This window comes from Aethalodelphis obliquidens, unplaced genomic scaffold, assembly GCF_003676395.1.
Source record: "Aethalodelphis obliquidens isolate GAN/ISIS:26980383/991018 unplaced genomic scaffold, ASM367639v1 scaffold39, whole genome shotgun sequence".
Lineage (NCBI taxonomy): Eukaryota > Metazoa > Chordata > Mammalia > Artiodactyla > Delphinidae > Aethalodelphis > Aethalodelphis obliquidens.
The window spans coordinates 18729488-18801576 of NW_020837983.1; the positions used below are offsets into that span (position 1 = coordinate 18729488).

A 72089-nucleotide genomic window follows, 5' to 3' on the forward strand; every position below is an offset into this window, starting at 1 on the left:
TGATCACAAATACATTATAGAAAATTTAGAAAATACGTAAGTGCAAAAAAACCCAGAAAAATAAAATGACTTCTATCCCATTCTCTGAGGTAATCATTATTATAAAATTTCCTGCATTTTTTAAAAGTTATTCTTTTTTAAAAAAATTAATTAATTTATTTTTTTGCTGTGTTGGGTCTTCGTTGCTGCACACAGGCTTTCTCTAGTTGCAGCAAGCGGGGGCTACTCTTTGTTGCGGTGCGCAGGCTTCTCATTGCGGTGGCTTCTCTTGTTGCTGAACCCAGGCTCTAGGCACATGGGCTTCAGTAGTTGTGGCGCGCCGGCTCAGTAGTTGTGGCTGGTGGGCTCTAGAGCACAGGCTCAGTAGTTGTGGCACACAGGCTTAGCTGCTCTGTGGCATGTGGGATCTTCCCGGACCAGGGCTCGAACCCATGTTCCCGCGTTGGCAGGGAATAATGCGTTCTTAACCACTGCTCCACTAGGGAAGTCCCAAATTTTCCTGCATTTTTAATGAATGTATGTATTATACATATACATATGTATAATGTATGTATTTTTTGTTAAAACTTTACAACTTGATTTTTCCACAGAACTTCATACATTACATCATATGGCTGCACTATGCAGTTGTCTGCTAAAATGTAGATACTCATGTACAGTGCCATGTTTCATGCAAAGGGGGAGGTTCACATCAAATTAAAATGAGTGTCTTTAACAATTTTATGCAAAATAAATCAAGAAAATAAGGCTACCAAGGTCATTGTTAAGGGGAATATAAGTAGGAAAATAGCAAGTTTCTAAGATATAGGTATGAAAGGATTAGGGCAGCCCCCAAGATTGTTGATTATGCATGTGTGAGCATAAGGGTGTGACCAAGGCATTGTATTGTAGGTCAGTTATAGTTACAAAGATTATTCAAAAGGTATTGAACAATATTAAAGCATCCATGTATTTTACACAGTATGGTTATACACACATACACACGTAGATATAGATACAGGAACAGATATAGGTATAGATATAGACCATCATCACCAAATTGTTGAGGTTTATGGGATTAATGTTTTCAGTTTATAGACTATTTCAAACTGGCACTGATCAGGGAGGCCTGGATGGAAGAACACCCTAGGTATTCACTTTTTTGGAGACTAGCAGACTGGGAACCAGTAAACCAGGTTCCTACATTTTATACAACCAGTGTGGCTCTTTGACAGGGTTAATAATGCGTTTTTCATAGTGAAGTTCATAGACCAGTACTGGCTGCAACAGAGATATTTTGGGGCTTTAAAAATTTTGATTTCTGGAGCCCATTCTAAACCAAATAAATCAAATTCTCAGGTTAAACACACTTCCCAGGAAATCAAATCAATATTAGAATGATTGGGAATTAATTTAAGGAATTGAGAAAAAAATGCCTGTGAGCTCCCTTAGCATTAGGGATTTCTTTTTTTCTTATATGTATCTCTGGTACCTAGCATAGTGCCTGGCCCATGGGAGGTGATATTTATATATTTACTATATTGACCATTTTAAAAAATACTTGTAATAAGCTCTTGCCTTATACTGTAACATGTTTCTCCAAAACATCTTGTAACAACTTTTCAAACAACTTCTCATAATCTCTGTGATGGTGCCTTGCATACAGTTGGAACTTGATGAATGTTGATTACATGAATGGGTAAAATGATGTGTGGTTACACATAATCACTCTTAACCTCAGAACAGTGGGCTACCCCCAATAACCTAGGACGCTGCTTTTGTCCTTGGAAGTATCAAAACTGGGAGTCAAACCCTCTGCATTTAATATCTGCCAAAATGGGCCATGGTTGAACCACTGCTGAGCTCCACTTGGAAATCTATAAAGTAAAGGAAGTTGTGAGATTCAGTGAGATAATATCCATGGAGATACTTTAGATCAATAAAGTGCTTTGCAAATGTAAGTTATTGTTCTTCTCCATCACACTGTAAAGGTTGAGTGAATGATTTAGTTACAGCAGACAATTCCATGTGAAATTTATTGGCTGCCATTCTGTTTCAGGGTGTTGGACTAAACCAACAGTAAAAGATATATATTTTGAGAATAGACTAAACATGGTTAAAAATCAATCACATATTACCATGGAACAAATAGAAACATTCTAATGTCATGCTAAAGCTACTGAATTAGGAATCTATAAAATTCCATGGGTTATACAGGATGAATCTTGTAAAACACATTCATATGCTTTTGAAAATGCTATTTATTATGCTGTATAACTGATGTGCCTGGTCACATATATTCTTGGACCTTAACTCATGGGAGATTGATTCTTTGTAAAACTCACATTCTATTAAATGGAGGCATTAAACTTTTCTTGGAAATACTTATGCCATCTTATCATCCTCACAGTCAAGGTTTAAAGCTTTCCTCATATTTGTTTCAGACTGATATTTTATTTAAAAAGTTGAAATTCTTGGGTTTCAGTAGATACATTTATTCTTTTTATTTTTTAACATCTTCATTGGAGTATAATTGCTCTCCAGTGGTGTGTTAGCTTCTGCTTTATAACAAAGTGAATCAGCCATACATATACGTATGTCCCCATATCCCCTCCCTCTTGCGTCTCCCTCCCACCCTCCCTATCCCACCCCTCTAGGTGATCACAAAGCACCGAGCTGATCTCCCTGTGCTATGCGGCTGCTTCCCACTAGCTATCGATTTTTCAGTTGATACATTTAAACCAGTACACAGGCCCTCTTAGTTCTTGCCGTGTGAAATAATCAAATCAAACAAATATGGAAATGGAATTTGTAGTGATATTATATTCCTGTGCCTGTAAGTGAATTTAATTCATCCTCTGGTCCTCTGACCTAGTTGGTGAAATCACTGGCCATAGCGGATCTGCATGCTTGTTCTTTACAACTTTACATTCGCCCTTCTAGACACCAACTCTGGAAGCAAATTTCCTTTTTTTTTTTTCCCTAGAAAAGTTCATTATATTTTCCTTCATATAATACTAAATGTTTAAGGAAGAAAATAAACGTGATATGAGAACCTTTCTTTTCCTGAAGGTATTAAATGTGAGAGGAAGCTGGTAATGGTCAGTGCCTGGCAGGTAGGAGCCCATCAATTATCGCTGCTAGTTAGTGCTGCTTCACTACAGAGTCGTCTTCAAATTTTCAGTTCTGTAAGCTCCTAGAGGCCACTGACCGTGCCTTAGTAACCTTTGTGTTGCTGCATCACCTAGCACAGTCCCTCACACATAGGAGTTTTACTAAGTTTTGGTGAAAAAAATGAGTGAATCTGTGAATTAAAGAGAGAATTGAATGAGACAACATGTGTGCAAACAGCCTGTAAATTATAAAATGCTGTCTAATAATAAGGGATTACTATTGTTTTTACTATTTGGAGTAATTAAAAAAATGTTTTTGAAGTATGACTACCTGCAGAAAAATATAAGATCATAAGTGTGAATTTCCAAAAAGTGAGCCAACCCATATAACCAGCACCCCCCCAAAAAAAATTCCCAACATTGCAGAAGCCCCTCTTATGCCCCCTCCCAGTCACTCTCTCCCCCAGGGGTAACCACTGTCTGACTTCTGACATATAGATGTGTTTTACCTGTTTCTGCATTTCATAAAATTGAATCATAACAGAATATACTCCTTTTGTGTCTTACGTCGCCTCACCATTAAGTTTGTGAGATTCACTCATGTTTTTGGATGTAGTGATAGTTTGTTCATTCTCATTGCTACATAGTATCCCTATGTATGAATACATTTCAGTTTATTTATCCTTTCTACTGCTGAGGGACTTTGAGTTGTTTCCAGTTTTTGGCTATTAAGAATAATAAAATAATATTCTTCCATATGTCTTACGCCGAAGATATGTACTCATAGAAGAGGAATAGCTGTGGGGTATAGATACAGTCAGGTTTATCCGCTGCTGCCGAACAGTCTTCCAAAGAAAGTACACCTCCTTACATTCCCATCAACAGCAGACGAAAGTTCTATTTGCTCTTCATCCTAGAACAGGACTTGGCATGGCCTCGCTTCTTCATTTGAGCCATTCTGATGGGTATGAAGTGTTATTACAATGTGTTTTAATTTGCATTCCTATGATGACTAATGAAGTGGTGACCCTTTTTATTGGACGTTTGGATATTCTTTTACAAAGTGCCTGTGGAGGATTTTGCACATTTTCTAACGTCTGTCTCTTTAAAATTTCTGTAAGTGTTCTTTGTATATTCTGGGTATGGGTTCCTTGTAAGATACAGGTATTGCAAATATCTTCTGTGTGAATAATTTAAATCTGCAGTCCATTCAGTGTGAAGCCTCCCCACAATTACCAGCGACTGGTGGTGTCGGCCTGGTGTGCAGTTGAATCCCCTGAGTGGATTTTATGAGGTACCAGCTCTAGGGCCTTATTCCTGAACAAATGAATCAGAATCCCTGGGGGTGGGGACTGGCCCTGCACTTTGTTCATCACTGTATCCCCAGATATTGAAACAGATATTTAACATTTAATCTTTAGTTCAAGATTCAGTGTTTCACCAAACCATATATATATATATATATGTATATATATACACACAATACAATCTGAATGCATTTTCTCACATGATTAAAGTAAATTACACAGTTTATAGGACTTGATAATAAGGAAAAATAAAAATTTATTTTTACATGTTTACTCTGTATTCATGAGGGTAATAAAATAAACTTTCTAATAGAATATTTAGTAATAGCTCATATAAAAATGAAAGAGTCATTTAAAATTACTTTTAACTTGTTCCTCATAAAACAATGCCATGATTTAAGACGTTTTTAAGGGGGATTATGTGATTTTGTATTTTTCGCCAAGGAGGTTTATAGCTCAAAATCAGCTGGGTTCTGTGGGTCTGGAGGGGAAAATGGGTAGAAATGAAAGGGCTGCAGGTTGTGTGGCTCATGATTAAGAATATGAGGTGACAGCTGCCCAACAATGCAGACACCTTTCAGGAGGCTGTGAATGACCCATTATGAAGAGTAATCACAGGGAGTTTGAATTTCCATTTGGATGGAAATTTCCACAGTGGGTCAGAGTAGATGACCTATAACAGTACCTTGCAGCTTTAAACTCTATATATTTTTGCAATGTGACCCCTGATATAATGCAAACACAGTTCTTCCCCTGGAGGTGAAATCCTCCCAAACCCTGTTGCTCTTGACATTCTTGACCTGGATACAGGAGCATACTTCACCTTAGGGTTTTGAAAGTCACCCTTTGAAGTTTTCACCAAAATATTTTCCTGTCATTGATCTAGCAGACAGGGTCTTAACAGACTTCCATCCTCCTTTTGGATTTATTCTTGCTCTGTATTTTTAGGGACCTCCCTCAGCTAGATCCAAGATGCTCTGTGAAATGGAAATACAGCTGAGTGAAAAGCAAGATTGACAGTGAAAATCCTCAATCTGCCATTTACGAAGGATAATTTTTCAACATTAAATATAAAAAGCTCTGCCTGATGGTTGCATTATAGCCAGTGGGGAGTCTTGTCAACCAACGTGCTGGGAAACAGGTTTATACAACTCATTCTTTTCAGTAATGATTGCCTTTAAGTGAGAGCACCCAAGCACGTTAAATAAGACTTAGTTTGTAATTGTCAGATATTAGTGTAATGGATTCAGCTAAAAGGGTTTTAGACATTTGGGCCAATTTGGCCCACTTTTCTAGAAGCAGCGTGGTATGAACCTCCCCCTTGATGAGAGGACAATGTGAAAACCCTGGATGCCTGGCTTTATTTATGAACTTTTCCAGACTCACTTGTTACCCAACCCTGCAACGCTGGCGTAAGGCAGGCCTGTAACAAGCAAAACCATTGGTGGGACGTTGCTGACTCCAGGCTGCATTAAAATCCGGAGCTTAATTCTCAGGCCGAAAACCCACAATCACAAATATTTTCAGTTGGCTTCTTAACTCGCATTTCCAAGTGTTATATGAGATTCGTTAGGCATCCTTTTAGTCTTATGTTAGGAAGCATGCTGTGTCTCAGTTCCCAGGATGTGTCCTGAACTGTTCAACATATTGGGCCTGTAGCAAAGATTGTAAAAGTTTTGGTATAAAGAAACATGACACTTCAAGTTAGTCTTTTCTTGGGTCTCTGATACATAGGGTGTATACCTACAACAGGGAAATCGCACCAAGTCTGTTAGTAACTCAATCAGCTCGTCAAGGCTGGTCCTAAATTGTCATATCTCGGTGGGGTTGGCATGTTATTTACAGAGTTAGGAACCATTTGAAGATCTCTTGTAATATTGCCTTGGGAACATGTGGGGGAGATTCCAGAGAAAACGTGATTATTCTGATAAACAAATAGCCAGGGCCTGTGGTCTTTAAGCACGTAGGGATCTTTGACTTAACATCAGAGAAACTTTGGTTGGGGACAGAAGCTCCCTGGTGGGAATATTCATTTTAGAAATCCCCTTGGTTATAGGGGAATCCTTGAGTCTATGAGAATATTCTGTATCACAGCCATGCCCAGATTCTGTCATGGATGAACCACATTTTTTCCATCTTTTAAAAAGTACTGATTAGTTTTCACAGGTAATACATGAATACACTACTGTGGGAATATTTCGAGCAAGGAAGAACTATAATCAGGATTAAAGAGTTAGTCTGTCTTCACTACTGCCTCTAATTCCACTCCAGCTGACCCCACCCTAAAAGTAGTCACTATTAATAGCAGAGTAGCATTGTATGATCTTTTAAATGCATTTACATGTATGAACACATACAGATACATAGTTCGGCAAATATTAAAGGAATCATAGAGTATGCCTGTTGTTTTTTTTTGCTACTTGCTTTTTCATTTAAAAATGTAAATTAAATTATGTTTAACCAGAAACCATTAGGATTCGGGACTGCTGTCCCTGTTTACAATCTCAGAATTGGAGTTTTCCAAAGGGCCCCCTCACCCGTGGACTGTACTGTTTCATTTCACCCCCCCGCATTGTCCTTTCCATTGTCTCTCAGTCCAGCTGCATCAAGAGGAAAAACATTTCATTCAGTGCAAAAACTCAGAAAGCCTTGTTTGTGTTTTCAGATTAAAGTATTCTTACGATTTGAGCCAACAGAGTGAGAAAATGGAAAGACTAACAAAGATTTCAATTTAAAAAGCTAAACTGTCTACATAGATAGGCTGCTTAAGCAGCAAAGGAATATTTCTCATAGCCTCAGAGATAGAAATGGGATAACTGCTAAGAAAAATGGGTCAGTCTGACCTGTTATCCTGTTTCTACCAAATTCTAGTAGCTTCCCTTGTCCCTTCTTTTATGACCATTTGACAACTGAGCAGAAGGCAAGAGCTCTTCCTGCAAAAGTTGAGCTTGACTGCTTACAATTTCCTCCCTCAGGGGGTTCCCACCCCTCCCTTGATTAGGAGAAATGGCCCCCTGCTCATGCTGTCAAGACGCTCAGGCTGCACGGTGAAAACGGGAGAAATCTCATTTTGGAGACAAGCATTTTCTGTGAACTCTATTAAGCAACAAAGCAGCCAGGCTTTCCCGGGGTCAACATTTCCAGGATATAATCATCAACTTCTTGGGGGCAACAGAAGGCTCCTGCCGGAGTCCACTCTTTCCATGTTCGTCAGCATGATTATTTCATGATAACAGCTTTCTCGAGGGAGTCTGAGATGCTTTCTGCACATTTTAATGAGCCTGTCATTCTGCCTCAATTCTTTCCCTTAGTCTTTATTTCTTTCCTGATTCCTTTCTTTCATGTTGTGAGCTGCATGTATTTGGAAGGCCGAAAGGACACAGAGATTTTAAATGTCATCCATCATGGGTGGAAATCCATTGTCTTCCCTTCTTGAAATTTAGCAATATTGCATTTTCTTGGTTTAACAGGGTTAAAGATATTCTATATCTGTATTCTGAGAAAAAAAACTGTATAATTGAGCATGGAATTTCAGTATGTTCCTAAATAAAGAATAATCTTAATTTTCAGGAAGAATTGAAACACATTAAGTACAGTTATAATTAAGAGCATTACAACAAACATCCCTGGTACTAAAAGATTTCAGAGTCCTATCCAAAGACCCAGCAAATTCAAGATTCCATAGTTATGATTTTGCTGGAATTCATTAAAAGAGACTATATATAGACCCAGTGGTTCTAACACTAACATTTTTGTTTTGAGGTATTACTTAATTTAACAGCAAATACTGAACATGGGATTCATAAAAATTTGGTTTTTATTTTCAAGAACAGAAAATAGATAAAGGAATGGTCAGAATATTTGATTTCATTTCTGTTACTCATGCCATTCCGTATTTTCTAAGTTTATACTTAATTTTTAATATATTTAATAATTTTTCTCACACTGGAGTTTGATTTTTATAACTAAATTTACCCTGGGATTTAGTATAAAAGGATAGTACAATAGGATTTGATTTTATAAATAAGTTTACTTTGGGATTTACTATGTAAGAACTGTAGATTAGTGTGTGTATTTTAATAGATTTCAACTACCCATTGATGATTTTTTATTCTAATTTTTTCAGATGGCTTTTGTTAATGAATGATGTCTGTGACTAATGCTCCCTGTAGCTTCACCTATTTAAATTAATCTGGCTCTTTATCTTTTGTAAACATATGTATGATCTGCTTCAATCAGATTTTCTGAAAACAAAGGAAAGTATTCCCCATCTTTTCCCAGGAGGTTTACAAATGATATGCATTGAACTAATCCAATTGGACTAATATGATTATTTTTGTGTGTGTATGCAAAAGGGCAAAGATTGCTCAATAATATATGAGAAAAGAGAGACGACTATTCTTAGGCAGTTTCTTTGCATCTGGGTCTGGGGGAGAAGGTATCTGTGGACTCAAAACCCAAACACATGTGGCTGCTGGGCTCCAAGACTTTGCCTTAGGAACAGGGCTCGCTCTTCCTCTGGAAATGAGGATACATTCTCCAAGTCAGACAAAGAAGATGATGTGTTGCCTCACCTCCATTCACACTTATTTTTCTAGCAGTGATGAGGGGTTTATAGGCAAAAGCTCAGGCTCCCACCTGGCCACCACGGTGGCAGAACCTACGTGTGGGCATATCCAGGCCGGTTGGCTGAGAGAAGGACACACCCTCAGTATGAGCCTGCGTGCGGGTCCATGAGGCCGCCCTGGGTCACCTCCATGATGCGTGTTTTGGTCCGTATAGGCTGCTATAATAAAATATCTCAGACGGAGCGGCTTATAAACAACAGAAATTTCTCATAGTTCTGGAGGCTAGAAAGTCCAAGATCAAGGTGTCAGCATGGTGAGAGCCCTCGTCCTCGTTCATAGCAGGGAGGTTCTTGGTCTGTCCTCCCATAGCAGAAGAGGCTAATCGTTCCCTCTCACGACCTAATCGCTTCCCAAAGGCCCCACCACCTAATACCTTTGGGAGTTAGGTTTCAACGTATGAATTTGGGGGGACAAAAACATTCAAACCATAGCAGTGTGCTTCCTTCCTCTACCCTTCCTTCACTCCCTAATATTCCCCAAGTTCCTTCTTTGGTTCTTCTCTTTTCATGAGACATAAACTCCCTGGTAATGTCACCAAAGCCATGATTTTCATCATGTCCTGATGACTCTAAAAAATATATCACTAGCCCAGACCTTCTCCAGAGATCCAGACTCTATTGGGTATTTTCATTTGAATGTATCATTAGTTCCCCCAAACCGTCAAGTCGCAAGGTGAACTAATTATCTTTATTCTCGAACATTCTTTGTGTTTCTGATTTGAGGGAGTGACACCGCTCCCACAACTGCCATAACTGGAGTCATAATGTATGCTTCTCTCTTGTCACCTCTCACATTCCAGGTCACTAAATTCTATAAATTTTATCTCCTTAAGTATCAGTATATCTCAGATTCTTCCTCTGCTTTCCATGACCCTTTCACTATACTAGATCAGTTAGTGGATTTTGTTATTGCTTTGTGGAGGAGGGAGGTGAGTGCAGAGGGAGATGAGCATTTCTCATGGATGTGGTACCCACTCTTTGCAGGATGGGTTAGACACTGAACCTAATAACATCCCATTTTCTTTCTTCTTACATAGCTTTCCTGAATATAATTTTAAAAGACTGTACATTAGTTCAAGTTTAAAGACAAACCATTTACCTGCTGAGGGTATGTTCTTTGCATCAATTTATTCTTCCACTAACATTATGTAAAAGTGTCCTTTTATGCACACGCTTGCCAACTCTCAATATTACCAGTTTTTTTAACTATCTGATGGGCAAAGAGCTGTACTTCATTTTCTTAAAGTCATATTTTCATGATCATAAATAACTTCTGGTATTTTCATATATTATTATTCCTTTCTTTTTTTTATTGTGTGAATTACCTGTTCTCATGAATTTTTCATGATTGTATAATAAAATTTAAATAATATTTCTGTTGAGTTTGAGGAGCTTTTTATGTGTTAAGGATATGAACCCTTTCTGGGAAGGTGGTGCATGTGTGGTAAATTTTTCCTTTTACTCTGCCACTCACTTTTAATAGCTTTTTTAAAATTAATTAATTTTTGGCTGTGTTGGGTCTTCGTTGTGGTGCGTGGGCTTCTCATTGCAGTGGCTTTCTTCATATGGAGCACGGCCTCTAGGTGCATGGGCTTCAGCATTTGCAGTGCGTGGGCCCAGTAGTTGTGGCTCGCTGGCTCCAGAGCACAGGCTCAATAGTTGTGGCACATGGGCTTAGTTGCTCCGCGGCATGTGGGATCTTCCCGGACCAGGGCTCGAACCCATGTCTTTTCCTTTATGTCTCCACAACATTGTTCTAGCTGGTCTCTCTGGTCATTCAGAGTTACTTGGATATGTGTTCATGGATTCAGTGTTACTTGCAATAGATATGAGAAAACCATAAAAATAAAAACATAACTACTACAAAAATCTAACTGCTTCTGTAAAATCAGCTTGCATATCAGTAGTGGTACACATGCTACCTTTTGGAAAGTACTGCTCAATTCTACCACTTAACCAAATTATCCAACCATAGGCTTTTAAAGAGAGAGATTTTCTGAAGAAGATTTACAGATCGTACTACAATTATAGCTTATAAAAGAAACACAAAGGGTTTAAACAAAACTTTAAACAATCACATTCATTTCTAGTTATTGTCACAGTAAAAAGTGTTACTCTTATCCTAGTACAAATGAAGCAAGCCTTGGTTGACTATACACTGACTGAAGTCTAAACACAGTGTGATGGAAAGCTTTCAAAATGTTTCTTAGCCCATCTTTCCTATGGCCTTTGTCTTAATTCAGGAGGGAAAATACTACACACAGATTTTTAAAAAATGAGATCAGCAGGACAATGAAAATGGGGTGTTGTGCCTCAGGGAACAGATGTCTTTACAAAAAATTGTCTGTCAGGCTGAATTTGTTAGCTTTGTTAGATTCATATGGTAGGATGAATATGAACTTAGAATAAAACAGCATTATATTTAGATTTGGGAATGGTTGAGGACTGTTGCTAGACTAGACTTAATTACATGTGTCATTTGACTTTGTGGCACTCTATATTCATAAAAATCTCAAAGGGGTCCATTATTTATCTTAAAAGTTTAAATATACAGTTCACCTTACTTTTTATTATTCTCTTTTTCTTTTCATCTCTGATTGTATGTTTAAAAGAAATGCAGTAGAAATAGTCTGCATTCAAATGATTTCATGATTTGATTGGTTAAGAATGAGTCAACATAGAAGCTGAACATTTAATAAGTTGAGAGCCAGACACATAGAAAATTCTTATTTAAAACTTTCAGGTTGGTTACACTTCTCATCCCAAGATTATAAAGTACCAATTTCTACTAAATGCATAAAAGTGCTGCCAATCCTAGAAATTCCAGAGAGAAGAGTAAGCATTAACTAGTAGTATAAAAATAGAACTTTGTGGCCAGTAATGGAGGGGTGTTTATTTCCTACATTACTCCAAATGTATAATTTTAGTTGTTCCTTTTCAAATTACAACCAGATAAGAAAACCTCTTTATTCAGAAAGGATGTTATTAAGTTTTCCTTAAAAAAAAAAAAGCAGCTGTGTACAGGTCTCAAAAATGACCCAGAGAAGAATGCAATAGATTATTAACATGATTCTATACTTTAATGAGATGAAGTCATACTGTTTAATTCTTTATCCTTCGTGCTGATTTCATTACCACTCACTATTTGTGATCCTAAGTTACGAGAAAGGCGCTTAGTTTACACAGGCTGAGATTGCACTCATGAGTCAATGAGCTTTTGGACTGTTAATGGCTCTTCTTTTGTTCTGTTGTCCCATCTGTGATTCCAGAGTTTCTCTAGACCTTTAGAGAAGTTGGAGAGCCAGTGATCTTCCCCTTCCTTTAGTGAAAGCCATCTGACATACTCAACAGCTGGCTCGAGAGCTTTGCTGAGGCTCACATGACTGCTGTCTCAGAGAGGCCAATGGGGAGACTTCAGGGCACCACAATCCCTGTCCCACAAATTATACACAATGGTGCTTCCCCTTCCCCCACCCAGGAGGAGTACCATAACTTCCAGAAGATTCTTCAAGTGTCCATTAATTTTAAAAAGGTTGAAAACTCCTTCAGTGCCTCACTTTGTTGTCATTTACAGTCCTGGTGCAACTGCCTCCACATTATGTAGGCTCTAAATCTTTTTAGGGTGACATAGGTAAGATCTCTTTTTAAAAAAATATTATGAGCCCAGAGATGGAAACAACCTAAGTGTCCATCATTGAATGAATGGATAAAGAAGATGTGGCACATATATACAATGGAATATTACTCAGCCATAAAAAGAAACGAAATTGAACTATTTGTAATGAGGTGGATGGACCTAGAGTCTGTCATACAGCGTGAAGTAAGTCAGAAAGAGAAGGACAAATACCGTATACTAACACATATATATGGAATTTAAGGAAAAAAATGTCATGAAGAACCTAGGGGTAAGCCAGGAATAAAGACACAGACCTACTAGAGAATGGACTTGAGGATATGGGGAGGGGGAAGGGTAAGCTGTGACAAAGCGCGAGAGAGGCATGGACATATATACACTACCAAATGTAAGGTAGATAGCTAGTGGGAAGCAGCCGCATAGCACAGGGAGATCAGCTCAGTGCTTTGTGACCGCCTAGAGGGGTGGGATAGGGAGGGTGGGAGGGAGGGAGACGCAAGAGGGAAGAGATATGGGAACATATGTATATGTATAACTGATTCACTTTGTTATAAAGCAGAAACTAACACACCATTGTAAAGCAATTATACTCCAATAAAGATGTAAAGAAAATAAAAAATATATATTATGGTAAAATATACACAACGTAATATTTATCATTTTAACCATTTGTAAGTGCATAATTCAGCAGCACGAAATACATCTACAGTATGTAACAATCATCACTGCCCTGTACCCATTAAATAAAAACTCCCCCCACCCTCCTCCCTCAGCACCTGTTAACCTCTATTCTATTTTCTGTCTTTATGAATTTGTCTATTCTAGGTACCTCATGTAAGTGGAATCATATAATAGTTATCCTTCTGTGTCTGGCTTATTTTCACCAAGCATAATATTTTCAAGGTCCCTCTATGTTGTAGCATATATCAAAATTGTATTCCTTTTTTATGGCTGAATAATATTCTAGTATATGTATATACCACATTTTGTAATCCAGTCATCTGTTGATGAACATTTGGGTTGCTTCCACCTTTTGGCTGTGGTGAATAATGTTGCTATGAACATTTGGTGTACAGCTATCTGTTTGAGTTCCTGCTTTTATTATTTTGGATTTATACCTAGGAATGGAATTTGTGGGTAAGACCTCTTTTTTTTTATTATTAGTTTATTATTAGTTTCTTCTTTTCACCATTAAGCAAAGTTTTTGCCACAGAATTAGTCAAAGTCAGTTGTTATTCCCTAATCAGTTTGTTATAAGTGATATGAATCCACCTGGGTATCTCCGTGATCACCCCACTTTCAAATTACAAGTACTTCTCTCATGTTCTTGCCTTGTTAAACACTTGGAAACAAAATCCATCAAAGAAGAAGATACTTTCTTTTCATCTTGAGCATAGATTCCATAGATCCTATTCTTTTTTCAACATTCATGACACAGAGAATTTTTTACTTCATGGAAAAGATATTCTAGACATTATTTCCATACAATTTTCAGAATTTATTTTGCAAATTACTTGAAATGGCACCTGTCACCAATGAACAGGGATGGAAAATAAAAGCATACCATTTCCCTTGTGGAAATCATTATTCTGGACACGGCACTAATTTACCAACCCTGAAAAAGTCAGTTCTGTTTATAAAGACCTTGACATATCCACAGAATTGAGAATTTTAAGTAAATATCATGAGCTTGTGTTTGCTGGTCCCTGGGGTAATTGCTTAATACAAGTTCCTCCAGAGATCTTTATCCTCAGAAATCTTATTAAAATGATGACATTATCAGGGTGTTGGAGGATGGGAGAGAAAAAAAAAATTAAAGGTGGATTTATAGCGGGAGCTCAGCCTGAGGAACTCATTTTCATAGAGATATTTTGTAATTTCTCCTAAACTCATCCTCATGTCTATCAGGGAGGCAAGAGAGATGGAATGGACATAGTCCTTTGAGACTCATAATTATCCTAAATAATGGGGTAGATGCTACCTGTTAATGGCAATGGAAGTCAAGTAATCTCAGGGACCTGCGGTGCCCACATCACCTCTTTCACTCCCTGCTGTCAGACACGCTCTGGATTAGCTCTGCTTCTGTAGTTTTGCCTTATTTGGGAGAACAATGGAATCACAGAATTGAGGGTTTGGAAGGTGTTTGTACTCATGCGTTTGAATTACATCTGCAACTCTGCCAAGTGGATTTCTGGATCCCAAATGAATTTTCAAGAGACAGCAGTATAGGGCAGTGGTTCAGAGGGCCCAATTTGGGAGACAGACCAATTTGGATTTGGCTAGAGACTGCCACGTATTAGCTGTGAGTCCTTAGATAAGTCACTTAAACATCCTGAACCTCAGTTTCTTCATCTGTAGTACATTTCAAATAACACCTTGTGTGATTGTTACGAGAGCAAAATAGAAGGTTTGTGCGCTCCTGTCAGCACTGAATGGCTGCTTTGTCTCTACACAGTAGTGAGTGTTTCTCATACGTGTTACTCTAGTTGGAACCATGAAAGTGTCAGGTGACTATTACCTGTGCCTGGAGTTATCATTCAGGCAGGTTACTTCAAGAGTTTCTTAACATCGTCAAATCTCGCCCCTCTCCCACCTTCAAGTCAGTCCCGCCAATATGATTGTGGTAATCACGCTAAAATGGAAGTTTGATCATATTATTTCCCGACTTATGTCGGTATCATCTTATCACCATCAGGACTTTATTTATACTCCTTAGTGTGGCACTCCAGCGAGGTTTGACTTCTGACAACTTTTAGCCATTTCTCCGGCTCCTCCCATTTATTTGTCCTCAGGTACAATGAAGTATCTGAAGTTTCACACATCCTCTATTCTATTTCACAACCCCTCCCCTTCTTTTGCAGGATAACATACAGTGTGTATGCCTCATGGGCCAGAGTCAAATGTTACTTCTTCTGGAAGCCTTCCTTGATACCTTCCCATAATGTCACTGTAAACTTACTTGGCTGCAGTGGAAACAAAGCTGCAGTTCTCAGAGAACAAGAATTGTCTTTCATTTTCTGTATAAAAGTACTCAACATCTTTACTGGCCTTTAGGAGTTCTCAACTAATATTTTCTGAATTGATGAACCAAATGTATGTCAATCCTTTGACAATAATAAGCATGTCTCCCCAGGCCTCATGCCCTGAACTTTCTCTTCTCCACACTAAACCAGAGACACGTATTTAGTTACCCTTATTGATTTACCTCAGTAAACCCAATTGTCCATAGGATAAGTCCTACCTTGGCTTATGACTGAGGTGGTCATTTGAACACATGGCTTTACCTCTCCTTTTCCTCAAAAATCCACTGAAAAGATGGTAGAAAAGTATAAAGGGTAACACAGTCTCAGGAGTACAAAGAACTGGAGTAGGGATATCAGCACATCAAGCATTTTAATCAAGCTCTGGGAGACTAAAAATGGGGAGGCTCACATGGCTGGTGTGGAAGAACTCAGCTCAATGTATGTAGGATGGAATTACTGGAAACTGAATCTATTTTTTCATGATAAACCTATCAGACTGAGTGCTGGGAGGAGGGGCAGAAATCATATGACTGACCTGGGTTACTAAGCACTGGTGATCAGTAGCTCCTGTTGGTTTATCCCCCACCTCTTCCTCCACTACTGCGTGTGTAGTGCTGGCATTTGCCCACAGATTGAAACCAGGTAGGAACTTTCCAAAGAAACAGAGTACTATTCCTAGGAAGAATAAGGCCTCTCAGATGGGGATTGGTACTCCTGATGAGGACCCTCTTTGTCTTGGCATTTGGAGGGTAGGAGGGTTGGGGAGACCTGCCTTCCGCTCCCTACCTGCATACCCTAACCTCCTCTCCATAACGTTTACATCCGTATGCTCTTTTACCCACAGGACAGCCAGGTTCTTGCAACAGTTAGCAATCACTCATAACTATGAACAGGTAACCAAAATTTTCCAGCCTTTTGAGGAGGTCCAGTAATATGGAAGAGAAACATCAAGAAGGAAAAAAGAAAAAGACAAACTGGCTTCTAAGGAAACAGAGGTAATTCGTAGTAAGAGAGAAAATTTTAAGTAATTTTGATTTGAAGAGACATCACACCTACAAAACAAGTATAGAATGTGGGGAACAAAGAGTTTGTAAAAATATAATACTTGAAGGACTGGAATAAGCAGTCAAGGAACTTCCCAGGATGTAGAACAAAAATACAAAGACACTGAAAAATTAAGAGAAAAACTAAAGAAAAAACACAGAGTATTAATACAGGAGAGCCAACATCTGAATAACAATTGTCAAAGGGAAGACAGAAAATGAAAAGATAGAAACAATTCAAGACGTCTAAGCAAACAAATAAGAAAACCAAACCAAACCCAAATGAAAATCATCTTCCCAGTACTGATGAGACCTCAAAGTATTCGAACTGAAGAAGATGGCTGAGTGCCGAGTGTTCTGTGCTTCCTTACAGTTCTGGCCTCCTTCCGCAGATTCTGCTACAGTCGGTTTATAGTTCTCCAGACACAGTCTGAGTATATGTAGGGCTGGGCCGGGAGTGGGCAGATTACCCAATTGAAATTATTTGTTTAAAAATGTATTGAAATAGGGCTTCCCTGGTGGCGCAGTGGTTGAGAGTCCGCCTGCCAATGCAGGGGACACGGGTTCGTGCCCCGGTCCGGGAGGATCCGCTGGGCCCGTGAGCCATGGCCGCTGAGCCTGCGCGTCCGGAGCCTGTGCTCCGCAGCGGGAGAGGCCACAACGGTGAGAGGGCCGCGTACCGCAAAAAAAAAATTAAAAAAATAATAATACAGTTTATTGATTACTATGTGATCATCACTGTTCAGCAAACTTTGCGTAATCACAAATGCTCGTAGCCACTCTACAAGATAACTGTCATGTCCTCTGCTGTATCAGTTTCCTATGGCTGCTATCAAAAATTACCACAAACTTGATGGCTTGAAACAACAGAAATCTATTCCCTCAAAGTTCTAGAGGCCAGATGCCCGAAATCAGTTTCACTGAGCCAAAATCACAGTGTCAGTAGAACTAGCAATACTCTCTCAGGAGGCTCTGAGGGAGAATCCATGCCTTTCCTCTTCTAGCTTCTGGTGGTCGCTGGCATTCACTGACTTGTGGATACGTCATCCAAGCTCTACCTTTGCGGTCACAATGTCTTTTCCTCTTCTGTGTCAAATCTCCCTCGGCCTCCCTCTTATAAGGATATATGTGATTGCATTTAGAGCCCATCTCACAATCCTTAACTTAATCATATCTGCAAAGATTTTGCCATATAAATAACAAACGTTAAGTCCAGGGATTAAGACATGGATCTCTTTGTGGGGGGAGCACCTTTCAGCCCACCATATCACACTTAACAGATATGGAAATGAAGGGATTAAGTTGCCTGATGACCATAGGCGTTAAGCAGCAGAGTCTGGATTTGAACCTGCATCTATATTATACTGGAGTCTGTCCCTTCTTCCCTCCCTTTATCCCTAAATAATCAGTAATATCATAGGACATTTGCACTGCTGTATTATTCTGAGTCAAGGTTAATTATAAAACTCCTGGGTTCGGGATTCAAAGGGTAGGCAATAACCGAGAGAAATTACTAATGACGCAAAACACGCAAGGTTAGTGCAACACTTGCGTTGATTTCCTTGATTGTTGAAGCAGGCAGCGAGGCACTGGGGAGGGAAGGCTGATGGAGACACACTGCTCAGGGGGATGGATCAGCATCTCATTACCTTGGCTGCTGCAGACTCAGCTAGTGTGTCAAGGACCTCAGCTAGCAACCTCCCCTTCTACATAAGAGGTGGTCTGCAAAAAACCTAACCCAGTGTCTTCCTTTGGACATGCGGGGAGGTGACTGCTCAGGCTCAGGGATGGTGTTGCGACCCAGCTTCTATGTCAGAATTTCTACTAGGGGATGAGGACTACAGCAGCAAAGAGTATTTGCTCCAGTGGTTTTTATTGAAATCTACACCACTTTTTAGATTACTTGCTTTTCAGATACAAACATGCTTTCCCCTTTTCAAAAATGTTTCTCAAGGACATCATGTTCAAAACCAAGTTTTATATAAATATATACAATGTGTTTATATTTAACAGAGTGGGTGAAAACACTATCAAAACAGGCTCATTTGAGGGGAGTGCAGAAGGTATCTAGGAAAAAGACTTGAACCACACAAGTCTCAACTGTACATAATCAAACTATAGAAATGCAAACAGAGCTCAGAGGTAACCACTGTGGATGGTGAATAATTTCAGTCTTCTTTTTATGCTTTTTAACAGACATATCTAATTTATTTATTTATTTATTTATTTATTTGCCTTACGCGGGCCTCTCACTGTTGCGGCCTCTCCCGTTGCGGAGCACAGGCTCCAGACGCGCAGGCTCAGCAACCATGGCTCACGGGCCCAGCCGCTCCGCGGCATGTGGGATCTTCCCAGACCGGGGCACGAACCCGTGTCCCCTGCATCGGCAGGCGGACTCTCAACCACTGCGCCACTAGGGAAGCCCTAATATATTTATTTTTATTTTCAATAAATGGGATCATATTTTGGCTGCTTGCTCTTTAAAGTTAACAATGAACCTTAGAGGTATCTACAGGTCAGAACTTACAAAAAGTTGTATACTATCCCAAAGCTTGGGTATATAATACCATAATTTATTTACTCCCTTATTGGACATTTAAATGTTGCTTTTTTTGTTATTATAACAATACTGTAAGGAGCAGTATTTTAAATGTAGCTTGAGTGTTTGTGCAACTATAAATCTAGGAGTGGATTTTTTAAAGGGGCACACTTTTTCTACTACACCAAAAATGGAAAAATTGGCACCAGGCCAGATTTGAATCAAAGGAGAAAGCTTCTCTGAGATCTTAAAAATTTTTAACTCTGCAGCCTCAGTTCATAATGTGAAATAAAGGTCTTCTGGTAGCTGTACTTTATAAAGAGGGTCCTTGAGGGGTGTCTCCCAGAAATACCCTTCCAACCCTTCTTGCATGTGCATTGCTGTCCTTTAAGCTGATCGTGGTACTCGTCACGTTACTGGGATAACTTCATATTTCTGTAGTTTCCTTTCATGGTATATCATTATGGTTTTGCTTGGCCGCATGTAGTGCTCTTGACTGTAGTGGCTTACAGTGTTCAGTTTGCTCGCACAACATGTGTTCAGTTTGCTCGCACAACATGTCCAGAGGCCATTGTCCAGGACAGGCAGGACAGCTCCATGACACCACTAGAGACCTGGGCTCCCTCTGTCTTCCTGCTTCATTATCCTTTTCATGTCTCTTTCATCCTCATGGCTACAAAATGGCTGCTCTGCCTACTGCCGTAGCATCTGCATCCTAGACTAGAACTGGGGAAACTGGGGGAAGCTAGGGGCAAAGGACAAGGACAAAAGATGGATTCCAGCAGAGGCTGTTGCTTTTTAAAGACTTGTCCCAGAAGCCTCAACTCAATGTAAGCAGTGACCTCTGCTTACATCTTATTTTCCAGAACTGGGATACATGGTTGTTCCTAGTTGCAAAGATTCTGGGGACGGTGAGCATATTTAACAGGGTTCTTTGTGACCAGACTGTGGGTTTGGTTAATGAAGATGGAGGGAAGAATGGAGATTGACTAGAAGGTAGCAGTGTCTGCCATACTTGGCAATTCAGCTGCAAAGGTCTTGAAGAAAACCGTAAAAATGTGGAACATTCAACACTGATTCTGTTACAGACAAAGGGATTAAAATAAATCCTATATATAACACTGTAACGATAACATTGCAAATAAGAAATTACCTATAATTCTACCTTCCTAAAAAAAGTATGATTCTCATTTTTCTATGCCTCATTCTGGTCCCACTGAATATGCAATCATGATTTTTACATACCTTCAATATAGAATAAATTAAATTTTATATTCTTTGCTTTTTCACTTAATATAGCATAAGTATGTTAATACCTTGCTACCCAATCTTCTAAATATTCATAAAAGAGCTGCAGTGTATTCCACTAGCTTGATACACCATTTATTTCATTAATTAAGTCTACAATGTTAGAAAGTTAGATTATTTCCACTTTGAAAATATAGTGTAGGAAATGTTACAAAGACCATTTTCTGGTGTATTGCTTTTTATTTCTTTAGGACTCCGACTTTATGGAAACATTTCAATAAGATGAATTACAGGTTGAAGCATATGAACATTTTCATGATTCTTGCAAAAGGAACATGATATTTTTGAAAAAAACTTTTTACCAATTTATGCTATCTTCGTCACTGCATCTGTGTACCCTTTTAAACACCTTAAAAAAAAGAGAGAAAAAGAAAAGAAAAAGAAAGACGAGGTGCCCAGGATTGAATCAGCCCTGCCCTCTTGTGGTAAATCTTAAAATTTCAGGGCAGGCTTTTTCTTTCCCAAGGGCTATTTTTATTTATTTTTTAATTTTTTTTAAAAATAAATTTATTTACTTATTTATTTTTGGCTGTGTTGGGTCTTCATTGCTGCACGCGGGCTTTCTCTAGTTGCGTCAAGAGGGGGCTACTCTTTGTTGCGGTGCACGGGCTTCTTTCTCATTGCAGTGACCTCCCTTTTTGTGGAGCACGGCCTCTAGGCTTGCGGGCCTCAGTAGTTGTGGCTCGCAGGCTCTAGAGCGCAGGCTCAGTAGTTGTGTCGCACGGGCTTAGTCGCTCTGTGGCATGTAGGATCTTCCCGGACCAGGGCTCGAACCCGTGTCCCCTGCATTGGATTCTTAAACACTGTGCCACCAGGGAAGCCCCAAGGGCTATTTTTAGAATGTGGCAGCAGATTGCTGTTCTCATCAGCCACTGCTCTTTACAAATACAATGTGTGGGCCTCGATATTAGTTGTACAGAGTCAAAGAATAGGAATGGTTTGGACTTGAAGTCCACATCGTTAACGAAGGAATCACCTTACAAGGGATCCATATAGGAGTGGGTCAATTCTTGTTCTGTTTGATTAGGTGGTTGGTGATATTGCCTGGGAAGCAATATTCTGAAGGGCTTGGTCCTTAACTGATGATTTAAGGAAGTGATAATATGTAGTTGAGGACTGATATATATATATATATATATATATATATATATATGTTTCAGAAGAAACAATAAGGAATGTCTAGCCCAATTATTTTATTTTACAATCGAGGAGACTGAGGATCAGAGCAGTTAAGTGGCTTTCCCAACAAGAAAACAAAACAAACAAACAAAAAAACATTCAGTAAATCACACAGAGCCTATGGGCCAGCCCAGCTCTTGGAAATTTACTGCATGGCCTTCCCATTAGGTTTCTTCTAAAAGAGTTGTGAGCATCAAATGAGATAATACACAGGAAGGGCCTTGAGAAAAAATCAGTACAGATACGAGGGAGCAGAATTATTAGGTGATATAGCAGAGAGGCAGTGCAACTGGAACTAAGAAAGCCGTCTTGCATTCAGAACCTCTGGGTCTGGGACTTGGCCCTCTCGTAGCCTTGGACAAGTCATCCAACTCCCCAGAGTGTCCATTTTTCTCATTTTCAAACTAGAGATGAAAATAAAATCACAAGTTGTCATCACCTGTGGCCTAAATTAGTTTGCTTAGAATCATTGAAATGGTGGAACTCAAAAGGCTCATAAAAAGTGTCTCATTCAGTCTACTCAACTTACAGGCTTCGCTTACTGTACACAAAGTGAGTGGCACAGTGCCAAAGCACAGCAATGGCCCCAAGCCATTAAATTGTAATCCTTGCCATTACGTGCCTGTTACCCTGGCCTACGTGCTTTACGTATACTAACTCCTTCAGTCTCCACAGCTCCCCTATGAAGTAGATCCTGTTTTTAATCTCATTTTACAGATGAGGAACCTGAGGCCTAGGGACGTTAAGTAACTTGCTGTGGTCAACGGCATATCCAGATTTGACTGTAGGCAGCCTGGCTGTCTCCTGAGTGCTTACCGTCTCCTTAAACCACTTTTAAGGACTCAACATTTCTCAGGCTAGAAGCCCATTTTCTGGCTACCACACAACACAGTGTCCTCTCCGTTATGCACTTCTCTACCTTATACTATCTTATACTGGAAAACAGAAGACGGTCTCCCCAGATCTTTTTAGACAAGCTACAATGTAACTTCATTGAGAGTCCGTATACTTTCAACAATGAAGTAATTGTTGCAACAGAAAAGTGAATATTTAACTTGCTTTCTACTTAGTCCTAGTAGTGGTGAAAGAGATATGCCAGTAATCTTTTCTTTCTCAGTAGCAGATGAGGACAGTGCAAAGAGATTCCTTTTTCATTCAAAAGTCAGCTAATACTGGCTGCCTTTTTAGCATAGGGGCTGAGGTTACCTTGATTAAACAAGGCCCATGGGGTCCTTGACCTCAAGATGCTTACATTGTTAAGGAAGAAGTGAATAGTAATTAATTGACCACAATGTGATAATTGCTGTTTAAAAAAAAATGTTTCCCTGGTGGCGCAGTGGTTGAGAGTCCGTCTGCCGATGCAGGGGACACGGGTTCGTGCTCCAGTCCGGGAGGATCCCACGTGTCGCGGAGCGGCTGGGCCCGTGAGCCATGGCCACTGAGCCTGCGCGTCCGGAGCCTGTGCTCCGCAACAGCAGAGGCCACAGCAGTGAGAGGCCCGCGTACCGCAAAAAAAAAAAAAAAAAGCATATATGAGAGTACAACGGTGATACATCTTAATATGGAGTGTTGGATAAGGTTTTCAGAGGGAGTAACATTTCAAGAGGAGGGAATAGCAAAACTGTCCTAGGAGGGACGATGACCCCATTAGGGAAGTGAAAGAAGATGACTGTGGCTAGAGCAGTAGAGAGTAGGAGGGTACAAGGTAAGACGGAGTGTAGGTGATGGACAAGTCAAGCAAGCAGCAGTGGGGTATGACTGAAGCACTTCAAGCTGGTGTGTGTGTGTGTGTGTGTATGTATGTGTGAATCTTGCAACAGTCTGAAGAATGGATTGGAAAGGAACATTTACAGTGTAAATGCTATGTAAGTAGTTGCCAGCATAAAGCTAATTCGAGTTTTGTGTTTTGGAACTTTAGAATGATTATTTTTTTGGATATTTTAAATTTGCAGTTAGTTGAATTCCCAGATGTGGAACACATGGATACAGAGGCCTCACTGGTTGTACAGTGAAATATTCAGCCATGAGAAAGAAGGAAATCCTGTTCTTTGTGACAACTTATATGGATCTTGAGGACATTATGCTAAGTAAAATAAAAAGTCAGACAGAGAAAGACAAATACTGTATGATCTCACCTATGTTTGGAATCTTAAAAAAAAAAAAAACTCCTAGAAACAGAGAGTAGAATGGTGATTGCTAAGGGATGAATGGGTAGGGGAAATGGGGAGATGTTGGTCAAAGGGTACAAATTATCAGTTATAAGATGAAAAAGTTCTGAGAATCTAATATACAGCACGGTGACCATAGTTAACAACACTGCATTACATACTTGAAAGTTACTAAGCGAGTAAATCTTAAGTGTTCTCACCAAACACAGTTATATGTATGTCAGTTACATCTCAATAAAGCTGGAAAAACCCCCAACAAAGTAGATGCTTCTTTGTTTAGCAGGGTCTGCTAATAACTTTCTGGGTCTGCAGAGACAGACCTGGATGGTTGGAGGAGTAAAGTTAAAATGCTACTGTTCTGAATAAAAACCCCAGAGGAGTTGGGAGATGTACACATAAACGGCAGGGTGATGGTGACGGGGGAGATAGGCACCTAAGATGAACGGTACTGGAGAGACTGCAGAGGGTCAAGGCCAGTAAAGAATTCCCTATGGAGATGGGCATTTGGGAGACTCCAAAGCCCACTTTAAATTTGAAGCTGGTTTATCTTCTGTGCTATCTTCTACTCCTAAACTTTCAGAGCTGGTCTGGCCAATTCTACTGCTGGGGATCATTAGTGCTTGGGAGAAGAAAGGAAGGTGGGATGAAGATGGGGACTGGCATGAGGCTGAATATGGCTCTGGCAGTAGGTAAAGCAGAGATGTAAGGTGCAGTGAGAGCTGGTTCATGAGTGGATATGAGTCACATATACTAGAGGAAGGGGACCCTTGAAAGATGGGGAGGCAGACATTTGGGTAACTTAAGCAATAGCAATAAAATGTTGACAATTATTCTAGTAGAGAAATTGCGAGTTTCTTTGGAAGAACATAGCAGAAGCATATAAATTATTCTAGACCATAGTTTTTCTTGAATAGTGTATACTACCTTAAAAAACTTCAGTTTTTAAAAAAATATTTATTTTCAGCTGCAGACTTTTCATTATGGTGTGAGGACTTCTCTCTAGTTGTGGTGCGTGGGCTCAGTAGTTGCGGTGTGTGGGCTCAGTAGTTGCGACGTGCAGGCTTACTTGCCCCGTGGCATGTGGGATCTTAGTTCCCCAACCAGGGATCAAACCCACGTCCCCTGCATTGGAAGACAGATTCTTAACCACTGGACCACCAGGGAAGTCCCAAAACTTCAGTTTGATGAGACTAAGAATGCAAAAGCAAATGAAAATACAAGAAATAACATCAAATAGATACACAAACAATTACAGTGGCAAAGAGTTGCTGAAATATTTTGAACAACAAAAGCTAGGTGCTATCTGGAAAAGCTTCAGGAAATAAGAAGCATGATGTTCCACTGGATGTGGCAGTTTCAGTTTTATTGAAACTTCAAGATTCCTTCCACTTTCCTGTTCTAGGGTGTGTTGACCTGAAATAAAGAGGTGGCCAGATATTTCTCCAGCAAAGATGGATTTATTCCAGATCAGCAGAGAATTGCAACCATGAAGAGACACATGCAAGTCCCCACGCAGCAAGGAAGGAGGACCCTTTCATAGTGGAGAAAAGGAAGTTGGGAGGGCTGAAGTAAACAGTCCATGGCTTTTCATTGGCTGGATCCTTGCCAAGGAAGAAGAGTTCTTCTAACTGTTGATCTTTGCAGTCATCGCGGGGCACGAGAGCTCCCCCTTCTGGTCTCTCGACTCTATTTAATTGAGATTTCTGTTCAGTAATTTTTTACAGGCTCCACTTGTTTATTGCTTTGTTCCTGCTATCTTATTCACAAAGCCCCAAAGGATGCACAGGGATAGAGGGAGGTGAGTCTTCCAGGAGCCTCTGCCCCTCCACCTCAAGATTCTTGGAAGAAATAGGATGTAAGCAATGATTTGGGGAACAGCAAGTGGTGTGTGGAAGAGAGAGGGGAGCAAAGCATCCTGAGTGGCGGGATAGAGCTGCTTGCAGTCATAGATGAGTCACACAGGAGGAGCAGTAAGCTTGGCTCACCAACCCGCGTGTGCTGGGAGGAATATCCAGCTTATGTGCTCTGAGGGTGTACTACGTGCCAGGCTCTGAATGACATATTTTACATACATTCTCTTATTCTTTCCTCTCAGTCACCCAGGGAGCTGTGCACTATTATTACCCTCTTTTTAAAGATGAAGAAATTGAGGCTCAGGGATGACTAAATAAAGTTTTCCAAGTCACACAGCTGGTAATTGCTAGAGGTTTTAAATCCCAAATCTTGTTCAAATCCAAAGCTCACTCCTGGAGCCCTCAGGCCAGTGAGATAAGGCAGCACAGGACACGGGAACAACTGTGTCTGTAACATCAGCATCTGAAAGGCACGTGTCCGTCTACTGGGCTCACAGTGAATTCTGTCAAGTCCTGTTTGAGGTACAGAACACTGTGTACATCAAGTCATTCTCATTTAGTAGATTGGAAGGCTGAAGGGCAAAAGGTTCAGCCTTTAGTGTAAAGAAAATGAACAGCCAAGCCCTATTAGGATTTTGCTCATTTCTGGGGTAGATTATTTATTTCTGTTACATACTCAGCAGAATTAAGTTTCTGCACACTTAATTGTTTTGGGTCTCAGAAGAAGCTTATCTGTGAATAACAACTATGGAATGCGGCTTGTGAATAATAAAGTGAGAGCTTCATTTTCCAGTTGTTTTATTCCATTGCTGTTGAGTTTACACAGACATCAAGGGAGCAAGGATTTCAGATTAATTATGATAGAGCACATTAAATAACACAGGTCAGTGGTTGCATTACTTATGTGGAAACACTTTCACTGGATCCTTTCAAAAGTAGGTTTTAAACAATATCCTCAAGGATTTACCTCCAGACTAAAAGAAAAATGCATTTAATAATGCTATTTGGAGGGATTTGTTTTCATTATCATTCAGTAATAGCCACATTAGAGGCTTTCTCTGACGGCTCAACATTTGAGTATATCTCATACCCACAAGCCTAGTGCATTAACATCTGAATCTAGCACTGCAAGTCTTGTGCTAGGAGTTTGGGACAGATTGACGCTGCTCTTAAGATCATATTTTAATTGTTGTGGCTGAGAACATTGCCACTGCTTTCAAAATCTCCAGGAACTTGTTTCTTTTCTCATCCAGGTTTTCTAGAACTCTTCCTGAGCTTCATTACATCTGCCAAAATGTACACAGGAGTGCTCAAACTCATCTATAGAGGCTAATCACTTTTATTCCTAGTAAGAATATCTTACATTCCTTCTACAACTAGCATATGAAAAAAACCTTCTGACTTTATGGTAAAATAATGAAGAAAAATATTAAATCTATTACTGTAAGGAACGGCACCAAGAAACGGAGGAGAGCTTAAACAAGCTTTATTTGGGAAAGCTCCCGGGCGAGGTTCACTGGTCCGAGAGAAAGGGGCCAGAGAAGTCACGCCCGGGCGAGGTTTTGGGCAGAATTTATAGGGGAAGAAGGGAAAGGGGTGTGGTGAATCCGGGAGGGCGCAGGTTGTTCCTTATTTGGTGGTCTCTTCGGGTATCGTGGCAATATCCTGTGCCGGTTGCGTCAGTCTTGGGACCGTTAGTCCCGCCCCTCGAAAGGCGGGAAGGCTGAGCCGGGTGGAAAGTCCCCAGGTCAGTTTCTGGAACTGGGTGGTCCGGAAAGTTTTGGCCTGATGCAACCTGTGAGTCTGATTGCGTTCCCCTGCCTCGGGCCACTTTTCCTTACAATTACCAGGTGAATGAATATAAATAGTTAAAAATGAATTTCTCTTTCATTGCTTGGCCTCTGCTAGTTTAGAATTCCACCATTTGGAGTGGTTTAATATTTGAGAAGGAAAAGTCTTGTTTTATAAATACATACAGACAGACAGAGGTACAGATGAACAGGAGAAAAACAAATTTAATTTTGTATAAGCAAGAGTCCAAAAGATATGACTCAAGGGCAAGTTGGGCAATTGAGGCTTATATGCCTTCCTGAGCTAAGGAACGGGAAAGGGCCTGGGGCTTCACAGGGGAGGAGGGTAATTCACAGATGATAGGAAGAACAGATGGTTGGTAATTAGAAGTTTACCCTGCTATAGAAATAGGTCTTTTGGAAAAAAAAATTACCTCTGGTAATAGCTCTTTTTCTGGTCTAGGCTTCCTGTCTAAAAGTCTTTTAGGTAGTTAAGGGAGAGGTAAGTTTTTCCTGAGTCTGCTGGGTCTTGACTGCCTTCAGCTCAAAATAACCCAGATGCCAAAGTGACATATTTTGAGGTCGTCTCTTCTGCTCCCCTTCAATTGCTATCACTTAAAATGGACTTTTTGTATCTTACCTCATATCCCCCAGCCAAGATTTAGATTTGTAAGGAAAGAATGTTGCTCACCATTCTGGTTCTACAAAGATCAAGTCGTTAGCTACTGCAAGTGCTGATCTACAAGTACACCCTGAAAGGAATTCAGGATGAAGTATTCTGTGTACTGGGTATATGAGCCCCTAGATGGTTAAGATGTATATCTAAGGAAGAATTTCAAAGACCCCAGATTCTTGCGTCTTGCCATACTTAGAAAAGCACTAAAGGACTTCCCTTGTGGTGCAGTGGTTAAGAATCTGCCTGCCAATGCAGGGGACACGGGTTTGATCCCTGGTCTGGGAAGATCCCACATGCCGTGGAGCAACTAAACCCATGCACCACAACTACTGAGCCTGTGCTCTCCAAGCCCATGAGCCACAGTTACTGAGCTCATGCGCCACAGCTACTGAAGCCCAAGTGCTCTAGGGCCCACGTGCTGCAACTACTGAAGCCTACGCGCCTAGAGCCTATGCTCTGCAACAAGAGAAGCCACTGCAATGAGAAGCCCGCGCACCGCAATGAAGAGTAGCCCCTGCTCACCACACCTAGAGAAAGCCCGTGCACAGCAACGAAGGCTCAACACAGCCAAAAATAAATTTTTTTAAAAAAGCACTAAAATCATTGACTGGGATATCTGATCTTCGTGACTAGCAGTAACCTTTCACTGAGATCTTGACTGCATGTTCTCCCTAGCCAAAATTCACATATATATGTACTGGCTTCTCCTCTACCACTTCAGAGAAGTTCCTAGGAGCTATCTGAGAGGCTGTCTCCTGGGCTACAGTCCTCAGTAAGACACTGAATAAAACCCAGCTCATAGCTCTTACATGGTGCAGTTTTTAAAAAGTAGACTGGTTGTAGGAAAAAGAACAATAGTTTTAGAAACATTTTGATTATTTAGGTGTCATTTTTCTAGGTTTCATATTAATCAGACAGATTTTCTAGATTCTTGACTTTTTCTCCTTTCATGTTGTCTGTTTTATTTCATTTTTGCTTTGCAGGCTAAAATACTTGGTTTAAAACTCTCACAAAAGTAGGCAATTACTGCAATAGAGTACGATAACAATTCATTAAAACTCTTGATCGGTTTAGGTCTTTCCTCACGTTCCCTCAGCCTTATCTCCCACATCTTTTAAAGGAATTTTATACCTAAAATATTCCTTTTTCTTTTTCTGTGTTTGAATAAGTGCTCTGACCAGCTGTGTGACCTTGGGCAAGACACTTAACTTTGCTAAGGCAATTTTTCCTCATCTATAAAATAAGAACATAGTTTGCTATCTTTGAGGCTTGAATGAGGAAGTGTATGTGAAGCTCTCCGTGAGCTGTGAAGCCTTATATGGACACCTATGAAGTATTAATAACCTTCCTGTCCTGCTTTCTAATGTATTGAATATATACATTTACGTCTTCCAATTTTGATGTCCACAACCTGATATCTCAGATAGGCTTCCATTACTCAGTATTGCTGAGAGAGCTCTCTAAAATGGAGCTGGGAGGCCATTGAGGAAGTGTGACTTGTGCACATCTCAGCTGGATGAAATCTGAACTTTGACCTCGTATTGTCTTAACACAGTCATCCAGGCAGATGCCCAATATTCCAAAAACTCAAGGTACTTATTGGACCCCTTAATCCTAAATAACTCATGACAGTTTATCCCTTAAGAACAAATATTTCCTTTCTCGCATCAGAGTCAATCATAATTCTTGCCAAAAACTTTAACAGCCTTGTGGCTTTGCCTTTATATAAACCCCTGACTCTTCCCCTTCTCTGAGCACTCGTTTGATTTTACCTGAATCTCTGTCTCTCAAATTGCAATTCCTAAAACTCCAAATGAAGTCTTTTCTTACTGCAGTCTTCTGGGTTTCTTGGTTGACAAAGTCTAGGTCAAACACTCCCCCAACCCGATTCTCTTTTTAAAGATGTGCCCTGGGCTTCTCTGTTGCAGCCTGTCACTTTCCAGCTCCGTGCTCGTCATCCACATGGGAATGGTTTATCCCTTTTCAAAACTCTCTTCCAGAAAGCGAGTTGGTCATGCTTGCAGCTCATTACTTCTCAGACTGGCTTTCCTTGTATTTTTTCTCCCTTAAAAAATGTAGAAACAATGCTTCTGGGACCTTGTTTGCAAAGATCAGGCCCCTCACCGCAGGTATCCAAATCTTGTAAAACTTTTATCTCACAGCCCTTCAGCCATTTCTGCAATGTACTACTACCTTCACAGAGCTACTGCAAGCCTCCAACAGAGCAGCTGAGTCTGCACATCTGAATTTGCAACAGAACCTCCTACAATGGCCTGATGACCACTGATATGGTGAAGGGGGGGAAAATATACCACCCCGAAACATGCCTCTATGGATTGCCTCTATGGACATATGCCTCTATGGACATATGGATTGTTTTGAGTTGGTTATTTTTAAGAAACAGCAAACACAGGTGAAGCTCGGAAAACTGAGAAGTTATCTTTTGTAAGAGACATTTACATTTCTAAGGGAAATATCCTCCTCTTTCTACCAGGAGGAGAGTGTGATTCTAAATCTCCAGAAACTCTTATCAAAGGAGAAGGCAACAATTTAAATCTGTATAACAAGTTTACCCTTGTTTGCTGTGCTTTTGCTAGTAACCTCCCATAACTACCCCCAACCCCAAGGTCTTCTTTTGTCTTTAGCTGAAGGTGGTATTTAAGGTAGTAGCTTGGGCCATTTTGGGCAGTTACTCAGTTTTCCTGAGTAGCTCCCATGTGTACAGGAGGTACAGATGTTATTAAACTTCTGTTAGTTTTTCTTTTGTTAATCTGTCTTTTATTATGGGGGGGGCGTGTCTCAGCCGAGAACCTCTAAGGGTAGAGGACAATTATTTTTCCTCCCCTGCAATGGAAAAGTCTTGTCTCTGAGAAAACAATTTTGAAGCAAGGTCATTAAAAAGAAAACTTGAAAAAAATTTAAAAGTAGAGACTATATCATGTACAATCGAGGTACTCTTTCCATCAGGCATAAAAAAGGCAAGGGATGTTTTTGATTATTGAATCAGTGCCTAGAGACTATAGTTCTATTTTATTAGAATATTTTCTCTTGGGTTTAATAATATCTTGCAAGGAATGGAGTTATATTGGGTCATTCAATATTTAGAAAAAGGAACTTGTTGAAATGCTAGAATTCCAGGATGTAAGTTTTCTGGGAACTTGTCCAATGTTGGGACACTGGGTAAGTGAGATCATGGAACTTCTTAGAATTTCTTTAATCTTTGGAGCCTTGGCTCTGTATTGAAATGCTGTGGACATTAACAGATGCAGACCATTCACAATCATGTCTAGACCAGAGGAAGGGATGGAACTTGTTACAGAGGTCGGGTGAATGACTCATCACATCTTTATTTCAAGAGTTCTATTGTTGGGACTTCCCTGGTGGCACAATGGTTAAGAATCCGCCTGCCAATGCAGGGGACAGGGGTTCGAGCCCTGGTCCGGGAAGACCCCACATGCTGTGGAACAACTAAGCCCGTGCACCTCAACTACTGAGCCCGTGCACCTAGAGCCTATGCTCTGCAACAAGAGAAGCCACCGCAATAAGCCCGTGCACTGCAACGAAAAGTAGCCCCTGCTCGCTGCAACTAGAGAAAGTCCACGCACAGCAATGAAGACCCAATGCAGCCAAAAATAAATTTATTAAAAAAAAAAGTTCTATTTTTTTTGTGATTTCAGAGATCTGACTTAAGCATTACTACATGACAACCACTAGATGGCAGGAGTGAACAACATAAAAAAGTACAACCTGGCTTCTAACAGGGAAAACTTTACCTCTCCTCCCTCCTCTCCTTTTTATAATCTCTTGCCTTCCCTCATTCCTCTACTTTTCTTCTCTCTCTCTTATTGTATTTGTATTTCTAGTTATAATTTTGAATAACTGATTCTCAAGAATCACATAACTGATTCTAAAGAATCAGATCTGAAAAACAGGCTGTTCCATGTACTTATAATTTGAATACTAAAGCACAGTTTTTTCTAATTCAAGAGGTCTTATATAACTACTTTCTACTTGAGCTGAGGATAAAGCTTCAGAGGTTTTTGATGCTCAGAAATCCTCCTGTTTCTGTCCCAACTGGCAGTCTCACACTGGCAGGCAGAGGGGGTGGCTGTGTGCAGACAAACGGGGCTGAAGGAAGAGAGGGGAGGGGCCCTAAGGCCTCTGGAGCTTTGTGTAAACCCATAAGCCATATTACTTCTCTGTGATACTATGAAAGGAGTAGTTTGATAATGATCGAAGTGCTGTGCTGAAGCTATTGCTAAACACACACACACAGACACACACACACGGACATACACACAGATACACACAGGCACACACAGACACGGACACACACACACCGACACACACAGACATGGACACACACACACAGACACACACACACCCCTCAAACCCAAAAAACACCACAACTTGGCCATAGGCAGCACTTGAGAAATGAGCTATCATTTTACTAATCCTTTCAATGGAGGAAAATTCACTGGTTTGAATTAATAGCCATGCAATTGAGCCCCATGTTTGAGAGATGTGATTTAGGCTCTCTGTTCTCTCTCTTTCTTGGAGTCATTGTTCCCTGCTCAATAAATCTTCCTTTCATTTTTAAATTTATTTTTCTATTCTCAATGGCTTCTCCTTTTGAAGACTAGTGTTCTGATTTCTCAAGGGCAGAATTTGAATTTTGTCCCCCAATCCCTCAATCACTCAAAGGCAGGCTTCAGAGAGCTTCTTGGAGGTTAGCGATACCTCCTGGGGTGCTCCTTGACTATCACTGGTAATCCAGGGGTTTTGCAAGGTCTAGCTGTTATATTTTTTCAGACTCTGGGAATTAAGGAATTGAGGAAGAGCTAACCCTTCCTCCCTCTCTCTGTCCTTTGTCCTTCTCTCTGTCTCTGTCTCTGTCTCTCTCTCTCTCTGTCTGTCTCTCACATACCACACACAATACTCACAAACATACAAATGAGAGAAGGAAACACACTTATTCTAGTTTAAAATTAAACCTGGCCGAAACAAATGGGATTATGAAAATCCCCTTGAGACTGTCATCACCCTGTCGATTCACTTTTCTGCTGTTGCAGAAGTTAAATACCAGGACTTGATGAAAGATTAAGAGAGAGGAATAGCCTACAAAGTGAGGTCATTTCTGGGATCATTGGAATTTACTGATAAGAGCTACATAAGCTCCAACAAAACTCAGAGAATTCACGGTATAACTGTTCATTCCAACTGTTCTGTGTCTGAATTGCAAAGCAGCCCCGGCACAATTCATATGATCCTTTTAACTAAGTGGACTGGTCAACACTGTGATACTGTCACTTATCAGGATAGGTTCTTAGCCAAGGGGCTTAACACTCTGAGCTACAGTTTTCTCATTTGTAGAACAAAGTTGATAATGTCTACCCCATGGTGTTGTTCTGAGGGTGAAGTGAGAAAACATGAGTAAAGTGTCTGGCATTGTGCCTTGTTCATAGTAGTGCTTAACGAATAGAAGTTATTAATTTTGGAGAAGGGATGGAGGTGGACAGTGGAGTTAAACAGACCTCGGTTTAGATCCTCTACTTTGTCTCCTACAGACCGAAGGTCTCGGGCCAGCTACTCAATTCTCACCTGCAAAACGGTAATAATGCCACATCGTTTCCTGGGTTACTGTGCCTGCCATGTGGTAATAAGTCTACAAATGGTAACTAGTATTATTGATATTACCTGTTCGTTCCTTAAAATATTTATTGAAACCAAACCATGTTATCTGTTTAGGACAGCATTGGGTGGCAGGAGAGACTATACAAAAGAATCACGTGATGGTGTTTGCTTTCAAGAGGCTGACAGCTTTGCTGAGGGGTAAAAACAAGTGAAAACCCAGTCATTTAGTGTAACAGTGTGAAATAATCAACTGTCCGTAAAAAGTGATATGGTGCATAATCAAGTCTGGTAGATTGCAGAAACAGGAGCGAATGTTGGGGGTCACTATTGTTGGGGAGGACCTATAGTAAAATTCTGGAGGGTTTTGAAAGATGAGTAGGATTTGCAGATGTGGGGACTGAAATGGACAAATATAAAGTGTGTCAGCTATACTTAAAATGGAAAACCAACAAGGACCTACTGTACGGCACAGGGAACTCTGCTCAATATTCTGTAACAACCTAAATGGGAAAAGAATTTGAAAAAGAATAGATACATGTGCATGTGTAACTGAATCACTTGGCTGTATACCTGAAACTAACACAACATTGTTAATCAACTATACTCCAATATAAAATGAAAAGTTTAAGAAAAAAAATAAAAAGTATGTCAGATTATGACACGTGCTATGGAGAAAAATAACAGGGAAGGAGCAGAGGGAGTGCTGGATGGTTTACAATTTTAAATAGGGTGGAAGGCAAGGCTTCACTGAGAAGTCCTCAGGAGAAGTTGCCAACTGAGCAAAGAAGATGAGGAGTGATCCAGTTGGATATCAGGGGAGAGAGAATTCCAGGCTGAGGAAACTCCAGGTACAGAGCTCCTGAAACAGAAGCACACTTGGAATGTTGGAGAAATAACACGGAGGTCTGTGTGGCTACTGTAGAGACAGCAGTGGGGAAAGGAGAAGGAGAAGAGGATGGAGAAGCAATATTTTGGGGTGGATGGTAGAGGAGAGTGGGAAGTCATGTAGGGCCCTGTGTTCTATTTTAAAGACTTTGGCTTCACTCTGAGTGAGAAGGGAAATCACTGAAGGATTTGAGCACAGGAATGGCAAGACCTGACTTCTGTTCACAAAGGATCACTCTGGCTGCTGTTTTGCAAAATGGGCTATAGAAAGCCAAGGGTGGAAGCAGAGAAATCATTCAGGAGAAATTTGCAACAACACAGGTGAGAGTTGATGGTGTCTCGAATCAAAATATCAGAAGTGAGAAGAGTTTGGATTCTGAAATTCTGGATATATTTAGAACTACCAGAAATCACACATAAACAATGATCTCATGAGGTACTTTTGAGATAGTTAACCTTCAAACCCTTGGCTTTAGATTTATTACATTTTAGAGGTGATGAGAGACATTGTAGGGTTGGTTGTTCTTGGTTTTTGATTGTTTTTTTCCGTTGTAGGTCTTAAAATTCTTTCTTTCCTTTACCTCTATAGCACTGTTCTGGTTTGATCCCTATCTTTCACCCTCCATTTTGTCTCCTTCGCTCTATGTCCTTCCCTCATCTTTTCATCCATCCATCCATCCATCCATCCATTAATCCCTTTACCCTTTGGGAACACGTGATGTATTAAGTTTCAGAACTAGTGCTTGTGATTGAGAGATGAATATAGCTCATAAAAAACTCATAGTCTAATAACGGGGACAGGGAGGTAAACAAGAAAAAGTGAAACAGTTTGACAGGAGCTATGTTAGAGAGATTAAAGAAAAATGTGGCACAAAGAAGATGTTTAACACTATCTGCCTGTCAGAGAAGTCTTCATAGTTGAAGTTTTCCCTGTCCCCTTAAATGTAAACATTCACTAATGTTCTGTTCCTTCAACCTTTGTTTTCTTTTTCCTTTTGAGGTCGCATTCGTTCCCACAACTCTATTTATTACCTCTATGATTATATCTTCCAAATCTTCATCTCTAGCCCTGACCTTTCTTTGAATGCCCTCAATTAAATTGTGTCTTCCTGTCACCCCAGACCACAAAAAGCATTCTCCAAGTGGATGCTCAGGTTAGATTAAGATGCACTTGAACAAACAAATTTATTGAGGCTTAGAATGTAAATCACGTAACTACTCGCAGCAGCAATAGTCTTTTCAAAAATGACTAAAACAAACTTTTAAATATGAAGCATAGGGCTTCCCTGGTGGCGCAGTGGTTGAGAGTCCGCCTGCCGATGCAGGGGACATGGGTTCGTGCCCTGGTCCAGGAAGATCCCACGTGCAGCGGAGCGGCTGGGCCCGTGAGCCATGGCCACTGAGCCTGCACGTCTGGAGCCTGTGCTCTGCAACGGGAGAGGCCACAGCAGTGAGAGGCCCGCGTACCAAAAAAAAAAAAAAAAAAAAAAAGCAACACTAACATACTGTATGATTCTATTTATATGAAATATCCAGTATAGAGAAATGCAGAGAGACAGAAAGAAAGACTGAAAGTGGTTGCCAGAAGCAGGGGAGGAGGGGAACTGGAAAGTGACTATTTAAATTGGTACAGAATCTCCTTCAGGGGTGATGAAAATTTTTTAAAATTTTTATTTTATATTGGAGTATAGTTGATTTACAATGTTGTGTGATGATGAAAATATTTTGAAATGATAGCAGTGATGGTTTCATGCCATTGTGAATATACTAAATGCTACCAAATTATACTTTGAAATGGCTAATTTTGTGTTACATGAATTTCATCTCAAAAATATATTGGCACAATAACACAAGATTTAAATGCAATATTCAAAGTAATGTGCTGTCAAGAATGCAGATTGGGACAGTTCTAATTTTCACATATGTCTAGAGAGAAATGTCAGGCAATTTGATCTTACTATGTAAAGGCTGTTCATCATTAACCTGGTTGAACACTAGAAAAGGAATTTTTTATGAATAAAACAAAGCAACTGACACAGAAGTTTGAGAAGCTTAGATAATTTAAATGAAGACAAATTTTCTCTTTTTGGATGACATTTACTGACTGGAAAGTCTGTTTTATTATCTTGAGGATTAATGTCTTAAAATGGCATTGCATTGTTGAAGGTACTGTTTTTCGTGTGATTCGAACTGCAAAAAAAGTCAGTTCAATAATGCAAATGTATAAATTGATTAAAGTCAGAGTATCTCAGCATACAAATTACTTCCTAGAGGAAAGCATTCATTTTTAGACTAGATATTATTATAAAATGAAAAAATTACAATGTTTTAAAATTATGGACAAATATGCCCATAAACTTATCCTATACTAACACAACTATTATTATCTTGTGTATTCCATTACAACTTTTAAAAATAAGATTCTTTTAAAAAGGATCTTATTTTTGGTCCTCAGAGGCAGAGACCTGAGTTTATCACATTTTCTGTCATAGCAGCGTACATCAGTGGTCTGTTCAAGGCCTTTCTCATTTTATTTTATCTTTCTTCTTCATTTTCAACCCTGCTCCAATTTCACATCCCCTTAGTTATTCTATTCTTTAATCTATGTTCATTGAGTTGTATACATACACACGTTTTGGAAATATATATTGTGCTGTTTTGTTTATCTGTGCTTTTACTTTATATAACGTATCATTCAGATCTCATTCACTCCACCTATCTTTTTAAGGTACTTTCTTCATGGCGCTATCCTTTGTGCTTTTCAACTCCCCTTTTGAGTTTTTTATTTCAACGATTGTATTTTTCATACTCAGAATCTCCAGATTCGGGCTACTTAGGATTGTGTTCCTGGTTCTTGTTTGTAACATTCTGTTTTGTTCCTTTGTGAATAAATATTTTATTAAAATTTTATTTTACTTAAAATTCTTATTTTAGCCAATCCATTAATTTGGCTTCTTCTACCAAGAAGAAGAAGTGTTGAGTTTGTTGTCTTTCTTCTATAGAACTTGTGCTCCTCCTGTTGAATTTAGGGAGTAGGTTCCAGGGAGATACGGTAGGGTGGGGAGCCTCTGATGTTGCCACCTGGGCTAGACCATGCCCTCTATACATCTCTTCCTCCCCAACACTTGATTTTGCCTTACCTCTCAACGACCCACTGTCTCTCTCCCTCAGGGCACAGTTCTTTCCCGATGATTGCTTGTCTTGGATAAAATCACCTAGACCAGTGACTCTATAACTTTAGTGTGCATCAGAATCATCGGTCATGCTTGTTAAAACATAGAGTGCTGGGCCCAACCCCCCCAGACTTTCTGGTGCAGTAAGTTTGCGATGGAGAAGAGTATTTACATTTCTAAGAAGTTACCAGTTGACACCATCCTTGGGCTGACCGTGGTGGATGTTTTGAGGGCAACCGACCCACAGCCTGTGCACCCCATACCACCTCCTGTGGAAGCTTAAGCTGTCTGTGTAGCTTTCTCCCTTTGTCTCATAACCATGTCCACCAATGAGAATGCTAATTCACCACCTGCCTGCCTTAACAGATTCAAGAACAAGGGGAAAGGCAGTACAGAAATGAGGCAGCACCAAATAGAAGTTATTAATGTGGAGCAGAGGAAAGCTAAGAAGGAGGACCAGATGCTGAAAGGAGAAATGTCAGCTCTTTTCCTGATGATGCTACTTCTCCACTGCAGGAAAACCACAACAACCAGGGCACTGTAAATTGGTCTGTTGATAACGCTGTCAAAGGCATAAATAGCAACAATTTGGAAAGCCAGCTCCAAGCTACTCAAGCTGCTGGGAAAGTGCTTTCTAGGAAAAAACAGCCCCCCATAGACAACATAAGCTGGGCTGGTTTGATTCCAAAATTTGTGACCTTCTTGGACAGAACTGATTGTAGTCCCATTCAGTTTGAATCTGCTTGGGCCCTTAGTAACATTGCTTCTAGGACATCAGAACAGACCAAGGTTGTGGTAGATGGAGGTGCTATCCCAGCATTCGTTTCTCTACTGATGTCTCCCCACACTCACATCAGTGAACAAGGCTGTATGGGCTCTAGGAAACATTGCAGGTGATGGTTCAGTTTTCCAAGACCAGGTTATCAAGTATGGTGCGGTTGACCCGCTGTTGGCGGTTCCTGATATGTCATCTTTAGGATGTGGTTACTTATATAATCTTACCTGGACACTTCAAATCTTTGTTGCAACAAGAATCCTGCACCCCCCTTAGATGCTGTTGAGCAAATTCTTCCTCCTTTAGGTCGTCTCCTGCATCATGATGATCCAGAAGTATTAGCTGATATCTGCTGGACTATTTCCTACCTTATTGATGGTCCAAGTGAACCGATTGAAATGGTTGTGAAAACTGGGGTTGTACCCAAACTTGTGAAGCTTTTAGGAGCTACTGAATTGCCAATCGTGACTCCCACGCAAAGAGCCATAGGGAATATTGTCAATGGGAGAGATGAACAGACTTAGGTTGTAATAGATGCAGGAGCACTGCTAACAAACTCCAAAACTAATATTCAGAAGGAAGCTACGTGGACAATGTCAAACATCGCGGCTGGCCGCAGGACCAGATACAAGTTGTAAATCATGGATTAGTCCCATTCCTTGTTGGCGTTCTCTCTAAGGCAGACTTTAGGACACAAAAGGAAGCTGTACGGGCTGTGACCAACTATACACGTGGTGGAACGGTTGAGCAGATTATATACCTTGTTCGTTGTGGCATAATAGAGCCGTTGATGAACCTCCTAACTGTGAAAGATACCAAAATTATTCTTGTTATTCTGGATGCCATTTCAAATACCTTTCAGGCTGCTGAGAAACTAGGCAAAACTGAGAAACTTAGTATAATGATTGAAGAATATGGAGGTTTGGACAAAATTTAAGCTCTACAAAACCATGAAAATGAGTCTGTGTACAAAGCTTCATTAAACCTGATTGAGAAGTATTTCTCTGTAAAGGAAGAGGAAGATCAAAATGTTGTGCCAGAAACTACCTCTGAAGGCTATACATTCCAAGTTCAGGATGGCACTGCTGGGAACTTCAACTTTTAGATTGTACATCTGAGGCATAAAGTTGTTTGTTGCCTACTACATTTTGTTTAATTTGTCTTACTGTTTCTCTACTAAGAACTCTTTTTTTTTTTTTTTTGTGGTACGCGGGCCTCTCACTGCTGCGGCCTCTCCCGTTGTGGAGCACAGCTCCAGACGCGCAGGCTCAGCGGCCATGGCTCACGGGCCCAGCCGCTCCGCGGCATGTGGGATCTTCCCGGACCGGGGCACGAACCCGTGTCCCCTGCATCGGCAGGCGAACTCTCAACCACTGCGCCACCAGGGAAGCCCTACTAAAAACTCTTTTTAAAAGTGGTTTGTTATTGTAATGCTTTTTGTGTGTGTGTGTGTGTGTTTTTTTTGTAATGCTTTTTACAACGAAACTATACTTGAACAGTTCCAAACTGTACCTACTGTATGACGCTTCTCCTCTCAATGGGTTTCTTATTTCTATGTGGAATTTCGTATCTTGTAGTGTCCTGTAAATAAAGATTAAATTCCACTCTTTACTTCAAAGAAGAAAAAAAGAAGAAGTTACCAGTTGATGCTGATGCTGCCAATCAGGAACCAAGTTTTGAGAGCTGCTGACTTAATGGGATAAAAGGAGAAGTAAACAAATAATTAGGTGTTGGCCCACCTATGTGCACCTCTTGTGTTCTGCTTTTCCTCATGAGTTCCAGGATCCATTCCTGCCTGGATATTACCCTGAAGCTTCTATTTAGCTCTGGCTGATCCTGGCTGGCTCCTACTGCCTATGATCCAGGACTATGTGAGGTAGGATCAAAGCCCCAACAAGGCAGTTCTATTCCCATGATCATGGTTTTGGACCCTCTTCTGCTCTGGGTTGCCCTTCTTCTCTTCTCTCATTACCCTCACTTGACTGGGACCCAACCAACTTGTTTCCTTAGAGGTTTCTGACAGTCATATGTTTAAAAAAATTTTTGATGTATTTACTTTTGGCTAATAAAAATTGTATATATTTAAGGTATATAGCATGATGTTTTGATATATGTATAAAATGTGAAACGATTACCACAATCAGACTAATTAATATATCCATCAATCTTCCATAGTTACTATTTTTTTGTGGTAGGAATACCTGGGATTTTCTCTCTTAGCAATTTCAAGTATACAATACATTATTAATATTGTCATCATGCTGTACATTATGTCCCCAAACTTGTTTATCTTATAACTGAAATTTTTATCTTGTGATCAATAATCTCCCCTTTTCCCTCCTCCCCCAAGACTCTGGTATCTACCATTCTACTCTCTGTTACTATGAGCTCAACTTCTTTTTTTTAAGATTACATATATAAGTGAGATCATGCAATATTTGTCTCGATTATTTCATTTAGCATAATGTCCTCCAGTCTCATCCATTTTGTCACAAATGGCAGGATTTCCTTTCTTAAAGGCAGAATAATAATCAATTGTATATACATACCAAATTTTCTTTACCTGTTCATCTGTTGATGGACATTTAGGTTGTTTCACGTCTTGGCTATTGTGAATAATGCCGCAGTAAACATGGGAGCGCAGATGTCTCTCTGAAATATTTTATTTTCTCTGGGTATATACCCAGAGTCAGATTGCTGGATCATATGGTACTTTTTTTTTGAGGAACTTCCTTACTGTTTTCCATAATGGTTGTACCAATTTACATTCTTACCAACAGTGCACAAGTGTTCCCTTTTCTCCATATTATTACCAATAGTTGTTGTCTTTTGCCTTTTGATAATAGCCATTCTAACAGGTGTGAGGTGATATCTCACTATGGTTTTGATTTACCTTTCCCAGTTGATTAGTGATGTTGAGCATCTTTTCATATACCTATAGGCCATTTATATGTCTTCTTTAGAAAAATGTCTATTTAGGGTTTTTTGCACATTTTTAAGTTGAGTTATTGGGATTTTTTTAATATTGAGTTGTATGAGTTCCTTACATATTTTGGATATTAACCCCTCATCAAATATTGATTTGTAACTATGTTCTCCCATTCAATAGGCTGCCCTTTCAATTTGTTAATTATTTCATTGCAGTGAGGAGGTTTTTAGTTTGACATAGTTCCACTTGTTCATTTTTGCTTTTGTTGACTGTGCTTTTGGTGTCAGATACAAAAATTAATCACCAAGACCAGCATCAAGGAGCTTAATCCCTATATTTTCTTCTAGGAGTTTTATGGATTCAGGTCTTCTATTTAAGTCTTTAATCCACTTTGAGTTCATTTTTGTATGTGGTGTAAGATAAGAATCCAATTTCATTCTTTTGCAGGTAGATATTCAGTTTTCTCAACACCATTTATTGAATAAACTATCCTTTCTCCATTGTATATTCTTTGTGTCTCTGTCAAAAATTAGTGGACTGTATATGTGTGGGTTTATGCGATCTCTTTGCTGTTCCATTGGTCCATATGTCTATTTTAATGTCAGTGCCATACTGCTTTGGTTACTATAGTTTTGTAATATAAAGTCAAGAGATGTGATGTCTCCAAATTTTTTGTTCTTGCTTAAGATTTCTTTAGCTATTTTGGGGTCTTTTCTGGTTCCATATGAATTTAGGATTGGTTTTTCTATTTCTATAAAAATTCCATTGGAATCTTGATGGGGGTTGCATTGAAACTATAGATCATTTTGGGTAGAGTGGACATTTTGACAATATTAAATCTTCCAATCAATGAACATGAGCTATCTTTCCATTTATTTGTATCTTCTTTGATTTCTTTCATCAGTGTTTTATAGTTTTCAGCAAACAAATCTTTCATGTCCTTGGTTAAATTTATTTCTAAATATTTTATTTTACTTTTCGTTGTTATTGTAAGTGGGATTATCTTCTTAATGCCTCTTTTGGATAGTTTGTTGTTAATGTATAGAAACACAACTGATTTTTGTATGTTGATTTTGTATCCTAAACTTTACTGAATTCATTTATTAGTTTTAATAGTTATTTGATGTATAAGATCATGTTATCTGCATGATGTTCTGAGATCCACCCATCTCCTTCTTTGTGCAGCTTCTCTAGGGTCAAGCACAGGTGCAGAGCCAGCATCCTGTGGTAGATTGCTATCTTGTCTGGCCTTCTAATATTTTTATGTATTTTTTAAACGTAACACACCTGTAGATTTGTGATGCTTTATTGTCTATCTAGCACCGGTCATTTTAAGGTTTATAGTTATGACACATAATGAATGTAATGATTTCAGAATACTGTAATATTACATTACTTGGATAAACTATAATTTATTAATTATCCCCTAATGTTGGACATTTGGAATGCTTTCCATTGTCCCAACATGAGTAATAGCATTAAATGTATTAACTTTTTATACCTACAAAAGTATTTTTGGGTACTTTCCTTTTTTTGTTGTTGTTTCCCTGTATTGTGAAAGAGTTAAGGCAGCTTTCAGAAGTACTTTAAGTTCTGGGAGAATCTGCCTCTTTGTGTCTGATTCATTTTCTGAGTGGGTGGTGTACTGCTTTAACCTTGTCACTGACAGGAAAGTTCAGATTTTATCCTGTAAAAAGAGAAGAGGTCTGTCCTTGCAGTTCTCTTTGACTGAAGTGTTTGCTTTTAGACAATGATTGTACACACTCTTCCATCAACACGCTGGTACTTGATAGTGTCAGTTCTCCTTTGAATTGAAATAGCAATTTCCTTTGTTCATCTGGACTATTTTTAAACTACGGCAGCTCTTATTTAAAAGCCACAGGTTGTGTTCCAGATTAACCCTGTCCAAATTTGGTAATGATGATTACACCATCGAGGGCAATCAAAATAATCAAATGAAGGAAAAGCACTTATTTTCTAACTTATTTAGCTAAAATGAATGTTCAGATAACATGATTTTAGTTTTCATATAAACCTATAGCATCTTGGTAAGCAACTTCTGAAAATAGGTTAATGAATCATCATGGGAGGAAACTTGAGAATCTTTGATTTGAAAAGGAACGTTAGCAGTCATTTAAGTCAATCTACCACACAAAAGAAAAACTCATCTACAGGGTGCGTGATGGTCTATGATTTTTTGATTAAACCCCTTCCATGGCTAGATTACCACCTTATCAGTCAGCCCATTTATTGACATTTTTGAATAGCTGTAATTAAAAGTTCTCCTTTTATTTTTTTCTTGAATTGAAACCTGTCTTTTTAACATCTACATAAAAATACACTGACTTCTCTTTGTGCCATACAGAAAAAGGAGTATATCTCATTATCATAGTCTTCTGAATATTTGAAGACATCTATATGGTTTCCTCTTAGTGTTCTCTTCTCTCTTATTTAGGATAAATGTCCTTAGACCATGCAGGCTTTTTTTTTTTCCCGTAAACTTTAAGATGATGATGTCTATATCCCTAATCATCTCAAACACTTTCCTGGATATTTTCCAGTTCGTCCATGTTCTTAAAACAAGGGTTGTGGGGCATAGTGGCTCACAGACACAGTGGAACCATCTCACATTTCTGTGATCTTGACTTGAGATATTTTCTTTACAAATATCTATCTTAGAGACTTCCTCCAAAGTTTATTATCATGTAAGATTTCTCTGTGATATACCTATAGGTACATATTATTTCCAACAGTTTTATTTTAGAACATAGTCACCAAGAAATGGCACCTTACTTCTGAGAATTAGGTGTAAAATTGGTAATTATTAAATTCTTTTATAAGGACTATCTCATAAAGCCACATTGCTTTCAATAGGAAATATGGTTTGTAGTAATAGATGAAAAAACATTATCGTTTACACTTGAGAGCTAATCTTTAATCGCAGCTTGAATTTTATGGCTCATGATGGGAGAAAATAAAATCAAAATAAGAATTTGTCAGTACAGTATAACTAGCAATAGGCAGTGTTTTGTGCCTAGAAGATTTGTGCTATAATTATTTTTTAAAGCATATTAGACTTAAACTAAAAGGGATCTTACACATCATACTGTCTTAATTGTACGAGTGACTGACCACTCATTTATCTCAACTATCTGGGAATCATTTGTGTTTTGATAGATTATTCGAGAGGTGATTCTACTCTTTTGTTTTCTTTATTTCTTTTTGATTTTCTAGTTCCTACTCTACACAGAAAATAGTTTTGATCATTTTGAACATCTTGATTAGATTCAATTAATCTGTTTATTTAACAGAAAACAAAATCAGTTAATGTTTAATGACTTTTATTATTCAAGTTAGCCACAAGAGTCAATCTAGCAATTCCCTAAAAGTATAATAATAAAAATCTGTGGTATACATAGTGGTGTGTCTTTTTTATATGATGAATTACATTTTAAGATTTTTTAAAATTGTGTAATTTACACACAAGTATAATATGTTTTTTATATATACACACACATGTGTATATGTGTGTGTGTGTGTATACATATCCATCCCACATAATCTCGTTGAAGAAATAGATATCATTAGTGTTTAAAAACACCTTACCCCCAATGTGTACACCTCCTGATTTAGCTGTCTTCCCAACAATTGCCCAGTCCAAAACACAATCTTAGCTTTTGTGATAATCACTCCTTTACTTTTATGTTTTTACTATCTCAGTATGTATCCATAGGCAATACTTTACTTAATTTTTTCTATCTTGGGCCTGGGTATAAATACCATTATATTTTTTACATTTTTCTATGGCTTACTGCTTTTGTTCAACACTATGTGTAATACATCCATATGGATATATGCAGCATGTTTCATTTATTTTTACCACTGTATGGTAAAAACATGTACTACTGTATGTATTACAGTTTATTTATTCAACTTACTATTGATATACAATCAGGTTATTTCCAGTTTTTGCTTTGCTTGTTTTTGTTTTTATCTATTAAAGACAATGCTGCTAGAAATACTTATTAATATGTCAACTGGCACACAGGTGCAAGAGATTTCCCACCATTTAAATCTAAAAATGGAGGTGCTGGATTGTAAGGTATGTGAATGTTCAGCTATACCACATCAGGCCAAACTATTTTCAAAATAATTATATCAGCCACGTTATGAAGGTGTTTCTTATCCCATATCCTTGCAAATACTTGATGTTGTCAGACTTTAAAAGTTTTTACCATTCTAGAGGATGTGCTCTGTACTTCCTTGTGATTTTAATTTGCAAATCTCTGATTACTAATGAAATTGAGCCTCTTTTCAAGGGTCTTTCTGAGTGTCCTTTATTTTTGAAGCGCCTGATTAGACTTTTTCCTTTTTAACTCATAGACTTAAAAATAATATTCTTGATATTAGTCATTTATTATTACGCATGCTGCAAACATCCTTTACTAATAGAATTTTTAGTACATTAATTTTTTTGAATTGAAGTTTTTAATTTTAATGCAATTGAATATACCAATCTTTTCTTTTTTTTGGTCAGCATGTATTTAATTTTGAGTTCTGTTTAAAAATTTTTTCTTCTCTACCTTGAGGGCATGAAAATAATTTTTTCTAAAAGGTTTACTGCTTTGCCTTCAACTATTATATGTTTTTGAACAGCAGGAAACATATCTACCAGTGGTAAGCATGGACAAATTAAAAACAAATATTTCCATGTCTTCATCCTAAACATAGGATATTTGGTATTTATGGAAGAGATGTACTGTCTGTTTAGTGCTTGAAACCAATTTTTAAATTATATAGCTTGTCTCTGACGGTTTTTTTTTTTTTTTTTTACTTCTTTATGTTTAATTGCTTAGAGAAAAACTGAAGCAAATATCTGATTCTTTTAGTATGTATTGTTATATTTCACAGTACCAGATAATTTCTGGAAAGTGCTAGAAATGGTAATTCCAAATCGTGCAGAACACCTGCTTCCCTGAAGATTCTGGAAGACACCACTCAGGCATACACAAATCCTTTCTAAAGTCACATTAACAGCTAGAACATATGACAACCGAGTGTCACTCTCAGAAGGAAATTCCTTCTTTTTAAAACTTTCTATTCAGGTGATGATAAATAATCCCCTTTTAGCATAAAAATGTAAAATGAACATTTAAGTTCATGAAAATATTCCTCATAAGAGGTTTAGTTTGGTCTCTTGCTTTCTGGTGTTGTGTCTAAGGAGTCTGTATAACCCAAGGTCACAAACATTTACTCCTATGTTTTCTTCTTAGAGTTTCATAGTTTTAGCTCTGAGATTCAGTCTATGAACGAGTGGGTCCAGCTTCATTCTTCTGCACATGAGGATATCTAGTTTTTCCACCACCATTTGTTGAAAAAACGATTATCTCCCTACTGAATTGCTTTAGCACATTTGTTGAAAATCAATTAACCACAAATTTAAGAGTTTGTGTCTGAATTCATATGTTTCATTGATCTATATGTCTATCTTCGTTACCACACTGTCTTTATTACCATAGCTTTGATTTGAGTTTGAAATCAGGAAGTGTGCTTCAACTTTGTTCTTCTTTTTCAAGATGTTTTAGGTATTCTTGGTCCCTTGTATTTCCACATGTATTTTAGGAAAGGAATTATCATTAAAAAAGTTTTCTGGGATTTTGATAAAAATGACATTGGATCTATAGATCAATTTGGGGAGTATTTTCACCTTATAATGTTAAGTCCTCTGAGTCATAAATATGAATGTCTTTCCATTTATTTGTCTTCAATTTCTTTCAACAATATTTTATAATTTTTGAGTATGTTTTGCACTTCTTCTGTTAACTTTATTCCCGTGTGTGTGTGTATATGTATATGTATTTATATTTTTGATGCCATTGTAAATGACATTTGTTTTTAAAATTTCATTTTGGATTGTTCATTGCTAGTGTATAGAAGTGCAATTGATTTTTGTATATTGATCTTTTATCCTGCAATCTTGCTGAATTAATTTATTAGTTCTAATAATTTTTGTGGGTCTCCTAGGGCTTCCTATATATAAGATCATGTCATCTACAAATAGGAATAGTTTTAACCTTTTCTTTTCAATCTGCCTTTTATTTTTCTTTCCCAATTGCCCTAGGCTAGAACCTCCAGTACAATGTTGAAGAGAAGTGGCAAAAGTGGACAGCCTTGTTTTGTTCCTGCTCTTAGAGGGAAAGCATCCAGTCTTTCACTATTAAGTACGATGTTAGCTGTGGGGTTTTACCCTTTATAAGACTGAGGAAGTTTTCCTGTGTTCCAAATTTGCTGAGTGTTTTTATCATGAAAGAGTGTTGGATTTAGTCAAATGCTTTCTCTGCATTATTGAGATGATAATATATTTTCTTTCCCTTTATTATATTGATGTGGTGTGTTACATTAATTTATTTTCAGATGTTAAAGCAATTTGCTTTCCTGGGATAAATCGCACTTAGTAATGGTATATAATCTTTTTTATATGTTTTAGATTTGGGTTTCTAATATTTTGTTGAGAAGTTTTACATCAAAATTTATAAGAAATATTCATCTGTAGTTTCATTGTGATGTCTTTGTCTGGTTTTGTATCAGGGTAATACTGACCTCATAGAATGAGTTGGGAAATATTCTCTCCTCTTCTATTTTTAGAAGAACTTGTGAAGAATTGGTATTTATTCTTCTTTAAAGGCTTGATAGACTTAATCAGTGAAGTCATTTGAGCCTGGGCTATACTTTTTGGGAAGTTTTAAAATTATTAATTCAGGGAATTCCCTGGTGGTCCAGTGGTTAGGACTCTGTGCTTCCACTGCAAGGGGAACAGGTTTGATCCCAGGTTGGGGAACTAAGATCCCGTGTGCCGTGCAGCCAAAACAAAACAAAACAAAACTATACTTCAATAAAAACATTGAAAAAATTATTAATTCAATTTTATGCTTATTATAGATCTACTCAGATTTTCAAACTTTTTCTTGAGTAAATTTTTGTAGTTTGTTTTTTGCAGGAATTTTCCCATTTCATCTAATTTTGTCAGTGGATTAACTCTTACGGGGTATTTTCTTCATGGTACTTTGAAGTTAAAGGAAGGTTCTGAGCAGTTTAGTTAACTGTTTGGAATGGAGTTTTGATAAAGAACACCAAAGCCATCCCAAATCTGGTGAACTAAGCAGATATATAATTCCATACCGGCTGTGGATCACCCTTTTTCTTTAGGAATTGAAGTCTCTATTACTCTAGGCTATGCAGAGGATGACCAAGGGTGGGGAGGTAAGGGGGACAAGACATGTTTATATTCAGTCTCTTTGTTCAAGAGTTTTTTTTTTTTTTTCTCCCCGAGGCTATGTTTCAAGGATTTCTTGAGTCCTGTGATAATACAAGGCTCTAGAGAACCAGTTTTCATGACTAGATTGGACTGAGTGAAGACAAGGAAACAGCTATGGTTCTGTCTTTATGGAGGAAGGCCTCTTTTAATCATCCTTTTCATGCAAGATATGTATAACTCTTGGTTCACAGAGATACATTTTACCGAGACCTAGTTTTCTGTATGGTTTAGGGCTATGGATTTTCCAAATCTATCAGGGTTATATCTGGTCCTGTGTTACCTGTCTGAGGAAGCAGCTTTAGTCAGTCTTCTTGGCCAGAGTGTGCCTAGCTGAGGCCAATTATGCAGAGTCAATCCAGGTGTGTCAACAAAGTAATAGGTTCCAGAGGATTTGAGAGCTTAGCATGTGAGATTCAAGCCTGGGGAGCCAGCAGGCTGAGCAGGAGTAAGCTCTGGAGGTCAGAGCTTACCGGTGAGTTCAGATGCATGGTACACAGGAGAGTCTCCTTTGATCCATCTCAAGGAGGGGATTTAATGTTTTTCTTCTCATAAATAAGCTCCTGGACTTCAGGAGTTTTAGTCCAAATGTCACAGAATTGCTTGTGACTGGTTCCTGGCAGCACTGGGAACAGCTGTGCCGAGTTGCCTTGTATCGGGAAGCCTGCTGGGAAATTTATCCAAATGTCCTCCAAGGAAGACAGAGTTCTGGGAAGTAAGTGATTATGTGGGTCTTATGTTAGTGTTGGAGTGAAGTGCAGCCAGGAGCCAGCTCACATTTATGTTCATCCAGAGAGAATGGACCATTCCTAGGAATTGTTCAGTCTGGAAATGTTTAACTGTGAGAAAATCATTCCGTTTTCATTTCAGAGATTTATGCCTGTCCTTGTATCAGAGTTGGCAAACTTGGGGGTTTGGGAGATGACCTAAAGCTTATTTGTGAGCTTTGTCCAAACCTGGGTGACTGTAGGCCTATTATTTTGGGCAACGGGTTTTCCACAGCCAATCTGGAAGGGCTGCAGCAGGGTGTTGTCATTGGAAGTCAATAGGTGTGGTTAGAGTTTACGGGGAAGGGAGAAGAGGCCAGTCCACTCCTCTTCCCATCTGGCTTTCAAATGGAGTCTGTGTCTCCCAAAATAGTCTCATAAATTTGGGGTATTAGATTTTTTTCTCTCCCTTGCTTGGAACGTCTGGCTTCTGGCTCTTAGGCTTGTCAGGGAGTGAAATTTCCTTTATATAAAGTGTGTGTGTGGCTTTGAATCTAACCTAGATCTCTCTTCTCCAGGTGTTTTTTTTCAGTAGGTTCTCTCTCTTCCTTCAGTCATCTTTCTCAGGACTGAGAGAGGCCAGGCTAACCATTTATGTACCATTCCAGGAAAAGCCTCATGTTGGTCGATGGAGATTTTGCTCTGGAGATTTTGAAAGCTCTGGCAACTGCTGGTTCATCTTCTGTGTTCTGGCTGTTTCCTTGCACTCCTGCCCAAATTCCTTCTCTTACTCTGCTCCCCATCCCTCATTCAACTTTTCACATCCTAGTAACAGATCATAGGTATTTCATATGCTATTCTAGCTCTATGGATACTCTATGTATTCAATGAGTTTTATGTACTTGATATTTTAATGCTATTTATTCTAGTCACTGAATTATTATTATTTTTCCTCTTTTTAAATGCTAGTCATACAAAAATGTAGATTCATAAATTGTACCAACTAACAAGTTGTATTAGAATGACTGACAATAGCAGTATTAAGGAACTTTGGGGGGAAAAACTGCAGTCATTATCATGCTAACCTCTTAATTTTTACACATTACATTTTAGTTTTTGAAGATGTAATTTTCCAGTTTATGTGTTGTTTCATATTCCACTTTTTCCAAGTAATTATTATTTTTATATCTATTAATTATTATATTTAATGGACATAATGACTTTCTATCATACATGTAGACATGTATGAGCAATTCATTGATCATAGAATATTTAGGTTAATTTTAATTTCATTCCTTCCTCCCTCCCTCCCGCCCTTCCTTTCCTTTATTAAAGATACATTTGCAATGGACCTCTTATTAATGTAGCTTTTTGCTTTTGTTAAATTTATTTCCTTAAGCGTCATTCCTATGAATAAGGTTGCTGGATAAAGAATATGGACATAAATGGTTTTGCAAACAAAAATATGTTTAAAACTTTTAATGCTTCCAGCTGTGTAAGTCTATACAAGTTTCACCATGGCTTTGAGCATCGTGTATTATAATTTAAAATGTTTTACTATGTTGACATAATTAAATTATTGCTTTGTAGTTTGCTTTAATTTGCTTTTCTTTTAGAATGAGGAAGCAAGATATTTTTTATTTTGTGTTTGCACTTTGTATTTTCTTTTGTACGAATTCTGTTTATATTATAATGTGTATTTCTCTTCTCCCTCCATCCCGAGAGTCTAAAAGCAAATTCTACCGAGAGATAAGGAATTTTATAACTTTTGTATTAAACATTATTTAATATATTTATATTTAAATATTATATCTCTTTAGATATATTTATACTACAAATACTTTTAACTACATAGAATCTAGGTTAAATTCTCCAAAAAATCCACAAGCTTGATTAAATTTAAATTTTGATAAGGGATTATTTTCCTTTTTTTTTGCAGTTAAGGAGATTACATTGCATTTTATTTCACTCTTAGACATGTATTTTAAATAGTATAATGGAGTGCTTTGATACCTTATAATCATTGAATTGAAAATGATAATTGAGGAACTGACTTTTGGAACAAGCTTCATCCATTCACTTTTCTTTACTGAGCCTCTGCTTGAACTAGATATCATTCGGTACTAGGAACTAAATGGTGAATTGACCTCTAACCTTTCCCTCAGAGAACTCTGTGGTCCAGTTTGAGAGCAAGGATGATAGATAATGGATGTGCTATGGTAGGAGAAATACAGTCAAGAAAAACTCATAGCCAGTTGAGTCCCAAAAACCCAAAGGAAGCCAGCTCAGTGTGAAGAGGACGCATCTAACCTAATTTGGGGAGTTAGAGCTGGCCTCCTGGATGCAACAGTGTTTAAACTGAGATCTGAAGTGTGAGCAAAAGTTCCTGCTTCACGTCAAAAGGCTTTATACATCCCCACTGTGTTGCTCTGGTGACTATTATTGTTATTATTTTTGGTCTCTATGGGTGGGTACTAATACGTAGTTTTTGTCTTTTCTCAGAAGATAGGCACCATGAGAAAAGAGTCCAGCTTTATGGAGAGAAGCCAGGCAGAAGCCCTGAAAGCTAGACTCCTCTACCAGGATGTTTGCTTGGCAGCTCAGTGTCTTGACCTTCTCCTTCGAAAAGGAAATGCTCACAAAGAGGTTTTCAAGCCTCCTGTCCTGGCCCTCAGGGATGCGGTTCAGCAAGTCTGCATTAAACTCATGTTCCTTCACCCAGTGGATTATGGGAGGAAAGCAGAAGAGCTGTTATGGAGGAAAATGTACTCTGACGTTGCTGTGCTGCTGTTGAGGACCAAAAGAAAACACGTGGACACCTTCAAACAGTGGGAAGGCCCCTTGCGGGCTCACCTGAAGGGCAGCCTCAGGTTCTATGACCATGTCTTCCTGTTCCTGCAGGAGCACACTATGAGCTGAGGTTACTAAGCTACACTGATTGGCCTCACAGTGCCATCCACTTGATTGCTGCAAGAAAGCAGGTCCTGCCTCAGAAGAAGAGGTGGCCTGGGTGCGAACCGCCTGCCACCGCTGTCGGCTGTACCTGGGAGACTTGTTCCACTTTCAGAATGAGTTCCCAGCCCTGGCCACCAAGGACTTGGCGGACAGGTGTGACACCGAGCCGTGTCAGTGGCCCTGCACATGGGCATGCCCTTCAACCAGCTGGGGGCTCTCACAGGGAGGAAGTACTATGACATTGAAGCCACGTACTCTACCAGCGCTGCCTCTGCTCAGGAGTGCCTTTTAAAGGGGCATCTTGGAACCTCAAAGGATTCTATGACCATGCGGGAAAAAGGTACAGCCAGCTGAAAAGGTACCAGAGAAAGAAGCTATCTCCCAGCCAGAGGCAGTGTTGGGATAACAAAAGGCTGCTGGTTAGCTTCCTGTACCTTCACAGCCTCTTGCAGCCTCAGCGGAAATTCAAAGCAACCAGGCTTATGGCCCTGTGCCAGCTGGTTCTGGAAGACTTCCATCTCTGCCTTTCCTATAGGCCGTGCCCATCCGACCTGAGCCAAGCCTCCAGAGAAATCCCCCAAGGGGCTATCTGTTCCTCCCAGACCTCCTCATCTTCCACATGGTGGTTCTTTGCCTCATGAGTGTGCACAGCCTGAGGACAACAGGCTCGAAACAGCACAGGCCAGTGGTCACCTTCACCTTGACCCTTTTCTCCCATTTAATTCAACATGTGACTACCCGCATCCAGGCTGAGCTCCAGAAAGGGAAGTTGACTCCAGACGTGGATGTCCCCAGGGACAAGGAAGACCAACAGAAGATAGAAGCTGGGCAGGAACAACAAGACCTTCCAGCCCCCTGCCCTGGGCCCCACCACAGCAAATCTCAGAAGAACCACAGTCATCTTACGATTCCAGGGAGGGTTACAACTCGGAAGCCAGTTTTCATTCTTGCTGTGACTCAGATGAGATAGATGAAGATGAAGACAAATCCTTATGCTCACAAGCCAGCTCAGAAATCAGTAGTGAAACTACTTATTCAGACACAACTGATGAAGAGGAAAGTGGCTCCCTGAATCCAGAAGCAATGCAGGAGCATGGGGCCAAATCCAAAAGTCAAGTTGCCCATCCGGTGGATAAGTTGAAGACACGTCAACCTCTCAGTCGTCTATTAGGTCACTTAAAAACAGGAAGTTCTGCTAACCTGCCAGCCACGTTGAGCCACAAGCTCCCAGTAAAACGTGGCTTGCACTTGACTCCTGTCTTCAGCCACAGTTTTCTGATGCCTCCAGCAATGCCTCTGGCACAGAGGATGGTGTGAGCAGCTTTCCTGAGACAGAGCCTCCCGCTGGCTCCTACTTGGGGCAGAAGGCCTCCATCAGCCAGTCTTGCAACCATCTCCAGACCATTCAAAAGAAATTGCAGATCCTCTCTGCAGAGGGCCCGCTGCCCACCGTCTAGGTGATCCTAGGCTGGCCCCGCACCAACCACAGCCTCCTCACCTCACAGTGGCGGAGTCCACTTAGCCTGTGGGGTCCCCTGTCTGTGCTGCTGAACCTGCTGCCCTCCATGGGAGACCTTCAGGAGCCAGGCCTGGGCCTGTCCCACCATCTCCGTGATCTACTGCAGAGCTGTGAGGGCCCAAACCTTCCCAGGTTCCTGCAGCTCCCTGAGGACATTGCCCTGGGCCAGCACTCGCCCCGGCAGGCTTCCCAGGAGACGGCTGGCTTGGAGCAAGACCCACCTCTACTCAGCTCCCAGGATGAAGCTGCTGTGCGCATCCGTTTCCTCAGAAGCTTTGGCCACTTTGCAGCGACACTCCCTGGACAGTTCCGAGGTTCAACTCTAATTTGGGGGTCTTTGTGAGCTCTGGATTTGAAGGACCATAAAACCCATCTCAGCAGTTTCTGGAGAGAACTTCAAGGATCAGGTTTTCCAAAGACATAGTTCAGCTCTGGCTTCAGAGTGAAGTGGTGCAGCCGGAGAAGATCCTCAGGTACCTCCAGATTCAGTCAGCTTTGACTCCGTACCTGTTCCCTGACCCTCGGGCCCTCTGTGAGCATCTTCCAGTCATCGAGCAGCTTGCCACCAGTGGTAAGTTTCTCCTCATCACACCCAAGATCGTGGTCGACATATTGTACGTCCTGAGGAGGGAAGACTGCTGGGCTTTGGCAGCCATCACCTTCCTAGAGGATGAGCTGAAGAGAGGGAACCGGTACATTTTCTGCCAGTCCTTTGTGTCTACGAGGTTAGTGAGGCCCAGGATGACCAGGCCAGACTCTGATGCCTGGGACCTCTATGACATTCTTGAGTTCTGCAAAGGTCTGCTGGACTCCTCCCAGCCAGGGACCCCTGACCCCAGCAGCATGATAACAATCATCACGGGCATCTGGACAGCCCTAGGAATTTCTCATACCCCCTGTAGCTGGTGCTGGGAACAGCAGTTGAAGCTGGTGTGGAAATCAGGAACATCCGGCGCTTCCACAGGGAGTGGAAGACGGTCAGCTGACGTCACATCTCCCTTCTTCCTCCTTCAGCACTTAACCCATCAAACTCAATCTGTTCACCTCTCTTGTTCACACCTAATGTTAAAGGTAGCCATTGGGTAAACTCATATCTGTACCTACTATTGGTAGAGTCTCAGTGTACTGACTGCCAGGGGCTTTGTGTTTCCTTTGTCATCTTCGCTTGTTATCATGTTCTCTGTCTGAAAAACAGATTAAACTAATTCAGTGCTTAATGTTTTTATGGTAAAACATCAAGTTAAGGAAGAATTTCCAAGTCCCCGCTCAGCCGGTGGAACTATAATTTGCTTTGCTCTGTTTTGTGACATGAAACTTTTTAATGCTATTTTATTGTGATGGATCATGCCTATTATGTAAGGTAGGCCTTTGCCATCTGTGAAAACTCGATAAATGGAAAGCTAAAGTTTTGATTGGAATGAAGGGTTTTATTGCAATTTTCGGCCCCATCTTCACCTTCTTCCATGCTCCATTCAGGTTTTTCCCTTTTGGCTAGGACTAGGTTGGTACGATCAGCTGATTTGGTTCTGCTTTTGATAATCTGGGAGTAGGTATTTCATGATACAATATTGGTATTTTTTCTCACGTCTGCTCAAAGTTTCCAATTTGGCTACCATGACATTGTCTCTTGCTTTTTTTCTGGCTCTCAGATATCTTTTGGGACCTCTTGTCAACCTCCTACTTTGTATATACTCCACAGAGAGCTCTTTTCCTGCCATTAGCAGAGCTTGAACATGGACCCTGTAAATATTGGATATAAGTTAAAATCTACCACTTCACTCAGACTGGCATGCATTAAAAGCGTTAACACTAATCTGCCCCCCTCCTCCCGTCCACAATAAACCATCACATTGCAAGGCCAAACTTAGTATTCTTTCAGGATCCCAGGTTCTTGAGACATCTGAATCCTCCTCTTTCTGGGTATACTCCTCACTAACTCAGCCTCAAATCCAATTGCTCCCTTCAGAAGCAGAGAAATTACCTTCTGAGCTTTTTCCTGACTCATGGATTCTCATTTCTCAGTTGTTCTAAGCTGCGCCTTTGTGTTTCAGTTAAACTTCTGTCACTTCCCCTTTTCCATGCTTTTCTAAGCACTTTATTACATTTATTAGAAAAATTTCAATAAATGAGAGAAAACTAGAAAAAAGAAAAAACCCAAAGGTCATTTCACCCTAACATTAGCATTCTTGTTTCCAGTTATTTACAACTTGTCATGCTTCCTCTGCATGCGTATTTTTCCTAGTTGTAATTATATTCTATAAACATCTTTTCAGCCTCCTTTTCTTCAGATTACAGACACTTCTTATATTATTGCATTATCTTCATTGCCCCTGTAATAGCTCCTTCCTATTATTGTTTGCTTAAGCATTAATCTTTCTTTTCTAATGTTTTTAGTATTAAATCATTAATAATTACTAAAGATCTTTGTATCTGTTGGGATTAGTTCCTTAGGATAGGTGACCAGAAATTGAGTTACTGAATTAAAAGGTATAAATATATATGTATGTACATAAATTTTACGTGTGCATATGTATTTGTATGTACATATGCATATAAATGTAACTTTTATGAAACATTGCCAAATGGCTTTCCGAGAAAGGAATTTAGTTCCCAGAGGGGAGTAAACATTTTACATAGTTTTATAGTCACATTTTTCACCAAGTATGTTATGATCATTTTCTTCTTTTTTTAAGATGATTTTTAAAAGTGACCATGATACGGATATACAATAATTTGCTAAACCATTGTCCTGCTATTGGATATTTGTTTCTACACTTTTTTCTGGTTACAAATAATGTAAATAAATTTTTATATATGTCTTTGATTATTAGAGTAAATTCCTAGAAGTAGAATTGGTGAGGCAAAGAATCAGAATGCATTAAGGTCCTTAATTATACAAAATAATAATGATAATGATACTGAATCGGCCTCCTAAAAGGTTGTAAGAACTCTTACTCCCAAGAGTACAAGTGTACTTACTTCATTGCATTCAATTCAGAGAATTTCAATTTTTTTTCTTGCCAGCTTGAAAAGTGAAATTTTCATTGTATTATTGACACTAGGAGATTGAAATAAAGAGCTTAGTGCTGTATTTTAAGGTTTTTTGCTCATGTCTCTTTTTACTTACAATTTTTTTCTTATTTCTTATTGTTATAATCTACAACCAACCTAAAACATATGAGAGCACAAATTTAATTGGACCCTAAATACGATAGCCTAAGCCAGGTAGCTGACTGCCCTTATGGTCTTTGCCTTGCTTGCTGTAACCTCCCAGGTAGAGTGTTATATTCATATGAGAGAGCTGATAATACTGACAGCTTGAGAGGAGGGAAAAAGTAACTCAAAGCATGCAATGGAGCAGAAGAGAATAAGAGAACAAGAATAAACTTTTATTTTATTTTTTTAACATATTTATTGGAGTATAATTGCTTTACAATGGTGTGTTAGTTTCTGCTTTATAACAAAGTGAATCAGTTATACATATATATATGTCCCCATATCTCTTCCCTCTTGCAGCGCCTTCCCTCCCACCCTCCCATTCCCACCCCTCCAGGCAGTCACAAAGCACCGAGCTGATCTCCCTGTGCTATGCGGCTGCTTCCCACTAGCTATCTACCTTACATTTGGTAGTGTATATATGTCCATGCCTCTCTCTCGCTTTGTCACACCTTACCCTTCCTCCTCCCCATATCCTCAAGTCCATTCTCTAGTAGGTCTGTGTCTTTATTCCTATCTTACCCCTAGGTTCTTCATGACATTTTTTTTTCTTAAATTCCATATATATGTGTTAGCATACGGTATTTGTCTTTCTCTTTCTGACTTATTCACTCTGTATGACAGACTCTAGGTCTATCCACCTCATTACAAATCGCTCAATTTCGTTTCTTTTTATGGCTGAGTAATATTCCATTGTATATATGTGCCACATCTTCTTTATCCATTCATCTGTTGATGGACACTTAGGTTGTTTCCATCTCCGGGCTATTGTAAATAGAGCTGCAATGAACATTTTGGTACATGACTCTTTTTGAATTATGGTTTTCTCAGGGTATATGCCCAGTACTGAGATTCCTGGGTCATATGGTAGTTCTATTCTTCGTTTTTTAAGGAACCTACATACTGTTCTCCACAGTGGCTCTATCAATTTACATTCCCACCAACAGTGCAAGAGGGTTCCCTTTTCTCCACACCCTCTCCAGCATTTATTGTTTCTAGATTGTTTGATGATGGCTATTCTGACTGGTGTGAAATGATATCTCATTGTAGTTTTGATTTGCATTTCTCTCATGATTAATGATGTTGAGCATTCTTTCATGTGTTTGTTGGCAGTCTGTATATCTTCTTTGGAGAAATGTCTATTTAGGTCTTCTGCCCATTTTTGGATTGGGTTGTTTGTTTTTTTGTTATTAAGCTACATGAGCTGCTTCTAAATTTTGGAGATTAATCCTTTGTCAGTTGCTTCATTTGCAAATATTTTCTCCCATTCTGAGGGTTGTCTTTTGGTCTTGTTTATGGTTTCCTTTGCTGTGCAAAAGCTTTGAAGTTTCATTAGGTCCCATTTGTTTATTTTTGTTTTTATTTCCATTTCCCTAGGAGGTGGGTCAAAAAGGATCTTGCTGTGATTTATGTCATAGAGTGTTCTACCTATGTTTTCCTCTAAGAGTTTGATAGTTTCTGGCCTTACATTTAGGTCTTTAATCCATTTTGAGCTTATTTTTGTGTATGGTGTTAGGGAGTGATCTAATCTCATACTTTTACATGTACCTGTCCAGTTTTCCCAGCACCACTTATTGAAGAGGCTGTCCTTTCTCCACTGTACATTCCTGCCTCCTTTATCAAAGATAAGGTGACTATATGTGCGTGGGTTTATCTCTGGGATTTCTATCCTGTTCCACCGATCTCTCTGCTTTTGTGCCAGTACCATACTGTCTTGATTACTGTAGCTTTGTAGTATAGTCTGAAGTCAGGGAGCCTGATTCCTCCAGCTCCGTTTTTCATTCTCAAGATTGCTTTGGCTATTCGGGGCCTTTTGTGTTTCCATACAAATTGTGAAATTTTTTGTTCTAGTTCTGTGAAAAATGCCAGTGGTAGTTTGATAGGGATTGCATTGAATCTGTAGATTGCTTTGGGTTGTAGAGTCATTTTCACAATGTTGATTCTTCCAATCCAAGAACATGGTATATCTCTCCATATATTTGTATCATCTTTAATTTCTTTCCTCAGTGTCTTATAATTTTCTGCACACAGGTCTTTTGTCTCCTTAGGTAGGTTTATTCCTAGATATTTTATTCTTTTTGTTGCAGTGGTAAATGGGAGTGTTGTCTTGATTTCACTTTCAGATTTTTCATCATTAGTGTATAGGAATGCCAGAGATTTCTGTGCATTAATTTTGTATCCTGCAACTATACTAAATTCATTGATTAGCTCTAGTAGTTTTCTTGTAGCATCTTTAGGATTCTCTATGTATAGTATCATGTCATCTGCAAACAGTGACAGCTTTACTTCTTCGTTTCCGATTTGGATTCCTTTTATTTCCCTTTCTTCTCTGATTGCTGTGGCCAAAACTTCCAAAACTATATTGAATAAGAGTGGTGAGAGTGGGCAACCTTGTCTTGTTCCTGATCTTAGTGGAAATACTTTCAGTTTTTCACCATTGAGGATGATGTTGGCTGTGGGTTTGTCATATATGGCCTTTACTATGTTGAGGAAAGTTCCCTCTATGACTACTTTCTGCAGGGTTTTTATCATAAATGGGTGTTGAATTTTGTCGAAAGCTTTCTCTGCATCTATTGAGATGATCATATGGTTTTTCTCCTTCAATTTGTTAATATGGTTTATCACATTGATAGATTTGTGTATATTGAAGAATCCTTGCATTCCTGGAATAAACCCCACTTGATCATGGTGTATGATCCTTTTAATGTGCTGTTGGATTCTGTTTGCTAGTATTTTGTTGAGGATTTTTGCATGTATGTTCATCAGTGATATTGGCCTGTAGTTTTCTTTCTTTGTGACATCCTTGTCTGGTTTTGGTATCAGGGTGATGGTGGCCTCGTAGAATGAGTTGGGGAGTGTTCCTCCCTCTGCTATATTCTGGAAGAGTTTGAGAAGGATAGGTGTTAGCTCTTCTCTAAATGTTTGATAGAATTCGCCTGTGAAGCCATCTGGGCCTGGGCTTTTGTTTGTTGGAAGAGTTTTAATCACAGTTTCAATTTCAGTGTTTGTGATTGGTCTGTTCATATTTTCTATTTCTTCCTGATTCAGTCGTGGGTTGTGCTTTTCTAAGAATTTGTCCATTTCTTCCAGGTTGTCCATTTTATTGGCATAGAGTTGCTTGTAGTAATCTCTCATGATCTTTTGTATTTCTGCAGTGTCAGTTGTTATTTCTTCTTTCTCATTTCTAATTCTATTGATTTGTGTCTTCTCCCTTTTTTTCTTGATGAGTCTGGCTAATGGTTTATCAATTTTGTTTGTCTTCTCAAAGAACCAGCTTTTAGTTTTATTGATCTTTGCTATCGTTTCCTTCATTTCTTTTTCATTTCTTTCTGATATGATTTTTATGATTTCTTTCCTTCTGCTAACTTTGGGGTTTTTTTGTTCTTCTTTCTCTAATTGCTTTAGGTGTAAGGTTAGGTTGTTTATTTGAGATGTTTCCATTTCTTAAGGTAGAACTGTATTGCTATAAACTTCCCTCTTAGAACTGCTTTTTCTGCATCCCATAGATTTTGGGTCGTCGTGTCTCCATTGTCATTTGTTTCTAGGTATTTTTTAATTTCCTCTTTGATTTCTTCACTTCGTTATTAAGTATTAAGTTATTAAGTATTGTATTGTTTAGCCTCCATGTGTTTGTATTTTTTACAGATCTTTTCCTGTAATTGACATCTAGTCTCATAGCGTTGTGGTCAGAAAAGATACTTGATACAATTTCAATTTTCTTAAATTTACCAAGACTTGATTTGTGACCCAAGATATGATATATCCTGGAGAATGTTCCATGAGCACTTGAGAAAAATGTGTATTCTGTTGTTTTTGGAAGGAATGTCCTATAAATATCAATTAAGTCCATCTTGTTTAATGTATCATTTAGAGCTTGTGTTTCCTTATTTATTTTCATTTTGGATGATCTGTCCATTGGTGACGGTGGGGTGTTATAGTCCCCTACTATGAATGTGTTACTGTGGATTTCCCCTTTTATGGCTGTTAGTATTTGCCTTATGTATTGAGGTGCTCCTAGGTTGGGTGCATAAATATTTACAATTGTTATATCTTCTTCTTGGATCGATCCCTTGATCATTATGTAGTGTTCTTCTTTGTCTCTTCTAATAGTCTTTATTTTAAAGTCTATTTTGTCTGATATGTGAATTGCTACTCCAGCTTTCTTTTGGTTTCCATTTGCATGAAATATCTTTTTCCATCCCCTTACTTTCAGTCTGTATGTGCCTCTAGGTCTGAAGTGGGTCTCTTGTAGACAGCAAATATATGGGTCTTGTTTTTGTATCCATTCAGCCAATCTGTGTCTTTTGGTGGGAGCATTTAGTCCATTTACATTTAAGGTAATTATCGATATGTTTGTTCCTATTCCCGTTTTCTTAATTGTTTTGGGTTCGTTATTGTAGGTCTTTTCCTTCTCTTGTGTTTTAGGCTCCCTGGAAGTGGGGTGTGGATAGTGACCTGTGCTCGCACACAGGCTTCTTGGTGGCGGCAGCAGCAGCAGCCTTAGCGTCCCATGCCCGCCTCTGGGGTCCGCGCTTTTAGCCACGGCTCGTGCCCGTGTCTGGAGCTCCTTTAAGCAGCGTTCTTAATCCCCTCTCCTCGCGCACCAGGAAACAAAGAGGGAAGAAAAAGTCTCTTGCCTCTTCGGCAGGTCCAGACTTTTCCCCGGACTCCCTTCCCGGCTAGCCGTGGTGCACTAACCCCTTCAGGCTGTGTTCACGCCTCCAACCCCAGTCCTCTCCCTGCGCTCCGACCGAAGCCCGAGCCTCAGCTCCCAGCCCCGCCCGCCCCGGTAAGTGAGCAGACAAGCCTCTCAGCCTGGTGAGTGCCGGTTGGCCCTGAACTTCTGTGCGGGAATCTCCCCGCTTTGCCCTCCACACCCCTGTTGCTGTGCTCTCCTCCGCGGCCCCGAAGCTTTCCCCCTCCGCCACCCGCAGTCTCCGCCCGCGAAGGGGCTTCCTAGTGTGTGGAAACGTTTCCTCCTTCACAGCTCCCTCCCACTGGTGCAGGTCCCGTCCCTATCCTTTTGTCTCTGTTTATTCTTTTTTCTTTTGCCCTACCCAGGTACGTGGGGGGGTTTCTTGCCGTTTTGGATGTCTGAGGTCTTCTGCCAGCATTCAGTAGGTGTTCTGTAGGAGTTGTTCCACGTATAGATGTATTTCTGGTGTATCTGTGGGGAGGAAGGTGATCTCCGCGTCTTCCGCCATCTTCCCCAGCAGTCTCAGAATAAAGTATTTTAAAAAATGCAAACAGAATTGTTTTTCTGATAGGAGATATATGGTGTTTTCACATATGAAAATAAATGGATATTCATCACTGTGGAAGATCCTCTCTTCAAGAAGCTTGGATGGGAGGCTCCAAATTACATTTGGGAGGTTCTAGTCTAAATAATATGAATGGGGTGAGGGCAAGAAAAACTAAGGCAGTGTTAACTAATTGTCAACACAGTAGACATTGTGTTGTGCTTCACAGCGGGTTTTGGTTCTTCCAAGCCCCAGAGCCAGCCCAATTCTCATCCTTACTGCTAAAGATGAATCATTTCAAATTGTCTTGGCAGTTACTGATGCTGATGCAGGGCAGAAAGCAGCCATTGTAGCAGCAGCTACACCACCATAGTTTTGCTAATTTTCGATTTTTTTTTTTTTTGCATGTAGGAATCATTCTCCCTAAGAAAGCTTCCTTTTGGGTTCTGTGATATTTCCTTGCTTTCCTTTGTAGCAGTTTTGAAACTACAGGTGTCAGCTGATCATCAGCAGACACCCCTGGTCTGGACTTAAGTAAACACTAGGCGGGGGTGTGGGGTGGGGTGGGGTGGCTGCCTTGATGTCACTGCTGTGAACTCGTGACACATGTCCCAGATGTCTCCTGCATGGCTTGCTGATTCCTGGTGTAAATAATCTGGCTTCACCTATGGAAGAGCTAAGAGGCCAAGAGGACATATTGTTATTCAATGATTGGACTTCATTTGGTTTACTTAGAGGGTAAGCACCTGTGATGTCAGCCCCTGCCAGTGAGAACCACCCAGGCAAAGCCCTTTAAAGAAATATCTTAGATTACTTATTGTTTCTACTCATCCTAAAAGTGTTTGTCTTCTAAAAGTACAGTCTTTTTGCTTAAACCTGTGGGATTGTGGACAAAATTTTATATGCTAGGAGAAAATTTTCTTATAGTTTTTTCTCCTCTTCATCATTGCGTATCAGGAATGATATACAAAACAACAGGTACAATATTAAACAGTATAGTGCCTAAATCTTTGTATTTGTATACAGGCTCAGCTGAGGAAAATAACTCTTAGTTTTATTATCACCTGAGATTCTGATAAGGAGAGCACTGTTTGTTTGATGTATAAGAGTTTTATCACTGGGTGTGGCTATTCCTCCAGGTGGCATGGGGTCCTTCTTTGGACAATTGCTTTCTAATTTGCTTTTTACTCTAGGAAGTAGAAAAGAACTCTATTTTCAGATTAGTAAGGTAAAATCAGTCAAGTTAAGCAGCTTTCCCAAAGGCCTGCAGCTACTAAGTGACTTACCTGAGATTTGATTCCAGATATATCTAGCTCAAATTTATCCCAAATAGATCTGGCTCACTCATAAGCACACGAAAGCATAGAGTATCCAGTAAGTAGGCAGGAAGAGGACATCTCAGTGAAGGTCAGTGACAACCTCAAGGGCAGCTTGTGGGACACAGAAACAACCCTCATTCTTCTCCCATCTGATTGTCCTGGTGATAAGCAAACTTAGGGAAGGAAAAGTTAGTGGAGAGAGGAACAGCCATGACAGGGAGTTTCAACTCTGGCTAGAGGAGATATTTACCCAAGAAGAAATTGCTTTAAATGGGAAGATGCTGAGTTATTTCACTAAGCAAGGTTAACACTGAGCTATTTTACAAGTTTTACATTTTGAGTGCAATAGGTTAGAAGGTAAGTTATGTTCAGACAATAACTGGAGCTAGATTTTTCTTTTCTATATATGAGTTATGGTGTGTAAATTTCAACCTGACTGTGAATGTGTGTTGTATGTGCTTTTTAGGCAGCCAGAAACTATATTTATTCTGGCTGAATAATATATTTTGACTATAATAATTTCTCTTACGAGCTGAAGATTCTTATTTCCATCTGTCTCCTCTACAAATCTGCTGGAATTTTCCATATATCTGAAATTCAGCATGTCTAGAAGTGAAGTCACTGTTTCAACCTGAACTGGTTTTCTCCTGGTGGTCCTTATTTTGATAAGTGGCATTTAGCTAAGTTTCAAACACTGGTTCCATTCTCTTCTAACTCCCCCTCCTCTCCTTCAGCCAAAAGCTTTAATTGTAAATACGTCAAGATCTATCAATATATAGATGAAATTTGATAAATCTGAATTCGCTTATGCAAGTGGGGGCTGGTAAGTCTGAAATTTGTAGGGCAGGCTGGCAGGCTGGCAGCATCTTGGGCAGGACTGGATGATGGCAGTCTCAAAGCAGAATTTCTTCTTTCTCAAGGAAATTAGTGTTTCTTTTTTAAGGCTTTTATGATCTTCCCACTGATTGAATGAAGCCCACCTCATTATCCTCATTGTTGAGGAAATCTCCTTTACTTAAAGTCAACTGACTGTAGATGTTTACCACATCTACAAAATATCTGTACAACAACACTATATTAAAATTCCATTCCATAACTAGGTACTATAGTCTAACCAAATAGATACATAAGAGTAACCATTATACATATACAATTTCTCAATAATTTTCTGAACACATCAGTAATCATTTTTCAACAACTTACTGAGTTCTTGTTAGTTCCAGATATTATGTTTGTTGCTGTGGGAACATGAGAAGTAAGACATATTTCCTGTCCTTGATGAAATCACAGTTCTAGAAATTGAAACTGACATCTAATCAAATATAATCACTGTAGAATGAACAAAGTGTTCCGACTCTGGAGAGGAGATGGTGACTATGCCATCTAGGGAGTTTACAAAAGAGATTTCTATTCAAAGCATCTCTAAATCTACTGTTTCAACCCACTGACACTGTAACCCGAGTCCTACTGGGTTACAGTGTTACCCAAGTTAACCCAAGTCCTACTGTAACCCAAGTCCTCTTCAGCACCAGCTGGAAAATTGCTGTATCCTCCTAACTGATCTTCCCACCTCATTCTTGTCCTACCTCCACCTTGCCACCGAAATTATTGTGCTCTTATACAACTGATTATGTCTCTTTCTTGGTTAAAATGCAATGGCTCATCACTGCATAGCAAGTCCAAATTCCTTAGTGTGGCATAAAAAATTTAGGACTAGATGGCCACATTCTATTCTTTTCAGATTCATTCAGCATTTCCTTTCCGTCAAACATAAACTCCATTTTCCAATTACAATAAACCACTTGAAATTCTCTGAACCTACGTTTCTTTTTTTCTTGTATCCAAGCATTTTCACACACTGTTCCCTTTGTCTGGAAAGCCTCCTTTCCCACTTTATCTAGCAAGATTTTATTTATTCTTCTAGTTTCAACCTAAATATCTCTTCTTCTGTGAGAGTTTCTTTATCTCTGAGCACATGCAGTTGCTCTCTCCTCTGTAGCCATTGTTGCTGATAGTGTTACAATGCATATATTTCATTGGAATTATTCGTCTTTCTCTTTTACTAGACTTTGAGCTCCACGGTAGCAATAACTACGTTACTAATTTTGTATTATCCTCTCTCTTATGCCTAGATTCGGACCTGGAACATGTTAGATATTTAATATACTTGTGTATTTAATATATGTGTGAAAAACAATTGCACATTTTTCCAAACTAGTGCCCAAATGTTACTCCAAGTTAATGTTGGACATTAAAAATATCCTAATACTGTTTAAAGTCATTCTTAAAAATTAGGTATTGTTTCTTGCCCATGAGATTGAGGCTGCACTCACATTCTGAAGATCTGAGTTCAAGTCTTTGCATCACTTACTATGTAATTTTTTGTTTGTTTGTTTACAATGACAGATAATTTATTATTCAACAAAAACAGAGGCATAAGGACTCAAGTAAAGAAATTAACAGAAAATATTTTACAAGGGACCTTGAGGATATAGCCCGCGTTCTAGCGCCCACGCACCGCAGCTACTGGGCCCATGTGCTGCAATTACTGAAGCCCGCAGGCCTAGAGCCTGTGCTCCGCAGCAAGAGAAGCCACCTCAATGAGAAGCCCATGCACCACAGCGAAGAGTGGCCCCTGCTTGCCGCAGCTAGAGCGGGCCCACGTGTAGCAACAAAGACCCAATGCAGCCAAAAGTAAATAAGATTTAAAAAAAGTAAACTCAACCTATGCTTTTATCATTCTCAAAGAAAATCTAAAATCGTTTAATACACTGTGCATTCCTGAAGTTATGATGAAATCAAAATAAATCTTAAGGGCTTCCCTGGTGGCGCAGTGGTTGAGAGTCTGCCTGCCGATGCAGGGGACACGGGTTCGTGCTCCGGTCCGGGAAGATCCCACATGCCGCGGAGCGGCTGCGCCGGTGAGCCATGGCCGCTGAGCCTGCGCTCCGCAACGGCAGAGGCCACAACAGTGAGAGGCCCGCGTACCGCAAAAATAAATAAATAAATCTTCATGTACCAGGTAGAACTGCTTGTCTTTTTCAAATAGTTCATATCTTAAATGACTATTTCAAATGAATTGTTTACAGCCCGCCATTGGGTTTTTGTGAATGGGGAGAACAACGGTCGTTCATCTCGAGGATGTCGGTCTTGATTTTACTGCACACCTGTTAGTACTTCTTGGCTCCTCAGGAAGTGCCAGCCCACACCTTTGTTCTACTGAAAGGCTGTGCCCAATGTAAGGATTTTCTTCTTTCCCTTAATTAAGTTACTATAATGCAATGCTGAAGAGCATGGGCTTTGAGCCAGCCATTCCTGCCTCAGTCACTTTCTAAAGCCAGATAATGGGTGAGTTTTTTATTTTTCTGAATTGATTTCCTCACAGAGCTGGCATGCAGATCAAATGAGCCAATATGTGTAAAGCACTTTGCAGGATGCCAGGCACATGGTGGCACAAATATGGCTAAGAGTTATGACTCTTGAATTATAACTAGCTAGAAAATCTGAATGGTTGTTCTGTATCAAAAATAGATAACAAACGAGAACCGGCTGTATAGCACAGGGAACGCTACTAAGTGCTCTGTGGTGAGCTAAACGGGAAGGAAATCCAAAAAAGAGGGGATATATGTATACATAGAGCTGATTCACTTCACTGTACAGCAGAAACTAACACAACATTGTAAAGCAACTATACGCCAATAAAACAAAGAAAGAAAGAAACAAACAAACAAATGGAGATGATCCTGGGCAGAGTATTTCTAAGTTAACAATTCTATATTCCTAGTTTTATTTAAAAAACAAAAAACAAAAATCCTCTGACTTGGAGTAAAATGAAATAACCCAAAATTGGGTGTCAAAATAAAAAAACTTGTGATCATTGAATAATTATTGAATGTTATAGTTGCAAGAGTCTGTACAAATGATCTAGGACAATATCCTCTGCTTAAAAATAAGTCACTTGAGACCTAGAGAGGGTAAGCTACTTGTCCATGGTTCTAGTATATCTAGAGAGTATCGAGGTAGAAAGCCCCACTTTGGCTCATTCTTGGAAAGAAACATGACACAACTTTTTTCCTCCTTAGCTTCTTAATGCAGCAGATTTATCTTATAAATAGAGGAAACTATATTTTTCAAATGAGTTAAAATTTTTAATTATATCTATACAATATTTAAAATATTAAAGACTCATGAGAGTGAATAAAATATATACAGGACAGAACGCCACTACTAATTTATTCTCATTATTTTCTAATAACGTGTAGGTATATCAGATTGGATGAGTTTATTTGTAACTAGCTGACTGATTAATTTATATGGTGCCCGATTTAGGCACTCCCACTCTCTGCTCTTTGAGAACTTAGTGTCAGGAAGGAAAGTTGGCATTAAATTCAGAGCAGATGTGCAATCACTTCCTCCTCTCTAGCTTGGCTTGAGCTATCGGTACAATCACTAGTCTACCCTAACTTTCAATTTTTGGATCACTGCCTTAAAAAATAATACCATTCAGAATGAGACTCCAGTTCAGAAATCCTGTCCCCAGTGGGATGATCCTTCTCATGTTTCATTGACTGGAAGTTCTGGGAGAAGCAGACAGGTTGGAAAGGCACATAGTTAATATAATTTCTCTTCTTTGTGTAGTATCATGAGTGCTATTTCCATAAGGAAGTCTCCCTACTGATATACACCTTGCTCATAAAGCTTATTCTGTGGGTCCAACCCTGATTTTATTTCCTCTTTTGGGTGCATAATACCTACTTGCCAACTGGAGTGGCTATTCATTGTGTGTGATCTTTTCATTTTGAGTCTCTTAGGCAAGTTTAAGCAAGCAGCAAATGCTGAAATGAGTTTCCCCAAAGTTTAAACATGCTAATGGCTTATAGAATCTGTCCAACTTGGTAGAGCAATGTCTTCATTCTAGCTGAGCAGATTTTGTGGAGTCTTCTTAGAGTTTTCCGCTTGATTTCTCTGTTGTCATTTGGTTTAGCTATTATATTTATTATGCTTTAAAAGAAAAAGAGACATCAGTTCAACAGTAAAATCTATGGGAAGTATTCTGGAAGAGCCACAGAAAGTCATATGAGTCAAAATGCTGAGTTGTAAACATGGCATCACAAACCTAAGAGTAGGTCTATTTGAAGTAGGGATAGAATGAAGATATGGTTTAGCCATTTGAATTTATGAAATGAAGTCTTGTCACTTTAACATTAGAAGGTGGTTCAAATAATCTAGAAATCAATGAGAGAATCACTCACTTGAACTCTGAGACTAACAAATGTCAACTTTTTGAGAGAAGGTGCCATTAGGAATATTTTACAATGTCTGTCCCAGAAGGAACTAGCTTCTTTCCACTTGAATAAGTGTATTCAACCTCTCTCTGGGCTTCTCCTATAGCAGGATCTCTGGGTCTGTAATGAGATCAGACTTTTAAGTTACCACTAAGTGAACACCATTTAGCATTTTCATTCCTCTAAAAGAACTCATCAAGTAATTGCCCTCTAATAGCAGGCAAGCAGGATGACAAGTAAGATGAGGCATCACGAAGCTAATGAAAATTTAAAGTGGTCCCCATTTTCCATTGGCTTGGGAGAAGCTTATCAGAGCAATGACATGTCCCACAGAAAATGACATGCCCCCTAAAATGATCGAAGCAGAGACATACAGAAGCCAACATAAAGTCATCTGGTTCCCCAAAGCATAGCAGTGGCTTACACTTTACAAATTAAAAAACAAAAAGTCAGAGATTAAGATCCTTATATCTGAATAGAACTGATCTTGTCTACAAGCAGGCATCTGATACAAAGATGAAGTTATCACTAAAGCTATCTGATTTTAGGTACTGTGTCAGGCCCACATATTTCTGGACCTGTCCCAGGATATTTTCCTTTGCTCTAACTTCTAGTCCTAAAACATACTTAAGTTGTATACTAAGGAAGGAAAGATATTTTCTTTAGTTTGGGTTTACCCCAAATCAGACCTTGAGACAGTAAAATAACTACATATATTTTATTTGGGAGGTGATTCTAGAAAGCACAAGAGATGGTGTGGGGAAACTGAGAGAGAAAAAGTAGAAAAGCCAATGAAGAGAGCATGAATGAGTGGGTTACCAGCGTGGACGACTGGGGCTCAATTCTGGGGATCTTCTGAGAAATCATGTGGAATGTACTTCGGTGTTATCTCATCAGTGGAAGAGGAAACTGGCTTATTTATTCGACAACTCTCATCCCTCATTGGTTGAGGGCTACCTGGCATCTTGGACTACATTGCATACACATCAAACAAGCTCTTGTGGCACTGGAAAAAGCCCCAGATAGAGAAACAGAAGGAATTAACACTTGAGAGCTCCATGCTCACGTCCTAATCACCTCCCAAAGGCCCCACCTCCAAACATCATCACACTGGGGATTAGGTTTCAACATAGGAATTTTGGAGGGAGGGATACAAACGTTCAGTCTATAGAATTTTTCCCCTGGACCTTCCAAATTCATGTCCTTTTCACATACAAAATACATTCATTTCACCCCAACAACCCTAAAATCTTAACTTATTCCAGCATCAACGCTAAAGTCTAAAGTCCAAAGTCTCATTTAAATATCATCTAAATCAGATAGCGGTGAGACTTGAGGTAAGGTTTATCCAGAGGAAAACTTCCTCTCCAGCTCTGAACCTGTGAAACCAAACAAATTACAGTAAGTCCCCCACATACGAATGAGTTTTGTTCTGAGAGCGCATTCGTGTGTCTAATTAGTTCGCTAAGTCCAACAAAGTTAGCCTAGGTACCCAACTAACACAATCGGCTATATAGTACTGTACTGTAGGCTTATAATACTTTTCACACAAATAATACATGAAAAAGACACAAAAAGTAAAGAGACCATTTTTAATCTTACAGTACAGTACCTTGAAAAGTACGGTAGTGCAGTACAACAGCTGGCATACCGGGGCTGGCATCAAGTGAAGAGGCAAGAAGTGTTACTGACTGGAGGAGAGAGAGGAGGTGGGAGATGGTAGAGCTGAGGATCCTCAGCAATAGGAGACGGAGGGCAAGCTGCAATTTCACTCACGCCTGATGTTGATGGCTGGCATTCAATTCTATCTACCCTCTTGGAAAAACCATCTAGTGATGTCTGGGTAGTAGATGTTTTTTCTCATCATAGATGACACGGTAGCACTGGATTGCATTCTGAACGGCTGCTGCAGCCTTCATTGCAGCAACCACTCGTAGAGGATGCACACACGTGACAATGTGCGCCAGACACGTGAACTAACTTACGTGATTGGACATGCGAACACACGTTCGCATCTTTGAAAGTTCGCAGCTTGAAGTTTCGTATGTAGGTGACCTACTGTATATGCTTCCAAAATGCACTGGTGGGACAGACATAGGACAGACATTCCTATTTAAAAAGAGGGAAATAGGTAAAAAGTATTAAATCAATTAAAGAAGCCATGAGACTGAGGTGGCTTTAATGCCATAGTAGCCTACATAAATGGACCAAAACTTAAATGTGTAACGCCTCAGGGTTAAGAAATTGAAACCTAAGGACTACCAATCACAAACAGCCAGCTAAGCTTTCCCAAATGAGGCAACTGCTTAAACTGTAGCCAATCAAATAATTGCTATGCTTTGCTTCTGCATCTTCTCTATAAAAGTTTTTCCTCTAGTTTCTGTTGGTGAAGTGATCCTAACTACTTTTGGTTTGGTGCCACCTGATTCCAACTAATTTTTGTTCAAATAAATTCTGAAAATTTTTAATATGCCTCAGTTTATCTTTTTTTTTTTTTTTTTGCGATACGTGGGCCTCTCACTGAGGTGGCCTCTCCCGTTACGGAGCACAGGCTCCGGACGCGCAGGCTCAGCGGCCATAGCTCACGGACCCAGCCGCTCCGTGGCATGTGGGATCTTCCCGGACCGGGGCATGAACCCGTGTCCCCTGCATCGGCAGGTGGACTTTCAACCACTGCGCCACCAGGGAAGCCCACCTCAGTTTATCTTTTAACAGAAGAAAGGAGTGATAGGTCCCAAGCAAGTCCAAAACCTAACGGAGCAAATTCCATTAGACCATGTCTCAAGTACAGTCCTCTTAAACTCAGTGTTCTGCCTTCCAGACCCACAGGGGGTGGCAATTTTACCCCCACCACTTGGTGGGGCTCCACACATGCCATGGCTCTCTGCTGGGGCTCCGAAG

At 39.5% G+C, this 72089-nt stretch overlaps 1 pseudogene; it reads left to right on the forward strand.

Moving 5' to 3' along the window:
• The first annotated feature begins 38250 nt into the window (after window positions 1–38250).
• On the forward strand, window positions 38251–39811 carry LOC113633288 (importin subunit alpha-1 pseudogene; annotated as a pseudogene).
• The last annotated feature ends 32278 nt before the right edge of the window (window positions 39812–72089 follow it).